Raw genomic sequence first — 61,427 nt, 5'->3', positions numbered from 1 at the left:
TTCCCCACTCACAGGCTTCCACCCTGTTTTTCCCCGTCTCTCTGTAGCTTTAAATGTGACTATATCTCAGCCCTATTCCCTAGTGAGTAGAGTTTTGGGGAGTTTTTTACCTTAAAAGGCCATGTGGAGTGGAGAGCTAGTTTCCTGTGGGAGGGCTTTCCTCTCTTTGACTGTGGAGGCCGGGCCCATCCTCATCCTCTCTCACTCTGACTGTGTCAGTCACTCCCACTTAAACACACACATACATGCCTTCCTTTTTCCACTCGCAGAAAAAGTGGTGAATTCCAGCTACAGCCAGATGTGTGTGTACGAGTGTGTGTTCATGTGTGTCTGTGTGTGATCCACGCTGACCTCTTTACTTAAAAGGAGGTGAACAGAGGTCGCAGAGGAAAACAAGGTAATGAGAGAGACAAAAAGTAAAGACAGTAGCAGAGAGAAGGAAGTGGGAAAGAAAGAAAAAGGGTGTTATGAATTAAAGTATGGGAGGGGACAGGAAGAAAATGAGAAGCATTAAGAACAGGGAAGACCTGTGGGGTGGTGATAATGAACGCAACTTTATGGGATCGTTTGAGGTTGAAGTCACGGAACGCCTCAGCTCCCAGCATCCTGTCCATCAACAGTCGGCTTGTCAAATAGTGTGTCAGTCAGTCTGATAGTAAATGAGTCAGAGAGATGTTGTCCTTATAAGGTCTGTGCTGTAGACCAGGCTTCACTGGTGAAGTGCGGGCCAGATCTACAGCTGCTGGTGTGTCACTACCATGTCGGAGTGAAGTCATAACTATCACATACTGTTCCAGTCTGACTTTATCTATCTATTTTCCTTTGTCTATGTAAAAACCTAGCCTCTCTTTCATAAGTGTTAGTGTGCTATCATTGTGTCCCTGTTTCTGTCAGTCTCTCTCAATTTAATGCAATTCAGTTTAATTTTGGGGCCATAGCTACCCCCCCCCCCCCCCACATTTTGGTCTTTGGTTTGTCTGGCAAAAAACCCTGGTTATGGCTCTGGTAAAGCTGACAAAACAATCCCAACTCAAAGTCCACATACCAGCTTGTTCTGGAGCTTTTGACCACATCACACGACTTCCGTCAGCAGATTGATTCAGTTCAATTCAATTCAACCTGCTGATAAAGACCATTTGATATGGTCAGAAGCTACAGAATATGAGCTTCACAACCTCAGTTCAAGGTCCACTTACACAAATGTGCTGGAGCTTTTCGACCATATCACATGGTCTTTATCAGCACACTGAATCGTGTGGAATTGAATCAAACGGCTGCATATGGTCAAACCCTCAAGAGCAAATGAGTAAGTGGACCTTGACTTAAGATTGTTTCGTTGACTGCTGATTACAGGGTCAAGAATGAACTGTATCGAACTGATGCTGGATTGTATCAGTTTGTGTATGTATATTTGATGTATATATATATATATATATATATATCTGCAAAAGTCTGTTATCACATTTCAACCAGCTACATATTAAATGAGACATTATACATTGTATTTAATCATTTGTAACAAATTAGTCAGAAATAATTAAATATTAGTAGTAGTAATTACAATGACAAGAATTACATACTTTATATACGCAGTTCTGCAGTGTAACAGAACGACGTTACAAAACTTCTGCAAATGTCTTACACTGGTAGCATAGTGGACAAAATTAAAGTAGAGACAGTAGGAAGCCAGTAATCTTGACTGACCAATTGTGCAGACTTTGACAACTAATTAGTTTAGTTGCGATTGTTTTGTTGTTTGTTTTTACCTGGACTTCCTGGAGAGCAGTTTTAATACTGAGTCGATTATGCTGATGAAATAAACAGAGAATAAAACGAATTAAGCTGATTACTGTGTACTGTAAGGAACAAACTACGAATAAAAATTACAAACTAATTTCGCCAACCATCTCTGTCTCATCTGTCTCTCTGACTGTCTCTGTCTTTGTCTGTTCTGCTCCTCCACCACAAGTATTTGATGTGTCATTCATACATTAGTCTGCAAAGTTCTCACTTGTCCTACACAGAGGAAGTTTTTGCATAATGAAAAATCCATGGATAGTCGGTCATACTGTATTGTGCAAAAACACATCAATTAATCAAAATCAGTGAATTAGTAGACTAGATATTACACAAACATGATTTTCCCAAGTTCCAAACTTGACAGTGTTGACCTGGTTTGGGTCGCAGTGTCTTTGTTAGACTCAGAGAAAGTAAAGTTAGACATGTGGCATGCAGCAAAACACGTCACACTCCCTGAGCTCACCACTTCACATGTGAGCAATCAGCCTCCTGTTTATGCACACTGATTTAATTCTCATTATCTGAACCTGAACTGCATATTGAAGTCTCCAGGTGGCCCAACAGCAATTCTTTGCCAGCACACTGACTTATTGTGGTACGATTAAAGACTTATTGAGCTGTAAAAATATTTTGCAAATGTGGTGGAAAGACAAATCAAAAACCTGATAGACTTGTCCCTTTGACTAATTACATTTAAACAACAAATTCATTTGGGCATGTAGGTCATCGTACATGTACAGATGCACATTTTCAGATTTTATGATGTTGAGAAGAAGTTGAAATTGTGAAAGAGTCAAATGTGCCTCTTCTGACATCACATTATGCAGCTGTGTGTGCATGTTTGTGATTTTAGCTTGATCAGAATTACCAACAGTGACGTTCTTTGCTTGCCCCAAAGCAAAGAGGAGTTCAGACATGCAAACTCACTGCTGATTGGTTAGCTATGATCCAAACATCTGAGAAATGCCTGTGGAGAAGGTGTGTGTGCGGGTGGCTGGGGGGGGGGGTCATGAAGTCACCTCAGGCAGCACAGAAGCTTGCCGTTGTACAGGAAAAGTGTGATCCTGCCTGTTTAGACAAAATGTTAAAGAGGAGATCTGCCTCTGTGTGTGTGTGTGTGTGACTGTGAGTGTGTGTGTCACCAGAGTCCAGGTGGTGACCTGTCTAAGTGAGTCATGAGGTATATTTCCACCCCAAGGCCACAGGAGTTTACACATACAGTACGCGCACACAAAGAAGACCTCGTGTTCTGCTGGAAGGACCGAAGCTTCAATTGTGCAAAAACCATGGTGACTTTATCTGCATTCAGGACAGCAGTCCACAGAGTCCTCCCTCTCTGCTCCTTTCTCGTCCTCTCCAATGTGCTCTGTTCTCCATCATAAATCAAAAACATACACTTTCATTGGCTACTTAACTTGCATTTGCGAAATATCCTCTTCATGTTTAGTCTGGGCCCCTCAGCAGCATTTCTGTGGTTGAGCACCAGTAAGAGAAAGCATACTTGGATCACCAGGGGAGGATATTGAAAACACTAAATTACACTGTTGAATTACTCACTGAGTGGCTGGGTGGAAGATGGCAAGATCCATACAGTGTGTGCAGGAGACTTACAGCTGCGGCTTCACAGAGCAGCGGGCTGCTGCCAGTGTTGCAGTTCACATTTAGGAGATGCTTTCAGTGGACTGCTTTTAGAAACAGTGACTTTACTATGACTAAGGGTATTAAAACTGATTCATATCTGTTGGAGACACCCATGCCTTTAGATATAAATGCTCAGGTCTCACCACAACTTAGTTACATTAAGACATGTGCTGTATTCATGTAAAATGTATCATTACAGGGTTTTATTGAGGAATTTTTCCTAATCCAAATCAATTATTGAAGTGCACATGGTGTCAAATGCTTTGAAGCCCTTTGAGGCAAGTTTGTGATTTGTGAGTTTGGTATACAGGGATAAAATTGACTTGAAAAGTTTGCACATAACTTCAGGCAGACAGAAAACAGGCAGTAAAGAGTCTAATATAAAATCCAGCTGGCCTCGTCCAAATCCAGAAATCTGGTTCAGTATCCCAATGTCAAGAAAAGCTGAAAAACCACCCTGCAGTTTAGTTAATTTCTACTCAGTTGCCTGAGCTTGACTGTAAATAACATGAAGTTGAACCACACAACAGTTAATCTAGTCTGGATTAATCCCGCACTCTTTATTATCAAAGTGGATCACACCACCTTGAAGCTGCTCCTGTTTTCCTCGTGAAGTGCCACAACAGCTACCAACAGTCAAACAACAACAACACAAAGCGCTCGCTCCCCACTTAACTACATTATTGTTCAAGCTGCTGTCACCTTGAAAGGGTGCCAGACACCAAGCAACGGTTGACTATGATAATGTAGCTCCAATATTTTCCTCTTCATCCTGTTTTTTTCCTGGCTGTCTCTCCTGTTCCAAAGAAGGAGTGACATTTTGGTTGTGGATCAGTTTTGCAATTCCTCCACTGCAGACAGGTATTGCTCACATCAGAGGCTGAAAACAGCACAACTGCAAACTTTCAACAGGGTTTCTACACCCTGTACTTATTTAACACCTTTACCCCTAATAGAACCGGATTTCACAAATGTCTGGAATCATTAAATGTATCCCATATTTTTGTTTTTGGGAAGTTTTGAAGGTAAAGGGAGCAGATGCTTTGAATCAAAGCCTCGTGTTTTATGATTTATTGAAACAGGGAGGTGGATTGGTCAAAGGTTATGAAATACAGCCTTTCCATCAGCAGCAAAGCCTGTAATACTTCAAAACATCCCTGTCATAGAATGTCAAAAATAGGGATTTATTATGGGTTTTAAATAATAGATGACACTGTCCTTTCGATAAGTCCCAATAGCACATTCCTGCCTGAAATTATGGTTTCAGTGGTTATGTAACAGGTAGAAGCTGCAGCTGAGTTTGGAAAGCAACATTCTGGTATTATGGCCTGCATACATCAGAAGAAATCAATGGGAAGAAGCAACAATGAACTAACTGTTACACGAGAGAAGAAATTAAAGAAAAATGATCAGGTGTGATGGGAGCTGATGTTATAAAATATCTTTCACACAGTGAAACTCCCTGTTGCATACATCAGGTATCTGTCCTTTGCTTTTAAATTAGTTAGACTGGTGAACTGCAGCTGCCACACCGTGACTAAAGGCTTTTGACCAATGGCCAGTTTCACCAGCTGTTAGATTAGGTTCAAACTAGCTACTTGAACATAAATGTTTACTAAGTGGAGCTTTACACAATACTATAGCTGCTTACAACTACACTATAGTTATACATATATATATATATACGGCTTATAAATGCTGAATAGACTTGAAGTGCGTATGGAATACTGTTGACATATCTAACCTGATACTTGATCAAAGTGTTTAATAAAGATGTAAACTAGGCTGGTTTTAAATGACATTTCACGAAAATACACAACATACCTCAAATTATCGATCGCTGTGCTAATAATCCTGGCCTGGCTAAATGATTAAGTATAGCATTGGTTAGGTTAATATAACAGGACATTTCCCACTCATTCTAAAAGAATACTAACTCTGTAATACATATCTTTTTTACATGTTTGCATGTATAAACAAAACAAAGTCCTACATTTACAAAGGATCATATATTAAAGTTCATTATATATAATTTGGCAACCTAAAATTGTTATATTTCAAAGTTATGTAACAACTTGTGATGCTGTTTGCAGAGCCAGTTGATTGCTTTTCATTGGGTGGTGCTGCAGATTTCGTAGCAACCAATTGAAACGCTACTAAAATCTATAACAGCTAAGACATTTTTTACATTTTCATGGTGCAATGATTTAGTAAATCATACAGAAAGGTAACCGAAAGAGGAAAGACTTTGCACACAAACCTGGAAAAGCATTTAGAAAATAGTCAGTCCTGGGGAATAAATGTGCGTGTCCATTAATGTCTGTGCTTGTGTTTGTCACTGTGTGTATACGTTCATATCCAAGGATCTACATCGCTCTCTCCTTCTCTCTGTGAGCGACTGTGGACACAGCCCTCCATTGTTCACATAAACTCTGATTCTCCGTCTGGTTTCATCAAACTCAAACGTCAGGTGCACGGAGCTCAGAGCTCAAATTTCACAAGGTGCTCCGTAACCTCCCACAAACTTCCCTGACACGTTTTTTTCTGCTGCCCCCGATAATCATACTTGAAACAACCATACAGGAGCTGTCTGAATTACAGTAATGTAGCCATGTAACCAAAACAACTTAGTAGTTTAGTGATGGCATGATAGAGTACCATCCCACTACCTCCTAGAGTATTACAGCTGAGTGATACAAACTAATCTCTGAAAAAAATAACTGCCCACATGTTTAATTTACTTTCTATTCATCTTTGTTTGCGTGTGTTATCCATACAGGCTAGTTTTGTGTTTTCCTTTTAAACCACATCGTGGCCTCTTTTTAGTTATCACTTTGCAATAACCAATTAAGTCTCCTTGACACATTGAACTTGGGCAGGGCAAAACTGTAAGCTTTAATGCTAATATTTTAACAGTTATTACAACATGGGAACTCTTGCTCACTCTTTCTCCATCCTTCTTTATCTCTAAAACTCTACTCCCTCCCTCTACTTTGCATTTCTCTCTCTCTCTTTCATTGTCTAATAAACACACTCTTAAAGGCCCAAGGTGTGAGATGCTGTTTGCCAGCGGGTCTCTATGCAGTGACAGGAGGTTAAATGTGGAAACAGGACCTGCGCTCCTCTCTCTCCTGTCTGATCGCCGTCTCTCTGTGAAAACACAGCAACCCAAATAAGGAGATTAGTGAGTGAGTGGAGTGCAGCAGCCAGACCATTTCTCAGAAAGACCTTGGATGGGGGTTTGATAGGGTGGAGTGTGTGTCTGAGAGAGTGATAGTCAGGGAGTTGGGATGGAGTGGACGCGGAGTGGTGAGTGGAGGGATGAAAGGAGGGATGGACGGAGAGAGAGGATGGTGAGAAAGGATGGATAGAAGGAGGGAGGGTGAGAACATGGTAGTGGGGGGGGTGATCAGAGGCTGGAGGCAGGTTCTGTTGCAGTTTAAATAACTATCCATATAGGGCTCAACTCTCCATCTCTGTTCACAGCTCTTTCTCTCTCCTTCCCTCTGTCTCTCCCTTTCTGCCTCTCTCTATTTTCTTTCTCTATTTCTCTGCAGCTTTGTTGGACTGTGACTCTCATCAGCACTGAATCTCCTGCATCTCACTCCAATAAGAGACAAGACTTGGGCTTTTGAAGCTGTGTTTTATCATCTCAGAGAGGAGAATACAACCTAGCAGCCACCATGGAGGCCATCAAGAAGAAGATGCAGATGCTGAAACTGGACAAGGAGAACGCCATCGACCGAGCAGAGCAAGCGGAGACGGACAAGAAGGCAGCAGAGGACAAATGCAAACAGGTGAGAACGAAAGAGCAGGACAGAAAGAGATGGATGGGTCAGTAGCGAGGGCCGTTATAAAGTCAATGTACACTCGATGAGACTCAATGAGATCTAATTTAGAAGTACTGCTTGTGGTAAGCATGATCAAGCCAAATGTCAAATAATAACTTAAAATGTATAGATTGAGATACCGGGCAAACAAACAGAGCACGTACAACAAAGAAACAACTTGATACTGCTTGGTTCACGATGACTTTGAGGTCTGAATCTATTGTAAAATAAAGATTTTTCCATGCAAAAGAAAGGTAAGTCTGTGTGCTTCTCCTTTAAGGCTTTTCTCTTTATCCAGTTCTTAAGATAATCACAGCATTGATACCATACCAGACATACCTTTAGAGAAACAGTCTCTAAACACTTTTCGCATTTGTTTATACTATAGTCCTCACAGCTAATTTACTGTTTGGTTTGAATAGTGTCACAGATGTAAAACATTTGAAGTTCAAGAGCTATCAGGATAAGCTTCTGAAAAAATAGTCTTTGTTTTGAGTCAAATAATCGTGTAGTTACTTCAGTTACAGCTAAAATTCACTAATGGTGACAAATCCAAGCATCCCAGCAACTATTGATCACTATGTTTGATTGCTGCACAAAACTGGAGTAGACGCCTCTTATGTCACCGTACCACCCACACAGCACACACAATAAATGCTGAAAGAGATCAACGGGAGCTGCATTTGGGAACAATAGGTCAGTGTTAAAGCTGTTTACAGTGAAGCTCAAAGAGAGCGCTAAGAGAAATCATCACATTCTCATATGGTTGTACGGGCCAGTTCAGGTGATGAGACAACCCAGGATCAGGATTTGGTGAAATTTGGTGAGAGTTAATGGAGCTTCTGTCTGAGCGGTAGTCTGTCATAAAGCCTATTTGATCCAACACACAGGAGACAATACACACATACAGTAATACAGCATGCAAACAGACATGTAGTCACACAAATGGGAGATTAAACACACACGCACGCACACGCGCGCACACACACACACACACACACACACACACACACACACACACACACACACACACACACACACACACACACACACACATTAGGCCCATAGTCCCAGGCGTCTGTGTGTTCTCATTGATAACAGCTGTATTTTTAGACGCCAGGAGAGAATGACAGTGTGGAATTCAGTAGGATTATCAGAAGTGCTTCATGGGCTCAGAGGGGAACACTGATTAGGGGGAACACTTAACCCTGTGGCTCTGCATGCCAGGGTTCTTGTCATGAGAGACTGATAGTAAACTATTACCATTTAAATGTTCCCAAATGGTAAACAAAATTAGGCTCCCAAAACACCTGCAGCTGCTTTATCAGTTGCCTAAATTTAAACACCTTGTCTTTATTGACATCCCATTGGGCTGAACTATTTACAAACACACTAAAAATAAGAATATACCAAAGGTTTGTTCTATCATTTTGCTCATATCAGCAGGGGTTTCTGAATTTTTCATCATGATAACAAATACCCAAAAAATGTAACTTATTATTGTCAAAACAGGTGAGCTGAACAGAACAGAACAGAATAGAATAGAACAGATTGCATGTGGAGTTAGCAGTAACAGGGGCAGCAGTGCACAGGAAGTTTTCTTGCCAAAATGGGGGGAATAAGTGGAGCAAAGGGCTTGATAGAAAAGTATGACATGTAGAATATGGATGAACAGACTCTGAGCAGAGACAGTGTGTAGAGAAGTGGACTGAGAGTGTTTCATGTTGTAGATGGAGGAGGAGCTGCTGGACCTCCAGAAGAAGATGAAGCAGACGGAGGACGAACTGGACAAATTCTCTGAGGGCCTGAAAGATGCTCAGGAAAAACTGGAACTGTCTGAGAAGAAAGCTGCAGACGTGAGTGAAGGGTCACACACTATACACTATACAGTCTGTATGCACACACAGCATGGTCGGGGTCACCTGAGTTTCACTTCACTTGACTGACAATGTGAAATGCAACTGCCAGTCATATAATAATGATGCAGCACTGTTTCCTTTTGCAAGAGTTTGAATATTGACGAGAAACTGCTGCTCTTGTTGTTAATGACTTGTTTTTTCCGACTTTGATACGCACACATATGCACACGTTACAATAGCACTACTGAAAACTAGGATAAAATTATACCACTGCTGGACAATTTCTAAGCCAGCACCAGCTGTGGGTTTACTTTGATCCACGGTGTATGGTTTGTTGGACTTCAGAGATTGTTACATTCCTGTGCAACCACTCCTGAAAGATGAGCACATGGATAAACTGTAACCCCTCTAACCCACCAACACACACACACACACACACACACACACACACACACACACACACACACACACACACACACACACACACACACACACACACACACAAACACTATTCCAAACTGGAATTTGGGTTTTATCTTACAGTTCCAACATACCTTCAAGTCAGCTCTAAGGGATCATAATCACCTTATACATTTGTTTAAATGCACAGTGTGACGCTTCCAACAGATTGTACACATGTAGATTTTGCTACAGTGACAACAGCATGACAAAAATGTGGAAGTATTGTTTTTCTTTTGACTCTTATATGTCATGTGATTATCCCCGTAGACACACTTTCCATCTCAGATGCTGTAGATGCTGGTTGATAGTCTTGGAATACAAGTACATTTACTCAAACACTGTACTTCATTAGTACAGTTTTGACGTACATGTACTTTACTTTAGTGTTTCAGTTTTACGCTACTATGCTGTCACTACATACTCCACTACATTTCAGAAGGAAATGTTCCATTCCACTACATTTATCTGAAAGTTATATTAATAGAATATAGATTTTTTTTTTACACAAAAATGATGCATGATGCATTCTTATAGATTGAACGAATCAACATGAGAAAATGCAGTTAAAATGTGTAACTTGCACGTTAATGCACAAATAATAATAATCCAATAATATAATAGATAATAATGGAACACCCAAATGGGGCTTTTTTCCACATAATGAGTACTTTTAATTTTGATACTCATATTTAGCTTACAATACTTTTGTACTTTAACTTAAAAGAACGCTCAACTGATTTAGCATTGCACTTCTATAACACTGTCAGATTCACAATGGACTGTTTAAAAAAAAGGATCAAAATTGATGCAGCTGAACCAGAGATATTTTCTTTTTATTCTTCCTTGTCAATACCTGGTGCCTACATTATCCACAATGCAACTCGACTGCTGACAGTTGAGTTGGAGATAAAGGTGTGTTTATGCTAGTAGCAGCTAATGTAGCATTGAGCATCAGCAGAGATAAGGAGCATGCTAAAGAGCTCTGGCATGCTCACTGCTTTCTAATTCCACACCTCCAGATTTTTTTTCATTTTCAAACTCGTAGCAGCCCCAACTGTGGCTGACTCAAGTGACATAACTTGAGGCAACGTGTCATATTTTGCGCAGCTCTGTTTGGAGCCACAAACGGCTTTCCCACATATGCCACATATGTTTAAAATCTGTGGAGCTCCTCTTTGATTAAACATTTTAATGCAGGACTTTTACTCGCAATGGACTGTTTTTACACTTTGGCATTGCTACATTTACTTAAGTAAAAGATCTTCCTCCAACACCGAGGATGCCTACACGAATCTTGTATAGAATCAACATAAACTGGGATGACTGTGTCCTCTACATCAGACCGAAACTAATTCTCTAGTTTGTTAGAATATTTTTGTGTACACAGATAATTAATTCCGTCAAATATAGTGGAACATTGGAAAAGGCAGTTCTTGTGTGACTAATCAGCTGCCATCTGGGAAAAAAGATCATTTAGACTGTTGGCAACACTGCGAACAACAGCTCAGACTCAGATCTAAATAAAGACCTTATTAGGGAATCAGTTATGTTCAAGATGAGGATAAAAAACTGGTAATGCCAGTTTATCAGTGAAATGAAATTTTAATAGCAAGAGCTAACAATCCAGTAAATCATTCCAATGAGATTACTAAGCAAACCATGAGCAAAGAGAGAAGCGCTATAAAAAACAAAACAAAAAAAAGCTCAGCTTCCACCAAGATGTTGTATTGTTTGAGTCTTGTGGAGGATATCCCCGGGAAATGCGATGTTGTCCTACACACAAAGAGAAGGGAAGTGTCCAACATATGGACACAGAGTCGACGGCTGAGACACGCTGGATTATCCTCACACAGTGATTAAATAAACTCTGAGAACAGTTCTGAGAAGCCTCACATCCAAAGTGGGTCAAGTGGGCCCCTGGAAAAAGTAGTTGTTGAAGTTATGGTGTGAGACTGACTAGGTGTAGCTTCCACTCCTGGGTGTGCTGAAGTATGTATAGAAAGTTTAGTTAAGAATAGATGTTCGCTACAGCATATGTTACAGTGAAGTCCCTCACTTTGACACCAACATTTCCAGCCAGTAAAGCTGTTCTACTCCACTTCCATGAATTCCCCTGCACATGTCACTTATTAGAGGCAACAGTCAAGTCATTACACATCTGAATTCACACAGAGAGCCCGACCAGATTGGAAACCTGAAGGGGGCTGGGAAAGCAGAACAGTGAGCCAAAGACCCTGCCAAGCAAGCAGTTATGATTCATGAAGAACAGTCCCCACATGATCAACTGGTAGTGCTGATATTGAGGCCATCGGAGTTCATTGCCAGCTTAAGTGGTCACACAACATGTCTTTGGGTCGCAATGTTAGCGCACAGGATGCAGGGGATAAAAGTGGCACCACGTAGTCTCAATTCAGGTGTTGATAACAACATTCACCACAGTAACAGTTACTGTTTTAGGGGAAAGCAGGACTGTGGTGGCCTGCTGGGCGGAGAACGCAGAGAGCAGGCCGGGGGAGGGGGGGGGCGCTCTGGTATGTGAGGAATGCAGCTAAGGCAAACAGAAAGCCCCACACTCCTGTGTCTAATGAAATCAATGCGTTCAGCTTTTCCGGTGCAAGGGGCAAATCTGACAGAGAGACTCAATCAACAGATGAGATTGATTGTGAGACGTTTTCTTTTCCAGCGTCTTCCCACCATGTTTGGTCTCAGGCTGATCGTGTGAAAAAGAAATGATGAGGGCAAACACGGGCAGGGCTGGCAGAGAAACATGAAAGATGGAGTATAAATCTGATATACACCCACACAATGGGCATCATCTATGGTCGAGCAGGTGATAGACAGTTTGTTTGCTTACTCCCCCAAGACACGGACACAGTTCCTCAAAAATGGAAATATCTTTGATGAAGATTGCACACTTAAAAATTCATTGCAGCAGGTTTCCCCCAGAGGTAGATAGACATAAAGTGTCTCACTCAGTGTATGGCCATGTGGTCAGTTTTTCGCATGCAGAGATACAGTATGTCTAATGTTTCATTCATTCACCTTGAACTCTAGTTTACTGGAAAAAAAAAAGTTCTGAAATACCACTGACATAACACTGCTCAACATAATGGCCTAAAAAAAACAAGATCGGACTTGTTTAGAGATCCACTACAGATCCACTAAAATATCCCTTGAAATAACAACAACAGCAAAAGTAAACTGACCAGGACAATTTTTAAAAGAGGATGTCTTTTTTCTACCCATTAGGATGTAATAATAATAACACAGGGAAGGTTTTGATTAGCACTATTATGTTTTAACAGTTTGGGCAACTGGCAACATCTTCAGCCCCACCTTCCTTATAAAAGTATTTATTTTGAAAAACAAACTTTTATTTCAAAATATAGTCAAGATCACAAAGTTCCCAACACATCATATGACATTATATATCATATAATCAAATGATATTGTAGCCTGACTGATGTCATAATATTGATATTTGAGGTTTTTAAAAATCAATCAACACAACACTGTGTCGTCGTTGTGTTTACATAAACAAATGACCCCTTAAATTTGGTTATTAAAGAACTATGGCCAATATACTGTATGCACTGAAGGACCCGGATACACAAACTATATAATGGGAATCTTTCTAAATTACCTCTTGCTATTTATTGACTGAAATGTACTCCAATACGATACAATACAACTGTTATAAGCTAATATCATCCAATATACGGGTCTATATATTACATTTATATACATCTTCTCACTGATTGTCCTTTATAATCACGACCCCTTGTCACAGGTCATGTCCATGAGCTTTACGCAGTTTAACCAAGAACTGATGTTCCCTTCTGAGGTTGTTTTATTTCAGCTTTTTAGCCATAAAAAAACAACAACACATATATCCAGTATTTAGCTTGAAAAAAATGGTAACAATAGGCAGAAAAAAAAATGAACAAATTTTGCATTGCAGCAACGCACAACATCTCAGATTTGTTTTGCAGCTCCTTGGAAAGTCCTGATTCCCGGGATTGGAACAACTGAAACAGTCTCAATTAAATGTTGGAAAAAAATAGTTACACATTAGAGTTCTAATTTAATGCAAGGTGGCAACTTTAAACTTAAGAGCGTAAAGGGAAATTTAATTTTATTGGTCAAATCAAGTTTGAAGCGGTTGAAGTTTGTGTGTGACATCTAAACTATGGGCACTGTGCCTTTACAATAACTGAAAGTAATTCAGCCTGGCTTTTTCTTTTTTTCTCTTGAAAGTCTCGTAGCAGTGATCACATCAGTCACAGGGATCAGATTTTTACAAACACACACACACACACACACGCACGCGCGCGCACACGCACACGCACACACACACACAGACACACACACACACACGCCCCGCCCTCTCTGACCTCATCGTCCCAATCATCTCTCTCCTCCTCCGGCAACGGTCTGGCGCTCTCCGCTCTCCTCACCGCGCAGCTTTAGTAATCCTCCTCCTCAAACTCAAGGCGTCCGGACTCAAAACTGCCACATTCCTGGGGACAACTTTCTGTGCTGCTCATGAACTTTACATTCCTACAGACCAGAAGAAACATTTGGAGAACACCTGGACACTTTCATTTCCTGGTTATATAACTTTTGTTGCACCTGAACGAATCCTTTACATTCCATAGACTTTGTCCCCGGACGGACAACGAATTTTCTGTCTTTTAGAATCAGCGATCAAAGTCATTTTTCTGATTCTACTATTTTCTGAATACACCAAAGAAACAGGAGGCAGCTGCCTACGTTTTTTTTTTTTTTTTTTTTTGCACAACCCAAAAGTAGGTCTTAACTGTGTGTGTGTGTTTTTTTTTTTTTCTACGTTTAGCCTTAAAATAAGTATCAAAACAGTCAACAATGGCAGGTATGAACTCTCTGGATGCTGTGAAGAGGAAGATTCAGTGTTTGCAGCAGCAGGCCGACGAGGCAGAGGACCGGGCTCAGGTCCTGCAGAGAGAGCTGGACAGTGAACGGGAGCTCCGAGAGAAAGTGAGACAATCAAATCCCCTCTCTCTTTATTTTTTAGGTCTTTCTCGCTCTTACAACCCCCCTCTTTTTCAGCTCAAGCTGATTACATGATGTTAACTACTTCGCTTTCAGCTCTCAGGCTCTAAAAAGACCAAGTGGCGCATGTCATTGATTCATTCGCGGGCGTGATTGTGCCACAATGCAAGGCGTTGGTCTCGAATGAAAAAAAGTTTGGATTCCTGCAGTTTTGCGCGCATGCTCAGTGTTGTCTGACTTACAGGCCGCTGTAAAACTACTGTGAATATTGTGGACCACGTAGACAGCGTTGAACCTATTGTGCAAAATTGAATTTACCTGTTAGACTCCCCAAATTCATTCATCATTCATCAATACAAATCATGTTATTACTTTGCCTATTGATTATATTATAATTGTAAATACTTATCAGCTTTTAGAGCTGCCAACATTTAGGATAATGGTATAATGTTTTGATTCTCCGGGGAAATTCTAATGACTTGCTCAGGGGCACTTTAGCAGAATGGATGTTTGCCAGCAGCAGCTGTATGCTTGAAGGTCTAACCGCCATGCCACCCTGCCTCCACAGATGATAGGAAAATGAAGGGCACAGAGTTAAAAGTTTGCCTACCCTGTTATTAGGGATTCAAAGGGCTGCACTCTGGGGGAAAAAAAAGTGCCCTTTTCAACTAGAGCTGGAACGATTAGTCACTGGATTGATAGTCGGTCAACAGAAAATTTATAGGAAACAATTCTGATCATTAGTTAACTGCTAAAGATTGACTTGAAGCCAAAGTGGCAAAAAAAAGAATAACTGGTTCCAGCTTCCCTTTTCAGTTTTCTCAGTCTGCCAATGGTAGTAAGCTGACTATCTTTGGGCTGTTGGTTTGACAAAATAAGACACTTGAAGACGTCATTTTGCGCTCGGGGAACTTGTGATTGGCTTTTTTTGCTTTTTGCTGACAGTTTATAGACCAAACTATTGATAAGTAGATTAATCAATAATGAATGAATGAACAATCATAAGTCAAAGGCAGCCCTATTATGTGTTTACATTACAGCACAAAGTATCAGCAGCAGTTGCACAACCAGGGCAGTAATTAGCACAAGTCATTGCTGAAGTTCCACAAATGTGTGGTTTCTCAAACTACACGCATGGATGTGTTGAAAGTGACTCATCTGTTTCTTTGAGTGTTCGCCCAGCTCTGTCACCTGCCTGTCTCTTGACTCTACCCACATCCGAGTTTTACAGCTTCTGCAGAAAAAATGCTTAGCGGCACAGATAGGTAACTGTCTTGACTTGTTCAGCATGTTGTTTTACGGCATACGGTGCCATATCCTTTGCATTGGAGCTGGTTAATGACAGGACAAGTATGAAGATTCAAGGAGTGTTGGAAGGGAAGGTGTGGCTGTAAAGATATGGCAGCTGTGATGATGAAAGGAGTAGGCCGGCTGTAGGACTAACCCCTTTGTCAGAGACTGCCTGTTAGGTAACAGGGCACCTTAATAATTTGACAGCAGGGCGTTCTCTCAGCTTGTGGGTAATCATTCCAATATCAACTCATAGATTGATATCAGGGACATTAGTAATAATTATTTCATAAGAATTACAGTCTATAACTTTGACGTCATAGTTGTCTGTTTGTCTCTAAATGACTGGGACATATGAAATGCAATGACTCTTTTCTGAACATTAAGTACTGGGATGCTGCGATTGCTCGATGGATGCCTTTTCTTCTTCTTCACTCTTGTGGCGGCCTATAAACATTTTTTTTTGTTCAGTGAAATATTTATGTCTGACCTGCAGACATACACTAAATCAAGAACATTAAAGTGGGAATAGTAAATGGGATAGTAAGTCACACGCCTTATATTCTTTTCTGATGGTAAATGAGGTTACTGTTTCATATCCTGTCACCTGTAAGGGGGCAGGCATGAGTATAGTAACTGCTCAAGAGTCAAAAGTAGTGACACCTTCGTGAGTTTGTAGTCAAAAATGATTTCATCAATTTGACTTTGATTCTTAAAGTCATATTTCCACCAATTGAAAAAAAATATGACTCATCTTACAAGGTAACAGTGTAAAACAAATTTAGACAAATTTAATTTTTGGCAGGCATCACCCATTGTATTTTATAGACATTAAATCACTAATGGTATCACTTTACTTTAACCAACTTCATTTGTCATTTATAAGCAGTATATAAACATTTACCAAATTGTTTCAAACACATTTTAATGTAGTTATAAGCATATATAAGGGCATATTAATGTTTTTATTAATTTACAGTATTTTCAGCAATTGCGACTGTCATTCATTATCTCTTAATATACCAGTATCCAATTACAGATGCTTCATAGGAGGAGTTAAAGTTGTTGACTACTACATCAATAAGCACTTAAAAAGACTGTATACCTGTGTACAATTAGAATCTAGTGTATTATAAACGTATTACATGTGTGTATACTGCTTGTTAATGCTAAATATGGGCGGGGGGGTTGAAACTGAAATAGGGTGGAAATGTTACATTTTGGAACAAGTTCATCCATTTCATCCCTGTCAGCTTTAATGTGTAAAAGCAGTTTCAGCTGTCGCACATCTCACTCCATGTGCGCTCAAAGTCAAACAGAGCGGTGCATTTGTGCGGCGGGGTTGGTGTGGTCCCATATGTGAATAATTAGGGCAACCTGGAGTTATTCCTTGGCACAAAAACTCTTTCATAGGATCACGGGGAGAACAAAACAGGAATCTTGCTGACTGTGATCATGTAATGAATCATTGTTTGAAAATGCGCAGACAACAGTAAAAAAAACATTTGGCCACATCTCTCGCTAAAAACTAAAAGTAATTGCTTGGTGTTATTTCTAATATAGTTTTGATGCCTCTTGAGACATTACTCAAACCGCCTAAATGTGTTTCATTTACGGCCAATATTCTCAATGAGCTGTTCAGTTTTTAGTGGTCACAGCAGTTATACATGTTTGGTGGTTGAAGGTTTCAGCGTTGAGAGTCAGGCCAAAGATGATCATTGGTACTTTATTCACGAGCCTGAGAGCTCTACGAGTAACGCAGATAAACCAAATTGGCTGCTTTTTATCATTTTGAAGCAAATTTGAGATACTATGTTTGCATCGGTGATAAGCTAGTTTCAATAGATTTAATGTTAACAGTAACAGTCAAAGGATTAAAAAATGCAATAAAAGACGACAAAAAATCAGAGAAATTAAAAGCTTAAAAGTATATATTTCTTTTTTTTTTGAAGATGAAGTTTTTCTCTGTTATGTTGATGTTGACATCCGAAAACATAATAATTTCCATGCTAATATTTAGTGTTTTACTACATAGCACGCAGAAATACAATTTGTGGTATAGTGACCCATATATAAAACCAGATTAAAAAGGGAAGTGGGACTCAAACCACTGAAGTATTAGCTTTGCAAAGGCTTTCCCTCCCATGATGTCGTCTGCCAACTCTGGTCCAGCACTTCCTGTGCTTCTACTCCCGACACTTCCTGTGCCTGAGCTCCAGCCCTGATCAACAGGAAGATTAGTGTTTGGTGGAGTTAATGTTTCCACAGGAATAAATTGTGATTCCAGCTAGTGGTGTACAACTTAAGTGAAAGTTTAATACCAAAGAAACATCTTAAATCTCCACATCAGTGCGCTTGAATTCGGTCCTCCAATGGCAAAACTGTCTGTCTTCTTTATATAGAACTGTCTGCTGTCTTTTTGTCTGCATTTACAGCACCATAATGACACTGACTTTGAAAGACACACTGAAGTTGTTTTCTGCTTACTTGACAACTTTAATCATCTTACACAACATACGTCTCGTATTGAAAGCTAATTGCAGAAAGCAATTTTTGAATTAATGCTTACCTTAAGTACAACCTATCTCAGTTCACCAGGTTGTCAAAGTCAACCGAAGGTAGTCTCTGTTTGCTGCTTTGTGTTCTCAGTGGGCTTAAAGGTTTTCTACGCTGACAGTCTAACAGATTCGGTGGAAAGAATTACTTCCTGGTTTCACTGTTTTCTTTGGACTTTTTCCCTGGGAATAGCTCAACTTTCCAAATATAACTGCCACATGTTGATACTTTTTGGCCATCATTGGCATTCTAGGGAACACTCCCATGGTACTGGCTTGTGGCTAAGCTGATTATGCAGGCCAAGGTTGCGGGTTCTGGTTCAAGCGAGGAGTAAAATATATGTGTATAGTCCGTGCTAGCAAAGCTAAATTTGCTATAATGTCATTAAGTAGCATTTAGAAAAGTGGAAACAGCAGTTTTTATATAGCATGTAGCAGTGTGTGACCCATTTCAAATCCAGCATGTTCAGCTGTTTTTTTTTTTTAATCCTTTTTTGAATGAATGCAATCTTTAGTGAGACATTGACAAAACGTTCAGTGATGTTTTCATCGCAGCAGGATTTCTGCATCTTCTAGCAAGTCAGTGCTTGTTACTACAGATTGCAGATGGGATTCATTTAGCCTGAAAGAAAGGTATAAACTTTTTTTGGAAGGATGTTTACTTGACCTGCAGGTAGTTAAATCACCTGCCCTCTATTTGTCCAGGGACCCACAATTTAACATCTTTTCTGTTTTCCAAAACTGTCATTAAGATTCATGTAAATTCCAACAAAACCAAGAACCGTCTCAATTCTGAAAAGTTTAGCTCCTGCTGTCCTTTGTGGATTCCTGTCATTTGTCATTTGACAAATGGGTTGCTGTCAGCTCCTTGTCAGGATTAGACACTGCACAGAGAGAGCTCATTGTAATGCTTGTCTGGAAGTTTAATTGCCTTTTTTTACATATCATACCTCACGACAGGCTGCTTCATACTGTATGGAGCTGTTTTTTCATGCCAGATCTTTATGGGAAAAGATTAACACATGCTCACAGACATACATTCACATTGAGAGTAGCGAGCAGCGGTGTCAGGAATAACTTCCCCTGAACCCCAACAGCATTGTGCAGCTCATTAGCCCACTGCCCTGGAATCAGCCAGTAATTAGATTCCTCTTTCACTTGTCCTTGATCCTGTATCTAATACATGTAATACACTCAGGTATTTCTAAAGTTAGTCCCCGGAGAACTGTGCTGTATCTTCAAGTCACAATGTAGAATGTTTGCTGTGTGGAGGCAAAAGGACATTAAACACTCAACCAGTGACAGAGAGGTCAATTGAAAAGCACATATGTGCCCTGTATTCCAACATTTGTGTCACTTATTGATGCAGATGAGAAAGGCCAGACAGCATTGAATGTTGAAGGAATAGTTACACTTATTTGCGTTCTTGCTGAGAGTTAGATGAGACGATTGATACCACCCTCTTGTCTTTACAGTAAATATGAAGCCATAGCCAGCAGCCAGTTAGCTTAGCTTAGCCTAAAGCCTGGAAACAGAGGGGAAAACGCTAGCATGTCTCAGTCCAAAGGTAAAAAGCTGCCTACCAGCACTTGTAAAGCTCAGTGAATAATGCATTGTATGTAGTTTGTTAATTTATACAGAAAAAGTGTAAAAATTACATGTTGTGGTTTTGTGAGTTGTTTTCAGTCACAGCAAGACTCTGTTTAACCACTTTTACACTTTGGTTTTTGTACAGACTAAACCAGAGAGATATAAAATGTTAATAAGTGAGCCTCAGAGGTGCTGCCAGGCAGATTTTCTTTACCTTTGGACAGAGCCAGAGTAGCAGCTTCCCAGAGTTTCTAGTCTTTATGCGAAACTAAGATAACTGACTGCTGGCTGCAGCTTTATATTTACTGTACAGACATGAGAGTGATATCAATGCTCTCATCTTACTCTTGGGAAGAATGCAAGTAAGCCAATTTCCCAAAACTATTCCTTTAACCAGAGTGGACTCTTACTTCCACTGTGGTTAATTCCCCTCTAGCAAGGTACTAACTGGTCGAGGAGAACTGTTAAGTAGCCAACAGTTACTGGAATACCATTACCTCTTAGAAAGCTCTGGTGTAACTTATTAAACCAGCTTGATAACAGAGCAGCACCAGTATCTTGTACTTGTGTGTGTGTGTGTGTGTGAGTGTGTGTGTGTGTGTGTGTGTGTGTGTGTGTGTGTGTGTGTGTGTGTGTGTGTGTGTGTCTGCGCACATGTGTGCTCGCTGCCTCAATCTTGCTGATACTCCACCACAAACCTTCTCCATAGTTTGTTTTACCATATAAGGCGGTGTGCGTCCCTGGCAGCTGGGGAATGCAAAGTGGGCGCTAAAGGAAGGGGCATGGCCAGAGAGACAGAGAGAGAACACCGTCTCTGAGAGAAAGAACAATCAAAGGGAGGAAATGAAAGGATGTTGGGCTGCTGACTTCCTGTCACGTTTTTCAAGATCCTCATTTATAAAGTGACGTTTGTATCAATACTTGTAGTAAAGTCATTCGACTTTGTAGCTCTCATTCCTTGTGACCTTTACCTTAACATTACAGTCACTTTAATTATTTTTGTGCAGGAGCTCCTTCTACTTTTCAAACAGCTTGTGTTGCTGTCCTTCAAGATTTACAGGAAACGCTCTTGTCTTCTTTGGTCGTGGCTCAGTGAAATAGAGGCATTAAGTATTTACTGTACTCACCCCAGTTTTTTTTTTTAACTTGACAAAGGCTGTCTCTACCCCACCCCAATGAATTTGAAATTCTGATGAAATGTGATGCCAGATAAAGTACCAGGCACACCTTTGATTGTGAGCGTAGATATACTACCACCATAGTGGTATTAGGCCAGACTCTGGTTTTTGTGTTTGCATGTTTCTCAACAACAAACATTTTACTGGGCAGTAAACTAGCTGGTTGCGGGAAGGGCATTATAGCATCGGATGTGCCAGTGTAGCTGACCCAAAGCTCATGAAAAGCATGTTTATTTGTGTGCAAACGGTATCCATCACAGCACATTGGTTGACTCGGGAATCAGGAAGTAACAATATCTGTTATTTCAGGCTCCAATGTAATTCTGTCCAACATTTCTCACCATCCAGATGGAGTGTCAACAGACGCAGACCTGTGTAAAGGACATCTTTGATGAGATTTTGAGATGTTTCGACTGATTTATGACTTTGCATTCATTCCGTGTGGGGTTAGGTTTTCCTCTGTCAAGTGCTGGTTGTTTTAAGACATGTCAACACTGGTTCGACAGACATTTCCTGTCTCATATCAGCGGCCTCCCCCGGCTGCTCTGCGTACAGTAGGGCAGGGCCTGGGAGAGGACGAAAAAGAACCAAGGGAGAGAAAGAGAGAGAGAAAGAAAAAGAGAGGTGGAAAGACGGACTGGCCAGTCAGCATTCTAAGATGACATGGAGACGACATGGAGAATATCTTGAAACTTAAAAAGAGGCCGGTGCCAGCTGCCAACAGGCAGGAAACCATGCCTTCATTTCCTGAAATATTGAGTCTATGACAGAATGGAAGAGTGGGCTGGATGGAGGTCTAGTTATTCTCAGCACAAACAGACTTAATAACTCTTTTCCACTGAGCTTTCCGAGCTCTCTGCTGCTCTGTGGAACGTTACCTTTCCTCCATGCCAATCCTTTCTCTTTTACTGAATTGTCTTAGTGGCTTTATCTCGCCAAATATGCAGCAGAATGACTCACCTACCTGTAAACTAAATGGCAGACACTTTGGCTGTTGATCTGACTTCAGGACTGAAAGAGTAGCTAATGAGTCACTGACCTACTAACAGCGGCCTTGCAACTGTGCACAGAATAATGTCATTTTGAGGAGATCCTCAGCTGCCTCATTTCAGGAATAGGGAGTAAACTTGTGTGAGTACTCTGGCTTTGGGTGAATGGTTCAGTATTGCAACAGTTCAGGAGTGCAGTTATGCAGTGCTTTCTGGTTTTAAACTTGGATTTTAACAGGGGACAGTCTCTTTGTTGTAACTTCTGTATGAAGACTGAGCTGGGCTGGTTTTTCAGTTTGAATGCGGCTCCCCAGGAGGTGGTGGCTGGATAAACTCCCTGGCCAACAGAAAGGAAATGCCTGTATAGTTGTCTGTTTGCTTTCTTTTTCCTCTCTCTGCCTTTGTTTACCATGAAGCCAGTTTGTCCTCCCTATTTGCCCGAGTTCTGCATTCACAGTCCCCGGAAATTGGGTTTTTGTAAGCATTCCATTCAACTCTAAAGTCCAGCGATCTTCAGATTTTAAGAAGGATTACACTTTCCGGCCAGACTCAGCAGTTACTGCTTGTGTTACATCAGAGATTTTTTATCACAGGTAGGCCCCGCAAATATAGAAGATCCTCCCAGGACCTCCAGATGTCTCTATTTCACCTATTCATCAGCTGGAGTCAACTATTGATTTGTGAAACATGAGCGACCCCAGAGAACATGAAGAATAGATTACAGTATCTTACTTACACATGGCACAGGTGGAATTGAATGTGTTTTAATTCACTTGCAGTCAGTCTTCTTTATGTGGATTCAGGCTTGAGTGTGATAGAGAATTAGCTTGAGCTTTATGACAGAGAACTGCGTGATAAGGCAAAATATCTCCCTGTAGTCATGGCACCATGGTTATATTTAAGGTATTACTAGGTATTATTAGGAGTTACTTTCAGAATAAGAGTCCTATAGAGACACTTTCATGTTTTTTGTAACTGCCTCTTTTCCATCAGGTTTCTTTGCAGTGGTAAAATTACACATTGGAAAAGTTACTGTTTTCTCCCTAATTCATTTTTAATATAAAGTAATATCATATGAGTTTAGTTTTTTGTGTATTTATTATAAAAAGACACACTTGGGAGAAAGTCCCTGTTATACAAAGAGTCTTGGAATTTAGGGGGGGAATTAGCTTAAGTTGTCAGTGAGTATGTCTAAAATATGTAACTGCTTTACAAAGTGGTCATTTTTTAAAACAGAAGGGGTTGGGTTTAAAAATGGCAGATACATCAGTGCAGAGGACACTTTGAAAATACCAAGAATATGTGATGAGATCATGCCATTCTGATGAGACTACTGCACTCCTTCAGTGAGATGCTCATGAATAAAAGAATGATGTTTAACTTCCTGATGGTGGCAGTGATGCAGGAAATGCAGACTGCAGACAGATGGACAAACTTGATTCCGAGATAAACTTTGATAGCTATAACTTGATAAAACAGTGGCACAGATTTTTGCGCCGAAGTTTTAATTGTTTGTGCTATGCAAACAGTTTCAACAAGTCTACAGGTTGTAGATCTGATTGTAGAGCTGTAGACTTGTAGACCATTCTTTTCTATCCAGCTGTCCCTACTTCTGTTCAAATTTTTTCTGGCTGTGGACTTGCCGCTCTCCCCCCACTGCCCTCTTTGTGCCTTTTCCTTCTCTTCCTGTTTTAAGGAGGGAAACGGGGGGATGGGAAGACCAGTTTGGATGATTTAATGTTGAATGAATGAATGACAAAAATTCTCTCTTGCCCCCCCCCCCCCCTTTTTTTTTTTCTCTCTCAGGCGGAGGGTGATGTAGCAGCTCTGAACCGTAGGATCCAGCTTGTGGAGGAGGAGTTGGACCGAGCCCAGGAGAGACTGGCCACAGCACTGCAGAAACTGGAGGAGGCTGAGAAGGCTGCAGATGAGAGCGAGAGGTCAGTAAAAATCACATTAAACCAGCATCAACCTTGATATTCTTTTAGACTCCTGTATTTAATTTCTTGCGGATTTGAATTTTGATTATTGCAATTTGCTTTGTGTGAGATCACATGTTTTACCTAATGTATTGCAACAACTGGCTTTCCCAAAACTAAGTCACCTGAAAGCTTATTTGCATTTACATTTGGAATCATTGATGTCAGACCATCTTTGTGTCCTGTCCACTCAGAGGGATGAAAGTGATTGAGAACCGAGCGATGAAGGATGAGGAGAAGATGGAGATTCAGGAGATGCAGCTGAAGGAGGCCAAACACATCGCAGAGGAGGCTGACCGTAAATATGAGGAGGTGAGTGGGAGCTAGTTTGGGGCAAGACTGACATACTTAAATTGGGATGCACGCCACCACTCAGGCATTTTTAGTCTTTAATCTGATCTACACAGGTCTTTCTGATTCTTTTATGCTTTAAGTCCAAGAATGTCCCCCTTTAAGTTTTAATGTGTTTCGCCCCAGGTGGCTCGTAAGCTGGTGATCCTGGAGGGAGAGCTGGAGAGAGCTGAGGAGAGGGCCGAGCTCTCAGAATGGTAAACCTAATGGACACCCAAGTGCCTAAATAAATATAAACACATATACAAGCATGCATATATCTATGTATATCTCTGCAGTAAAGCCAGTGACCTTGAGGAGGAGCTGAAAAATGTGACCAACAACCTGAAGTCTTTAGAAGCCCAGTCTGAGAAGGTGAGAGTGTCATGTGGCATGGGAGCAATGTGCATGGCAATGACAGACCTTCCTAACCCAAATACACTTTCACGCTATTAGGATTAGTATTCATTTCTTAGCTTCCCTCCTTGAGTTTTTCCACACAGGAAAAATATAGCAGACTGTACCAAACTGTCTTTTTGCCAGTAATGTTCAAGATAAACATTATGCCAGGTCTATGTGTAAGGCTAGCCACAAACTGTGAGGAAAAACCACTTGTTTACCAAGTTAGGATGCATTCGCTGACTCTGACAATCTTTTGGCCTGCCCAAAGCCAATGTTTCTATTCAAAATGCATCAGTGGTAAAACATTTTTTTTTATCATATTAGCTACTATTAAAACAAAGCTTACAAACGCACGAGCTGCTTTTGTTCTCTTTCACAAACACACAAACAAACTAAATATATACAACAGTATATCCAGAGCAGATCTCCACTTCCCTGTAGCCTATCATTTGGGCTCTTCTTGTGGCTCAGTGGACAGTAATTTGAGTGAGTATGGAGGAATACCACATCCCCAAAGTATTGTTTAAAACTACCTTCATTATAATTGTGTATTGTCAGGCCGTACTTACAAACCTAACCCTTTATTTTCTCCTCAGGTTGTTTAGGTGAAAACCTGAATGTATCAAGAGTGCATGACCAGTACTCTTTTGATATATAGCTGTTTAAATATATGTTTGCAACGTACATGGCAAAATAGGCACTGAGGCTGTTTTTATATTTAGGGTTAACGGATGCATAAGGTGTTTGGGCATATGTTAACCAGCAGCCAGTAGAGACCTGCAGCACATTCTTCCTGTTTGCTACATTCCTCCCCAGGCACGGACAGGCAGCATGACAGCATGCCAGGCTTACCACATGAGTGCTGTCCTTTAGCGATACATGCCTTTGCTTTGTTCAGTCAGGCCTGCCGTGGTTGGCATCACAGCTCAACTTGTTCTCAGGCCAGGCCAACACCTCATCTCCTGCTTGCATCTGCCTCCCTTTTTATACATCATTCCTTAAAGGGAGTGGCTCTATTGCTCATACGGCAATTAAAATCTTTGGCTGATAGTGTGTGAGAGCTGAAAGCATGTGTGAGAATGTATGTGTTATTCCTGCCACTAATGACCACCGCCAAGGGGGTTATGTTTTCACCCGTGTCTGTTTGTTTGTTGGTCTGTTTGTCAACCAATCTGCACCGAACATCGTGGAGGGATGGGGCATTTATTCAATTGAATGGGTTCTTCCCTGGCTTTTGCCCCTTATGAATTTGACTTTTTTTTTAAATTCCGAAGTTTGGTGTATGTTCTTTGACATTGGCCTTGGTGGAGGTCTGTGCTCTATTGAGCCCATTTTCTAGTTAGGTACTATTATTTATCTGTGTGTCTGTCTGTTAACAGTACTCAGAAAAAGAAGACAAGTACGAGGAGGAGATCAAAGTTCTGACTGACAAACTGAAGGAGGTGAGATCCTGATTTTTGAGTGAAACAAATAAGCAGTGTCACACATAAATAGGGGTACTGTTCTTGATACTTTTAAAATACAGTGGGATGGGCATTACAAATGTCCCTCGGCCGAACCCGGCTGATCGTTTTCATTTTATCTGGTTAATATGGGCATGCATTCAAAACCTAAATGTAAAACATATCATTTTTATGATTACTTTGGAAAGTACAGAAAGGCTCTTAAAAACCTACGCTATTCCAGTTTTCCATGTTGTATTCATTGGTTAGAGCTTGTTATCGTATCCTGTGACACACTGTGTCTGTATTCCTGTCAGGCTGAAACCCGTGCAGAGTTTGCAGAGAGGACAGTGGCCAAACTGGAAAAGTCCATCGACGACCTGGAAGGTATGAGACCGATACCACTCACATTGTAAAATGTTGTGGATTTCCTCCAATTGGCACGAAATGTACAATATTTCCATGAAGACAAATATTCAGGCAGTAGGTAGTATGATTTGTCTTTGAGAATAGTCAAAAGCCAGTCATCTGGTCCCAAGCTTATATTCAGTGTCAATAAATAAGGAGATGTGCTTGTTGATGAACCACAAGCAGATAGTTTAGCACAGTTTCCTGTAAGCCAGAGGCTAACTTGAGTCATAATTGAGCCATCTTCCTGCACAAATGCACAATGATATAGTTCAGTTTGACATCGATCCCAGAAGGGGTGTCCTATTTCAGCATCAGTGGAAACATTTTCTGCGGAACGGAAAGGGTTCCCTGCCAAACGTATGGACGCTCCTTAGCTTACACAAGCTAATACAAGACCCTTGTTTCTGAAGGACAACCACTCCAAGTCAGCCATGTTGCAGAGAGGACAGAATGTGCTCAGATGTTTTTAGGTCAGCATTATATAATTGTTGAAAAACAGGCAGCTGAGTTTATAGAGTTATTGGACCAGTTTTATGAGACATTCAGAGCAGGCTTAAATATGCAAAGCTCATCCAGCAAAAGAACTGCAAGCATAAATGGATATGCATCATTTCAAAAAGCCTGATCTATTTTTTTTTTTTTGTCTTCTCCTTCCTCCCTTTGCTCTTTGCCTCCATCTGTCTCTCATTCTTGTCCTGCTTTTGGCTTGTTTGTGTCGCTGCTGTCCTTGACACCTGCCTGTACTTCCTGCCGACCTCTGACCTCCAGATGAATTGTATGCTCAGAAGCTGAAGTACAAGGCCATTAGTGAGGAGCTGGACCATGCCCTCAATGACATGACATCTTTGTAGATGCTCTGACCTCTGTTTCTCTCTGCCTCTCACTTCCCTTTTCCTGTCTTGCTCTGAATGTTTGGACTCAACATCTTCTCTCTGTGGATTATATGTGCCTTCTGCCCATCTTACTATGCAAAAAAAAAAATTAAAAAATCTTTTTCTTTCCTACTTTGCAGCTTATGTCTGTGTTCTTGATATTCCATAGCAGCGTATACCTTGGTGTAGGATAGAATAGTGAAACATTTCATCCATAGCCTCAGCTTGGGATTACATTTACCATGCACTCTGTTTTTTTTGTAATTAGGTAACCAACAGTTTGTTATCGTAAAACTGGTTGTTACTTTACATTTTCCATCTGATTTATCAGTTATACAAGGTGAGCTCTTCTGGTGAGATTTACTCTGGTTTGCTGTGAATTAATGCAGTTTCCTATCCCCTTCGACCCTTTAAAAAAAACCCTGGTTTTAAATCTAACGTCTTTTTGATAGCTTCTGATATTATATATTTATGTTTGTCCATAATGTACGTACTGAGATCAAAGCCATTTACACAAAGTAGCGTCTAATAAATGACTCCACAGTGTTGCACACAAATCCTCTAAGTCCATATACCCTATTTCACTAACAGTAACTAAGAGTAAGGGTAAGAGTCAGCAGTTCATGCACGGAAGGCACTGCATTGTGGTTGAATTTTTTGCATGAGGCACGACCTAACCAAAGTAGTTATGCAAAACATCTGTCCAGTAAAACAGTGGTCTGTGAACTTTTTTCAAGAAATGCTGTCTGACAAACCTATAAAGGAAAATGAATTAGCATGACTGCATTTGTGAGAGCAGTGTTGTTTGCTGTTGGCCGAAGGTTCACCATGTAACTTTTCTTCCTCTCTGCAGAGAAATTATCACATGCCAAAGAGGAGAATCTGGGCATGCACCAAGTCCTGGACCAGACCCTGCAGGAACTGAACAGCTTATAAACCCACAGAGAGGAAACTGGAGAGGATGAGATCGTCATGTAACATTCCATTAAATGTTCGACTCCATTCCACATTTCGAGCTGTAAAATCTTTATTCCCCCATGTAAAAGGGGGATTAACTTAACGCTTGTCCCTTGATGTTTTTTTTTTCTAAGGCACAACTTTGTTTCTTTTTTTTTTAAGATGGGAAGTCACTTTGAACCCATCGCTTACTTTTTTTTAAAATCTCCAGCTCTGATTGCAGAAATTCTCTCCAGAAATTATTTTTGACCACTCATTTAGAAAGAACTGGCAATTAATACACCTAAAGAAACCTCCGATTTGGTCGCTCAACCACTTAAACTGGCTCAGTTTTACATTTATGTGCACATACATTAAGCCTCTGTCTGGTTATATTAATACATAGGCTACAGATGGCATCGGGTTGTTCTTAGTTTATCTTAGTGTGGCTCTGAAGTGCCACCCAGTGGTGATATGAAGTCAATCAACAGTTGTTTTTCTGATCGTGCTGTGACACCTTGAGGCTACAAGTTAACGGACATGCGACTCATCTGTTTCAGCAGTGTCCTCCTGAATCTGTTTGTGTTTTAACAGCAAGATGGTCAGATGGACAGGTGACCTTATGGAAAGGTTTCATTCATAACTAAACAAGTCAAGGCACATGCTGCTCAGTCACAGTAGGTTTCTTTACATTTAAGTAAGAAATAATGCCTCCTCTGGCTGATTATCCTGAAGCCTACATGTTGAAGATGCACAGAAGTTTTTCCTCTACTCTCTTGTTGGTGTGGGAATCTCTCCAGAAACTGAGAGCTGTGCGTGTACAGTATCTAGGCCATGACGTGAATATCTAATCTGTAGTACCTTTCCTTAAGCATAACCTGATCATCATCATCATCTTCTGCATCATTGCCAACAATATGCGATAATGTAGCCAATATTTACTAGACTTACAATATGTTGTATTACATGAGTGAGCTAAACCCCAAACCACTGAAAGCTCAGTTAAGTTTTGTCAACCATGGATACTTATTGTATATAGTAGAATAATGTTAGGTAAGTGAGAAGTTGTATTGTTTAATTTTTTTTTTTATTTTGGGGATTTTTGTTTCATTTACACCACTTCTTTTTGCCAGGGGAACTCTCAAGACCAAAGAACACACATAAGACAGACAATAAATTCTTAAAATGTTTTATTTTCGTTTGTGATGGTCATCGTGGTTTCAAGTCGTGCCAGGGCCACGAAAAGCGCCTCACATTTGATCGAGGCTGTTTTGAAATATTTTATTCACCACGCCCCTCTATGTCAATCTAATAAATGTTTTACAGAAATCAAGACTCCTTTGACTCTTTGTGCATTTTGGTGATTACAAAACATGTTTTACTTGCACTGCTACAGTTGTAGTCTACTACTACTGTACATCAAGTGCTTCATCATATCATTCTGACATACATACAGTTCAGTCTGAGCATATGGGTATGTCTGTATTTACAGAAAATGACTCAGTCTATCTTTACTCAGAAAGCTCCTTTTCCCTGCTCGGTCCCATTCAACGCCACAGGGTCTCACTCCACATTATCAAGCTACAGATGTAGGCGATATACTTAGGAGGGTGTAAACAGCCACGATTTAAAACACAGAAAGTGAGCCTCAGACTCATTTATCCATGGTCCACAGTACTACCAGTCATGGGCGTACAGGTACGTCTGCTCAGGAATATTTCCGTCTGAAGGCGCAGCCTAGATGGAAAAAAATTTTAATTTTTTTTTTATCTCAGCGTGGGCAAAACAGTGAACTGGAGCTTTTTATAGTTGGGAAAACCCATATCTCACCAGCAGTCAGTCTGCATTTCCCCCCTCGTGGCCGGCAGAGGATTAAAGAACAGCCCGCACAAGGTACCACTGTCTGGGCATGGCTGAAGATGGTGGTGATCCTGTAGCAGCCTGGAGAGCGTTGAAAGACAACTGAGAACACACCACTTTAAAGCACATAATTTATCCAAAAACGCATTAGAAGATCAGTGAGGAAGTGACGTGTGGTGCAGTAAGGGCCCACAATCCTTACTCATATATATCATATATAAGTAGGTGTTGGGATCTTCACCAGCCTTCTTCTTTCTCTTCTCTTCTTTCTCCTCTCCTCCTCAGATCTGTGCATCAGATCCCTCTCGGCCAACAAAGGACAACACATTTACGATGTTTTTTTTTTTTTTTTTTTTTTTTTTTTTTTTTTTTTTTTTTTTTTTTTTTTTTCTTCACGTAGGTTTCGTTGATTGATTTTTTTTTATTGTTTTTTTTTGCCCCCCTTGTTGCCTGCAGCGCCCTGAATGACTTGCTAGTTCGAGCAAGTACAGACATGTCCAGGCCAGCCCGGCCATCTTCACTGACAGCTATACCTGTGTACTGAATGCACATTGTGATTTATTAACACGTTTAGGCATTGTCATTCTGTACAACCCACAAATCAACTGATTAATACATTTTTCTCAGTCTACTTTTATACTGTTATATTTATCAATTAATAACATAATATTCCAGCAGCTCTCTGTCAGCCAGATCTGATCTACAAGTTCTAACGTTTCTAACATCGAATAAAAAAAATTATATATATATATATATATATAAATATATATATAATATATATATATATATATATATATATATATGCGACATAAACATTTTCACTTACAGGCATTTTTGCTCAGATAACTCGGGGTTTTCGTCCAAGGAAAATACGGTGCAGTAAACTGTTGTCCGTTCAAATGCGCCTCTCCCAACACTAGTCACCTGTAGTTCGCTGTTGGTCGGATGACGAACGTTAGGTCTGAGTACCGGAGGAGACCGAGAAGGCGGGGTGTTTTCTCGTTAGGGGAGGCGCAGCAGATAATAGTGGCTGAACTGGTACATGTTGAGAACATAATTATGTTACTTTAATAACTACTTTTATAAACAGTACAAAAAACGAGTCCAAAACAACTATGAATAGATAACTAACTAATTGTTTCGACTACAGCAGTTTTTCAAGTACACTAGGGTGTCTGGACAAGCTGGATCACCAACCACTAGAATATCAACCATGACGGATCCACCAACCTCCACCATTTCATGATGGTGATTTTTTTTTTTTCTGTTTCAAGTAATTAACACGCACAAAACCTATAGCAAGGTAGTGTTATTCCATTATAGGAGAACTGTAATTATTTTTATGATCCAAACTTCTGACAATTATTGTCTTTAAAGACTGATTAATTATTCGGTATATAAAATGAAAATGATCCTCATTATTCCCTTAAGGCCAATGTGAAAATATTTCAAATTTATTTATTTACCTTTTTATTTATTTTCTCACCAGCAGTCAAAAACCAAAATATGTTAAGTTTACTATCTTGTAAAACTATGAAAACAAGCAAATATTCACAATTAAGAAGCTAGTATCAGTGTTTTGCTTTTTTTGTTTTTGTTTGTTTGTTTGTTTGTTTTGTGGCATTTTTGCTTTAAAAATACCAAAAGATTCATCAATTGTCAAAGTTGTTGCCAATTAATTTTCTGTGATTCAACTAATTGATTAATCTAACTAATCACTTCAGCTCGAGACTACTGGTTGGTTTCTGGGGGCCCTGGGGCAATAATGAAACTGCCATGTGTAGTGGAGGTCAGTGGGGGCCCAGCACCAGAGCACTGCCTCAGGACCCCACCCGCGGTAACTACGAGGTTAGCCATGGGTCTAGACATAGAAAAACTGAAATGAACTTTTTCTAAACGGGACTTATAAACCTTATGTAGGCTCTTAATATGATATCAGGTATCTGTCAGGGGTATAATTAAGTCAGTGGATAACTGCCCCCTATAGGATGAAATATTTTGCCCCATTTCGTTTGACGACACAACACCGCCCGTAAAACCGACTCAGTATAATTACACGATACTTACAGAGAACATCCATCTCTTGTTAAGGAGATGTTAACTTTGTCATAAATGAACAGCACTCTTAGTCCGGGTGACCATAGACGCCAAAACGAGCTCACCCAAGGGGGAGCAACAGACTTCCGGAGCCACGACGACAGAGAAGAGTGGCAGTTGATTTGACCACACGACAGCTCACAGCAGTGACGTCTCTGTCTCCACACAGGGCGGGATATCCGCAGTAGTAAGCTAGTTAATAACATGGCGAAGACTTACGATTACTTGTTTAAACTACTTTTAATCGGCGATTCAGGCGTCGGAAAGACCTGTGTGCTATTCAGATTTTCAGAAGATGCCTTCAACTCAACGTTTATCTCTACTATAGGTGGGTAAAAGTCGTATTTAGTGGAATTGTCTTGGCCGAAAAGTGGCACAGGAGCAGCCCATCCCGTCGTGCTAATTTTTTGCTAACTTTCCTGCTAGCATTCATGTTATGCTAGTTGCTAGTCAGGAAGCAGCCCAGCCGGCTTGTTAGAGGGGCTTTTCCAGAACTTCCAGTGATGTTTTAACCAGCAGCGATGCTTGGAAAGCACCTGAATGTATGGCCTGCATAGGTGTGTATCGCACCCAAGCTTTTACGTGAACAATGGATAAACATTAACTATGAGCTGAGCTGAGCTAACAAGCTACAAAGTCTGTCATTGAGCTAGCGTTGATGGGTTTCACTTTTTTATATGGCCAGCTGACAGTACTTTGCACTCTCCCAGCCAACGTTACAGAAAGTATTAATAAACTTGACAAACTCTCTGTGCCTCTAAGGCCACATGCATTACTCTACTCTAATTATCAGTGGGATGCTCACTGAAACTTGGCACCACATCACTATCAGCGGTTGTTCTTAAATTGGATGAACGATGTGTTTTGTTTTGTTTTACTTCAGGTATTGACTTCAAGATCAGAACAATAGAATTAGATGGGAAGAAGATCAAGCTACAGATATGGTAAGAAAGTCATGAACTGCTTTCATTTCACACCTTGACTGATATTGTAGAAGCAGGATTTAGGGATGGAGAATAATTACACTCGGCTGCTAATTTGTTAGGTACATCTTGCTAAAATTAATTGCTGTCTAGTACAACAAGCGTGCTGTATTTCCTACATTCACGAAGGGCATACAGAGATATTACTTTAAATTGGGAGGTGCTTCTCATGTTTAGTTTTCCCACTTTATAAACTGGGTGGACAACATATTAGAAACCCCTCCCAGTTTAACATCAGTACAATCTATAACCGCCAAAATGACTTTTAAAAAAACAGTGTAGACAAAAACTGAACATTACAACCATAAATATAGGGTGCATTGCGTCATTGCATTTGTTGAATTAGACTGCATTAATTTTAGCAGGATTTACCTAATAAACTGGCAACTGAGTGTGTACTGTATGACCATTGTATAGCAGGACAATAACTGCAACTGGGTGCCTTTGCAGAGTATGCATGTTTTAAACAAGTTATGATGATGTGATATCACCAAAATCAAATATAATCCCTTTACGTATTGAATAAGCTATTATAATAGGACTCTGTAAAAGTTCTATTACATGTATACCTTATGTACAATTCATAACTATAACCCTGGTTGGTATCTGGTTTTATAATCTACAAAATAATCTGTATCACTTTGCTATTAAACAAGGCACCATTTAGGATTCCTATCTTTAAAACTTTGTACCTTTTTTTTGTGTCCTCCCCTGACAACACCCACAACTTCATAGTTTTCCTTGCATTTGATATAGAAAAAATATTTACTCTTATTAGTTAATTTAAACCTGATGAGACAATGTTTGTACCAGTGTATCCTCAGAAAACACTAGTTTAGTAAAGGAATGTTTTGGGGAATTCACTTACTTTTTGTCTTGCTAAAAATTAGATGAGAAGATCAACATCTGGTTTATTTTTTTGTGATTTCAATAGAGCGGTATCCTGTGATATGTTCACTCCTGCACAAATACTGGAACCAGGGGTAAAATCGATAGCGTAAGGTTGTCAAAGGTGTATTCCGGCACTCTAAAGCTGACATATTTAAGTTATGTACATGTATGTGTATCTTTAATACTTGTAGAAGGAAAATATGAGACATTATTGTTTAAAGAGCAGTTAGCATTAGAGCTTTGTCTTGACCAACAACAGCTGTGCCCTTTGGCTGCATGCAGCAAGTCCTGCTCTTAATATCCTCAAAGCTGCTGATTTTACAGTTTTCAAAAAATCACAACTGACTCTTGGATGTAGGAATGACGACTATGCAGTCTAAGTCTTACAATACAAAACTTGAAAATAAGACTGTTAGAGGCGTTGATTTTTTTTTTTTTTTCCTTTTTCTTTTTTTTTGACAGAGCTTAGCTCTTTGCTGTATGCGTATTGCTTAAAATTATGAGAAGAAGGTGGTGCTTTGGGCAGGACGGTCTGGATCTGCAAGGGAAAGTTAAAAAATGTGTTTTCTGTGTAGGGATACAGCAGGACAGGAGAGGTTCAGGACCATCACAACAGCCTACTATAGAGGAGCCATGGTAAGTTGCATTTTCACCCTTGCAACACATACATGAGTACAGATCCTCTCTTGGATCTGAATCTGTGGTGGTCATCTCCTTTTCTGCTAAAAACCTTTCCCGGAACCACACCCAGCATTGTTGTTAATTTTTTACACATGGTGGTGCATTATTGTGGTATTTTTGTTAGCGTCTCCTTTAGTTCAAGTTTAACTGGATTCCTGTGCTTTGTTTTGTTTTGTTTTGTTTTTTTTGTTTTTACTTCAGAAACCCGATTGATCCTTGTTGCCTGTGGTATTTAAGTGCCGTGCTCTCATTTGAGACTCTACAGTAATGTGATCCATCACTAATAAATGTTGACATGAACAGCAGAAAACCTCATCAGACAGATGATTTCAAAGTCTGCGTCTGAACTAATGAGAATTAGTAAAGAATGACTTCTTTGTTGTCTGGCTGCTCAGTCGCCTAAAGTCTTCTCCTCTATGAACTCTCCAGGGAATCATGTTAGTGTATGACATTACCAACGAGAAGTCCTTTGACAACATCAAGAACTGGATACGGAATATAGAAGAGGTAAGATATTTTACATTAGTTAAATGTGTCTAGTTGTGTGTTGGTGAGTATGCTTTCTTTTGTACAAATATTGCTATTCAGCTCTTCTGTGTACACGCACGAGTGTGTTTTATTTTGATATTGATATTTACAAAGAGCTAAACAATATGTATAAATCTAACACATTTTATTACCATCAATTTTCCTGTCTGTTTGTCATGCCAATATATCATCCACAGCATGCCTCAGCAGATGTGGAGAGGATGGTCCTGGGGAACAAATGTGATGTCAATGACAAGCGACAGGTGTCCAAAGAAAGAGGAGAGAAGGTGGGGTGATAAATTTGACAAATAAGTGCAATGAGAACTTGATTAAAAAGTACACTAGAACCTTGCTCTCTTGGCATACATATTTATTGTCTTTACTGACAGTTATTCTGTCTCTATTCTACTGTCAGCTAGCGCTGGAGTACGGTATCAAGTTTATGGAGACCAGTGCAAAGGCGAATATCAATGTCGAGAATGTGAGTTCACACTTTTCTGCTATTATTCATTCACAGTTGAAAGTATTGTTACTAAGAGTTGGGCCTTTGGTCATTGTTGTCTGCATGTTTAACAAGAATAGAGTTTGAGTAATCCACTACACAGAAGGGATTAGATGTAGTATTTATCTATTATATATAACAACTCAAGTACAGACTACACAATGACTGCAGACCAAAAACCAGAATAAAATAGGTGACCTCAATACACTACCAGAGTGGAACAATATATTTTTTTATGATGCTTATTGTTTTTTTTTTTAATCCTTGGTAGCTGAAAACTACAATAAGCTAATCAGCCAGTCTTCTTGTGGTCCACGTATAACACAAAAGACAATAATCATAATAAACCATTAAATTATAGCCATAATTGAATTGTAACCACATAATTTGTTCACTGCAAATCCTTAGATTGTTTGTTTATCATGTAAATGTTTTGCCTTTGGTATACAATCATTGAAAAGTGAGATTTAATCAAATTTCTTCTGGTTTTGTTGATTTAATTTAAACCCGCAACCTTCCTTGTCAAAACCACTGGACCCACCCAGAGTCACTACCATTATTATGGTTTAATTTGCTTACCTGTTTTCATCTGCAGGCCTTCTTAACCCTCGCCAGAGACATCAAAGCAAAAATGGACAAGAAGCTGGTAAGAATGTAGAAAAGTGGAAACTTAATTATTAGAAAGCTGGTAGTACTGGACACTGTGTGTGGTATCTGTCTTGTGTCATGTACTAGTATTTTGCTGTTCTCATATTTGTGGTTTCTCGTGCTTGTATATTTTAGGAGGGTAACAACCCGCAGGGCAGCAGTCAGGGAGTAAAGATTACAGAACAGCCCAAGAAGAGCAGTTTCTTCCGCTGCACGCTCCTGTGAGGAGACGGGAGTGTCGGCATCCACCATCGCCTTAACTGTGTCCCCCCACTGGACAGAACTGGACAGAGCACACTCTGATCCCTCTCTTTTATCCTCCTCTACTTGTCTTCCTCCTTGTCTTTCTGGTTTGTCCTGTGCTTATCTACTAGGAACAACAAAAGTTTATCGCTACCTTGGTTTACCAGTCTACTGTTGCCTCTGTTACATCCTAAATCTCATACCTTTTTTTTTTTTTTAACAATTGGTCCCTAGATCTATGGTTTCAACTTTGTTCCTTACATTTTTATTGACTTTTAAAGACTGCCTCTTTGTGAAACACTAAGAGTGGTCAAACTGCTGTTTGTAAGTAATTGTTTCTTGCCTTAGGGTTATTGTCTTACAATAATGTCTGATACCTAGGTGTTTTTTTTTTGTTTTTTTAATCCTTGGTAGCTGAAAACTACAATAAGCTAATCAGCCAGTCTTCTTGTGGTCCACGTATAACACAAAAGACAATAATCATATTAAACCATTAAATTATAGCCATAATTGAATTGTAACCACATAATTTGTTCACTGCAAATCCTTAGAGTGTTTGTTTATCATGTAAATGTTTTGCCTTTGGTATACAATCATTGAAAAGTGAGATTTAATCAAATTTCTTCTGGTTTTGTTGATTTAATTTAAACCCACAACCTTCCTTGTCCAAAACCACTGGACCCACCCAGAGTCACTACCATTATTATGGTTTAATTTGCTTACCTGTTTTCATCTGCAGGCCTTCTTAACCCTCGCCAGAGACATCAAAGCAAAAATGGACAAGAAGCTGGTAAGAATGTAGAAAAGTGGAAACTTAATTATTAGAAAGCTGGTAGTACTGGACACTGTGTGTGGTATCTGTCTTGTGTCATGTACTAGTATTTTGCTGTTCTCATATTTGTGGTTTCTCGTGCTTGTATATTTTAGGAGGGTAACAACCCGCAGGGCAGCAGTCAGGGAGTAAAGATTACAGAACAGCCCAAGAAGAGCAGTTTCTTCCGCTGCACGCCTCCTGTGAGGAGACGGGAGTGTCGGCATCCACCATCGCCTTAACTGTGTCCCCCCACTGGACAGAACTGGACAGAGCACACTCTGATCCCTCTCTTTTATCCTCCTCTACTTGTCTTCCTCCTTGTCTTTCTGGTTTGTCCTGTGCTTATCTACTAGGAACAACAAAAGTTTATCGCTACCTTGGTTTACCAGTCTACTGTTGCCTCTGTTACATCCTAAATCTCATACCTTTTTTTTTTTTTTAACAATTGGTCCCTAGATCTATGGTTTCAACTTTGTTCCTTACATTTTTATTGACTTTTAAAGACTGCCTCTTTGTGAAACACTAAGAGTGGTCAAACTGCTGTTTGTAAGTAATTGTTTCTTGCCTTAGGGTTATTGTCTTACAATAATGTCTGATACCTAGGTGTTTTTTTTGTTTTTGTTTTTTTTTTTCCCCCGCTCTCTCTCTCTCCACCTGTTATCACTCGGTGAAGTCTTATTTATTCATTCCTTATCTCTAAAAGTAGCCCACATTATACTTCCAGAATATGCTTACTAGCTTACTAAACCAGTGGGCTCCTAATTTTTATATCATTAAGCTTTCAAATAATGTGACCTACTGTATGTCTCCAAGGTGGTCAGAGTACAGTCCCAGTTGAGTGGAGTTTTTTTTTTTTTAAACTATTATACTTCCTGTGTAAAGACTGGGTGGCCCAGATTTCTGTATTTCGACGTTAGGTAAAACAAACATGTAAATATGTATAACTGACTATGATGAAACAGGAGTGCCAGTGCAGTTTACTCCTCATATCAACATTGGAGTTTACATGTCCTTTGTCCACCTTTTCTACTCACTTTCTATTGATTTCTTAGGCTGAAACATTCCATTCATTCCTCTTGGTAACACTTAAATGTGCAATGTAGTTTATTTAGAGTCCAGATTTTGTTGGTCTTAAGTATTCACTTGGTTGCAGTGAGGCTGGGTTCTTGACAACATATGTTTGTGTTAAGGGCATACAGTTTCCTTATGTAGTTGCTCTCCGAATTTTTAGGTATTGCAATGTATTCTTAGAAAAAGCAAGATGTATTTAGGATTGAGAAAGACGATTATTTGATGCACTTCTAAAGTTGGACTAGCAATACCTAACTCTAACACCTGGAGGCAATGCAGTTACACAACAGTGACAGAAGAAATCGCAGCAATGGTAAAATCATTCTTTTATGCATTCATATTTCTTCCAGTGTTCAGTTCCAATGGGGGAACATGTACACAAATGTTTTTCTGGGCCTTGGATAGGGGCTGTGTTGTAGCAGTATTTATGGAGTGAAACAAAAACATAGCACCAAATGACAAAGTGCCCTTTTATGTTCTTATTGATTATGCACTTTTCCATTGTTCTTTCTGTTTAAAAAAAAAAAAAAAGAAGTTCTTAACATTTGTTGACTATGTTTGTTGCAAGTCTTAACTGAGAGCAAAGAATATTCATGCACAACGTTTCCCTGTACCCTATCTGGGTTTCCTAAAAACATCAGAGCACTGACATAGCCTATAATTTAAAGATGTTTTCCCCCATTACAACATTCCCATTCACGATATTTTTTCCAGCTTTTTATACTTTTGCATCTCTATTGATGCTTTTGGGAACCCCAGATGCCCCCTACCCCTCATTCACCCAATCTTTTTCTCTTATGCCCTCCCCTCTTCCTCCTCTTTCCAGATATCCCATGTCCTCTTTTGGCCCAGTATCATGGCCGTCTGAACTATGCATTCCGGGTGCGTAGAAAACCTCAAAAAGATTTGCACAGTTGACATGATGAGCTTTATTTGAGATTAGAAATGTGCACAATATCCTGACTGTTTTATATTCTGCTGTCACTCCAAATTCTATTCTATTTGCTTGGGTTGAGCTGTTCAGGTGTAAGAATTGGAAGATTATTGAAAGCTGGTTAGAATCTTCACAGAGGTTTTACATTGAGAGCAAATGATTTGTAGTTCTGCTGAAATGAGTCTGCCACTGCATAAATATTAACCTGTGGATTTAAATCATTGTCATTTCTGATGGACTAAACTCAAACGTTTCAGCACTCTTTTGGTTAAACTGGCTCTCCCGAATAAAAAAAATGCAGTTTTTATACTTAAATTTGGCTTAAATTTGGTGTGTAAAATGAGCTTAGTTCTTCTTTTCATCAGTCATCTGGAGTTCTCTTCTATTTTAAATCTGCCATTTCTCAGTCAACATACTGAATCTTCAGCAGACCGAACCTAAATTTGGATTTATTGATGGATTTGGTGGGGAATAAATTAAATAATTCAACAACTGTAAATAAGATCTACAATGATTGTACTGTAGTTTCATAAATCTTATTGATCTACACCTTTTGTAGATAAGTGTACTTTTGATGATTTATTAAAAATGAAATTCTTAAAAAATGTTTAGTCAGCTTATATTTGCACCATTTATCATTGTAGATTCATCTATATTAAATATGTAATATGATATCAGTGAGGTTAATTTAAGCATGTACAACAACTTTATACGAAAATGAAAAAAAATTCTATTCCAGCCAAATACTGCACTCGATACACTCACCTTCTTCTGGAACTGCCTGGCAGAGCTATAATGCAGTATCAGCTCTCACCAGCGTCCGATAACAGTAGTCACCTACAGTACCCTTTAAAAGTAGTTTTCAGGTGGTTGAGTGTGTGTATGTGGGTTGTTTGTGTGTAAATGGAGAAGGGCCTCACAAAAACAATTGCACTGGAGGTCATTACTTCTGCTTCACACAGTATAATGGAGGGAAATCATGCCAGAAAGACTTTGACCTTTATTTAGGGATTTTTCATTTAGACAATCATCATGTGGAGGAAGAAAACTTTCCATATTGGTTCTTTACTCTCCATGAAGTGGCCTTCAAGCGTTTCGGGGAATTTTCATTGAATCAGTTCATCAAACAGTTAATATGTCAGCAACAATAATGACACCAAAGACCATGAACCTAATTGTCAAGCTATTTCCTGTCTGTGAGAGGTTCCTTTCTTGCTACAACAGCAGATGGAAGTCAGAGCTGCTTTTGTACATGCACAGTATTAGCATATTATTAAGGTATCGGACACCCAGTAACTTTTTTGCTTTTTCTAAAAACCTACATACAGTTAGGCACATAAGTATTTGGACAGTGACCCAACTTTCATAGTTTTGCCGCTTTATACCACCACAATAGATTTGAAACGAAGCCATCAAGAAACAAAACTATGTAATATCCAACTTCACATCTCTCACTTCCCCGAAACGTTTCCATGTGGGTAATACAGTTTTTGAGAATTAAGTTTAAAAATAATGAATTACGAATTTCCTTTGACATGAAGGGAATAGTTCTATAGACTAAAATAGGCATTTCCAAATTGAAATGGAGAGGCGAACTTTAAACAAAGGAATTGGACCAATTATTATTCTGAGGAAGGTAGCCTGGAAGTGTTGTGACAACAATGTTAACGGGAGCCAAATGGTGACACTCTGACCTGCTACAACATGTTTTACATTAAGAAAAATGATTGTGGGGGTTCCTCTTTGTGTCTCCCATTTTATTCTTCCGCCAAGAGAAATGACAGAACTGTTATTAATAACTTTAGAGTAACTTTTTTTTAAATGTAAATTGAAGAAATATTATTTATTAATTTAACTCAGTTTAATTGAGTAAATTTACATTAATTTAATTGAGTAAATTTAATTTAATTACTCGGGTACACATGTGGCATGCTCCCCCAACCACTCAGCTTTTGGAAGCCCCCATTCCACTTTAATGAATTTAACTGAGTTTAAGTTAGTTGAATAAATTTAATTTAATTTAAATCAATAAATGTAATTAAATTAAATTAAATTAAACTTAAATTAATTGATAAAATTCAATGTAAGTTAATGATGTAAATATAATTTAGTTTAATTAACTCAATTTTATTTAATGGATTAAATTTTAAGTGTAATTGAGTATATATATAATTTAATTAGTTTAACTCAATCAAATTTAATTTACTAAATTGAATGTGTTTTAATTCATATAAATCTATTTAGTTGATTAAAAATGTTTTAAATTTAGCTCTGGAAATGCTAACGAACCCATTCAAAAGTGTGTCAAGTGTCCAAAAAGGAAAAAAAAAAGATCATCAATCAGTCCAACTTTAACAGAGGGCTTATGACAAATGTCAGAATTTAAGGAACTGAGCCTTGGGATATCTAACATTTAGCGTTTATGACATTTATTTGACATTTAGCATACCTTTGAATAGAGTGATCAGTGTTCCCAAATGTCGTGGGAAGAGCGTGGAGAGAATCAAGGTAGTATAGAACAAAGCACCCTTTGGGTCTTACAACTTGTGTCTTTGACCCTACCAAGGTTATAAGATTTTTGAACCTTTACTTTGGCATTTTTTTTATTGCTTTTACCTCCAGTTTAACTGATTTCCCTTGAATCTCGTGTGTTACCCATTGTAAAATATTTTGTGCGAAGGGTAGATGTTAAAAAAGTATTCATGGTGAATTTGGAGGGGATGTGGCAAAAGGTGCATGGCATATATTTGAAAAGGCACACACATACACACACAACTGTTATAATATAGTGTAGGAATAATAATATTGTACATTTGAATATTAAGGTCAAAGGAAGTTGTTGCTGAGTTAGTTCTCGATTGCCCGCTCCCGGTCTCATAGTATTATTGATGGCCACAGATTTAATTAACTTTACGAAGAAGTATGTGCATCAATGGGCGTGCGATGCCTGATGTGGACCTTTTTAAAAAAAATCTATGATAGTTAAGCGCAAACCTACGTGAATTATATCAGAATCAATCCACAGAACAACGTGCCTCTTCACAGTATTGTACACAACAACTTGCCTCATGACAGTACTTCTGTATAGGCGGGAACGACCAAACCAGGCAAACTCGGTGTCATTTGAAAGGCCCTCAAAATTCAATGCCCCTAGCTGCTTCTTAGATGGAGCAGTTACACGGACAGACCCACATACACACACTAACCGCTCTTATTTTTTAATACTTTGATGAAAATCCTTTGGAGTCAATGACTGCCTGGAGTCTGGAACCCATGGATATCACCAAATACTGAATTTCCTCCCTTGAGATGCTTTTTCCAGGCCTCTACTGCAGCCGCCTTCAGTTGCTGACTATTTGTGGGTCTTTCTGCCCTAAATTTTGTCTTCAGTAAGTGGAAAGCATGCTCACTTAGGTTGAGGTCAGGTGACTGACTTGATCATTGCGGAATATTCCATTCCATGGCCTTGAGAAGCTCTTGGGTTGCTTTTGCAGTATGTTTCAATGTCATTATCCATCTGTACTGTGAAGCACCGTCCTATCAGTTTTGCAGCATTTGGCTGAACCTGTTTGACAGATAATGTGGTATGCTTTGGATCATGAGCCTTTCCTTCTCCATACTCTTCTCTTCACATCTCTCTGGTACAAGTTAATCTTGGTTTCATCTGTCCAGAAAATCTTGTTCCAGTACTGGGCAGGCTTCTTAGACGTTTACTAGCAATGTCTAATCCGGCCTTTCTGTTCTTGAGTGTTACCAGTGGCTTGTACCCTGTGGTAAACCCTTTGTATTTACATTCATGAAGGCATCTCTTGATTGTAGACTTTGACAATGATACACCTACCTCCCTGAGAGTGTTCTTGACCTGACTAAATTTTCTGAAGTTTTTTTTGTTCGCCGAGCAAAGAATTTATCATCCAATTCAGTTGTCCTCCATGGTCTTCCAGGCCTTTTGGTGTTACTGAGCTCGTCAGTGCATTCCTCCTTTTTAAGAATCTACCACATTCTTGATTTGGCCACCACCATCGCCATCTCTTTGAAAATAAAATGTAAAAAAAAAGCTTATCTGAGGTTGAGATAGCCTATTCAGAGCAATCACTATGTAAAGTATATGTACTTCCTCCATTATACTACAGAGCTGTCACTGGAATAAAACTGGACAGCTGTCAAATAAAGAGAGTTAATAGCTCCTATTACATTATAACAACTTTGGAAGCCTCCCACCTCTTTACTATGAAGTCATACTTGAATAAATGTAATGTCATGCAACGGCTGAAGAAGGCAGGAATTAAGCCTCCCATTTCATCTGAGTAAGCTAGATACTCATTATGTCCGACCATGTAAAGGACAGCTGGATAACTGTTTACACGCATTATATATGTTCTTTTTTTGGGCTATTTTATATAGCGTTCTTTTTAAATGTGCGGAGCTGTATAATAGCTACTGCTTGGTTAAGGTTTTTCCTCCGCCCCCCCAGAGAGATGTTATCAGGTGAGTGAGCTCTGCTGTGTCATTTTATCACGGAGCTGCCAGACAAGGTGAGTAATCTTTTCTGGGAGCTATGTTTAATTTAGAAAATCGTCATGTTTGAGTTTTATTTACAAAAACCATTGCCATTTTTACTGATTTGAGTGGTCAAAATATTACAGCAAGTATTACAACGTACTGCTGCAAATAATGTAGTTAGAGTCAACATCCTCCCTAGGCAACGTTTTGAATAATCAGTTGTCTTCATGACGTGCATTTTCAGGTCTTTTGTGCTTAGTGATTTTTCCAACAGACACGACAGAGGATTAAATGATCTGTTTCCCAGGATGATGGAGTGGAGTCAGTCATTACAAGAACAACATGATGCTTTCACCTGGTTCACACAGTCCCAGCTCCAGTCTGTGATCAGGAACGGTATAGTCCCAGAATGGTTTCATGGGATCATTTCCAGGAAGTAAGAGGAATGTAACATTTTACGTTTTTTTTTTTTTTTTATGCCAACATTTTATGTCTATGAGATGTGTTGATGTTTTTTCTCAACTAAATATTCATACTCAACGTCATATTAAAAAAGTAGTAAATAAAAAAGTAATAGTAAAACTTCATACGTGTAGCTATGTAGTGCTTCACAATAAAAGATAAAGGCAAGCCATAAAATACAGATACAATAGTATAAGAGTAATAATAAGTAATTCCCATTTCACTTTCCCATTCACTTGAATGGGAAAGTGGTCTCGGACTTTAGGAACCCACTGTATGTGGATTATTATTAGGCATAGTGTACTCCATCAGTTTACGTTTTTGACAAGACCTTAAGGCACCGTTTTTATCAGACCGATCTAGTTAATGGATGAGTATGTGTAATTTGTTGCAAGCTATGCTGCTTCTTATAGCTATTAAAATGACAAATTTCCACAGTGGTTATCACAGAAAACTGATTCCATCTGCAATTTATACACAATACGCCCCTATAAAATTGCCAGATCATTTAAAGATGAAAGTAAACGTGTGAAAGGGGTCTTTGTTCGTGGTAATTTGAGCATGTTAATTTCTTGTGCAGAACAGCAGAGGAACTGCTCATGTCCAAGCCTCCTGGCTACTTCCTCATCAGAGTGAGTGAGACCAGGATTGGCTACACTCTCACTTATCGGTGAGTGTTTGCAGGAGTAAAGGATTTTTATTTTTTCTACACACTCAGTCTAACAGTTCAAAAGTTCTCTCCTTTTCACTCTTGTGTACTGACTCCTCAGCACTGACAACCGCTGCAGACATTTCATGATTAATGCATTGGAGGATGGCCATTACATCATAGTAGGGGAGAATAAGCGTCACCGGTTCCTGCAGGACCTCGTGGACTTTCATCGTAGAACTCCCATCATGCCTTTCAGTGAGGTGCTGACTGTCGCTTGTGGACAGGTGATGAAATTTCTTTCTTATCCTTCCTTCATACAGGTGCATGAACTGAACAGTCAGTCAGTCCGTACATTATAGATTTGTAATTGTAGACAGTTGTAGACATTTTAGATTTTGTCATTGTATTGTATTTACTGCAGTACCATTTACCAACTCAGTTTAGCTGTGACAATTACAATACACCATCTACACTACTTATTTGCTTTTAGGCATTTATTTTGCATTCATTAAGAGATGAAACAAATTCTCCTTTACTTTCCAATACCATAATATTTGCCTATTTGCTCACCACCTGTACACTCTGCAAACAGAAAGCATCACAAAATGGTTCATGTTCTGTCTCTTTCTCTCTCTGTCTAATCTTATGTAAGTCCTCAAATGAAAAGACAGACTACGCAGAACTTCTGTTTCCCCAAAGACATCTGACACCTAACGCCAGTTTGCTACAAAACAAGTCCCTGCAATTCAACAGGAGACACCCAGTATCACAAGAAGAGATTATCCCACCTGCCCTTCCTTATCGACCAAACGATCTGATCAACTCTACATTCCAGTTTCCAAGCAGCCAGCCAAACAGACTTTACCCATGTTTAAAAGAAGAATTTCCACATGTCACCTCCATACTTCCAGCCACGGTAATATTGACCTTAGTAGACTGTTTTTAAAAATCTTAAAATAAAAGATACAAAAACATTTCAAAGATTTATTTATTTATTTATTTATTTGGAACCAGCTTCCTGTTAATAACTAACAAGATTGTTGGTTCCAGTTTTCCAGTCACGTAATATACTTGCAAAAATCAGGATTTAACAATCATGAAATCAAAATCTGATGACATTTGTGGGCTTGTTTCCTGATGTTGCCAAGCTGCTGTCAGCCAAATTTCATCAAACCATATCCAGCAGTTAAACTGAGTTTTTGGGGGTTAAACTCCTAAATTATAACTTTAATTTAGAGTGTTGCTTATTTAGTCATGATTACTTAATGTTTAAGAAATAAACATTTTCAGTGGCTTTAAAATTCAGAGGCAAGGAGTCCTATTATTTTCTAACAAATTTCTGTGCTTCACGTTTGTGACCTCAAGCCTGTGCCACTGACCAGGAAGAGATATACAGTTGACAACCCTCCATCCAACCAGCCGCCTGAAGTCCCTGCCCGGAGCAATGTGCCTCCACTGAAGCAGAACCAAGCTTGTATCAGGACAGTCTCTGCACCTGAGGGTCCCTCAATAGCCCCAGCCATTGAACACCCGCTCGGCGGCGACGTCCGGCCTGTGAGGAACAATGAAGTGAAGCCGTCAGTCGTCAGCAACCTAAAGAACCTTAAGAAGAAATTCCAAAAGAGGAGAAGCACATTGCAGGAGCATATGTACACAGAGATTAATGTGGAGGCGACTCACAGGGGTGCAAACAGTGAGAATGAGTACCAGGAGATCACGGGGGAGCAGACCTTCGATGGTGCACCATTTTCCTACACTCACACTGATATGACGCTGACTGATGGAGTGTTACCTCAAGAGTACCTGCCACCTCCTCCTTTTGCCCCGGGCTACTGATACAAAACTGCTTCCTTAGAAAATAATATATAGATGGACTGATGAGTTGATTGTGGATTGCCGGAAACTATGTTACATAACTGAGTTAAACCAAAGAAGTTGTTTAATATGCAAATGCCAACCCCAAGTGGGTACAAGCACACGGCATAAAAGCAGCATACAAAGAAAAAAAGAGAGGTAAATCCACACTGAATATTGAAACCTCCCAAAACTTTAATAATGCAAGATTTCACCCTTCAATATCTGTGTTAACATGGAAGCCAGACTATATCTCGGCAGGAAAGAGCAAGGTATGTGCTGGATGCTTGCCAACCTCACAATGCCGAAGATGGCCGGAAGTTGCTGGTCCCAGCCTGGAAACGGTCTGACTTCAGAGGTGCTGATAGGTAGATTTTGTTACCTCTGGACAGCGCCTGTCACCCTGTGGCCAGTCTTTGTGCTGGCTATAGCTGCATATTTTACCATACAGACTCAATGGTGGTATTTTTTGAGGCAAGAAGGCCAACAGGCACATTTCCCAAAATGTCAAACTATTCCTTTAAACTTTAGGGAGCTTGCAGTATACGGTGTGCAAACTACCTCTCCTTTTCCTTTACATATCCGAATCAAAGCTGCTGACGCTGGAATGTTGTTGAATATGAATAATTTAATGCAGTTACTCTTTTTTTTTCAAAATGATGACTTGAGTTAAGGATATAAAATGATAAGATAGATTGTCCATATGTGACAGTAATTAGTGCCAGTAACTTGTGAATGTTTTATTTTCTATGTATTTGTTCATTTTTCAACAAGCACAATACAGATAAACATTGTTAGATAAGAAGAAGGGATGCAACAAATGTAATCTATATAGGCCTCTAACTGAAGCTAGTTTGCTTCCCCCTTCACCGCTTAGGCTTTTAAATTCAGGTTAAATGTCTGTACATGTCTCTTTTGTAATGTAATGAAGCATGAGAAGTCTGCAAGAGGAAGTTTTACGCAGCGCATGTAAATCAGAAATGACACAGTTGATGACAGGTGCTTTGAATACAGGAGATGTATACTGTAGCATCGGATGTAGATCTATAATCGGCAATATGACGGGGGAAGCGGGAGCAGAGAGAAAATATAGATACTGCTCAAACTTGTTTTAACTTACAGGTTGGTCAAATTCCCTTTTACACAGCTTCTGGACACAGGGGGGGGTATTTCCCCAAACATATCATTTCACTGTTACTGAAAATGGGTGTGTGATACCTCTGTCATGTATTTACAATTGCCAGAGATGAGGATAATGAAGTGCATAGACAATAGGATGGCTACTGTAACGGATATTTCACATTTATGTTTATGACTTCATAATATATCTATGCAAAACATGTAATGTTGTTATATGACTCAGCCAATAAAGCACTTTAAACACATTTCAATCTGTATTGGTTTCCAAGGCTATTTTACTGTTTTGCAGTCCTTTGTTTCATAGCACATTATTATCACTCGCTGCACAGTAGACTGCAGAGACATTTGTTTTTGACAGGTATAAACCATTTTATTCACCCATACTGGGCATATACACATTCTGTTGTCCCTGCTTTACTTCTCTGCAGTTCCTACTTCACTTCACTTCCCACTCTGAATGTTATGGCTTCGGTGATGTCCTGATAGCTCAGAGGTCTGGGTTGCATGCCGTTGAAGCTTTTGATGACGTGGGTTTGAATCCTGCAGGGAGCCTTTATCACAACTCTATCCCAGTCTTTTCTGCCTCAATCTACTGTAAATGTTCTTGAAAAGGTGTCAAAAAACTTTTTGAGAGCCTTTATGAGTCCTTGCTTATTTTTATTGGCCAATATTATGTTTTATGTTTATGCTTTCATTCATTCATTCATTATTTCGTTCATTCATTTCGTTCAGGCATCAATCTCAAAACATTATGGTGTATGGTTGTCAAATCAGTCCATACAAAACTAATAGAAAACACTTGTCTCAGTATACACTACCATCTAGTGGCTCAAATAGTACAGTTGTGGTATTCAGAGCCAAGTCTGCTTTGACTTTTTTACTAAAAAACAATGAATCATATTTCATAATCTGATCATTTTATTTCAATATGCAAAGAAATCCCTAACCATAGATTTTAACAATTGAAGTGGGGGTGAAAACTGCAATATTTGCCTCTGAAATGTAGAAAATGGAGAAAAAAAATATTAACTAGCCTGAAATGACTCAAGTACAGTAAGATACAAGCACTTCAAATTGCATTAAAATACAGTAAATGTCCTTAGTTACTTTCCACCATAGAGCAATAGTTTCATACTCAAGCAGACTTGCTTTTAACATTGTACTTAAAAAGGTGTACAGATATGCTAATTGGAGTCCATTTGCTGCCAAGAATAAACTAATAAATAATTATTTAAGAATTATAAAAAATAACACTCTCCAAAGTCAGAATCAGGAGTTACTAACTCAATATTTGTAATAACTATGTCGTAATTATGAACGTTTGTTTCGGTTATTTTTAATTCTTTAACTATTTTGATTGTTTTTTCCCAGCTTTTTTCTTTTTCTCGGTGGTAATTGGCCTCCATACAAACTTGTAATTTGGAAATAAAGCCCTCAAAAGTAAAGCAAACTGTAACTTTCCTTGTGGGCTCCATAGTTGTCCGATTAACAATGTTTATTGAAAGCTGACAACATACACAGTATGAATGTGATTTATTAAGTAAACTAGATAATATTTTAAAAAGCACAACTACACAAAATTTATTAAAATTAGTTATCAGAATGAGTCACTTACACTCTCAATGGTCATATTCCTGCACATGGTCTACCCTTTCCACTCAAATATGCGTTTTTCTTTTGGTTAACTTACTATGATGCTTGACCTTTACTGTGCAGAATGCTGTTCGACACTAGAAAGCTTCTCTTCGTAAGTCGTCCTGTGCTTGCCGAAATCTTGTGTGTACCTGCAAGCATGATTTGTGACACCCCAACTAATTTGGAGGTAATGGCTGTGCGATCTGGAACTCACACAGGTGTGATGTGGAAACTTTAGGCCTCCAGTGCACACACACATTCAGAATGGACTTTTCACTGAGGTGGGAGACCTTAAACTTTGAAACCACAAATATTTGCATTTTCATAGATTCTGGATTTTGCCATGAAGAAGTAGTTGGAGGTGTAATTTTAAGAATTTTAAGCTAGTTAACTCAACTTTTTTTGTGGAAAACCACAAAACCCATTATTCAAAGCAGATTATTTTTATATATCTTTAAGAATTGTCTGGAGGGGGTCTTTAAAGAAAAACTTGTGGTACTATCTCTCTGGATATTCTGTCAAGTTGATGCTATGAACTATGCAGGATCATAAAGCAGGTCACTATTTGCCACTACCTTTTAAGGAAAACACCCAGCCTTGCCCCCGGGGACGCGGGGAGGGCCAACAATCCCTTGGAGAGTTTGATTTGCAACGTATGACTTCACAGAGTCAGTGGGGCGATGGCCACCTTTAAACACCGCCCCCCCTGGCTACCCCGTGACACAAAACGCGCAGAGCTGATCCGCCAGGCGGCGAAGTGACGTCATTTCGGAAGACGTTGGTTTCCAGCCAGGGATCAGCCCGCGGTTACTCATGTAGAGATCTAGGAAGTTGTCGCAACGCTGAAACCCCTTTCTTAGACTTTTACAGTAGTAAAAGTTTTATTTGTTTTGCGAGTTTTGTACGTTATATTTTAGCCCAAACAGGCAAGCGACACCATGTCTTTCGTCCCAGGACAGCCGGTGACTGCTGTTGTGGTGAGTTTGGGAGTGGGGCTGTTTCCATTCAACGGGACTCTATTGTTCAGCTTCTGCTCCGGCGTTAACGTTAAACCGTATCAGTGCCGAACTCCGAATTTAACTCACGTTAGCCACAGTGCGCTCACTAGTCATCTGTATTAACACCACTGTAACGTTACTTTCTCGGTTTAGCCAAAGTCCACACAGAGGGAACAGCTGACCTCACCAGCAGCCACACAATAGCATTTTCCGGGTCGCAAAACGTCAGTTTGTTGTTTTAACCCGATAACTCGTTAAAGCATTGCATCGGGAAATGGGGCATTGGGGCGGGATCCAACATATAGCTAACATTGTGTTGTTGACTGTTAATTAAAAGACGCGGATGTCTTGACAGCTAACTAATCTTACAGATGGGCGTCACCACTGGTGTGATTCATTCTTCCTAGTAGACTTTCACGCAGAGTTACAGAATATATAAACTACATTTAGATAGTATGAGTTTGTTTGTTTGTTTGTTTTTCTCTCTTTTTTGCGCTGCCTTCAAATGCTGAGTGGGTTATCACAATTGCAAATAGAGCTTTATGACCTATCCAAAGAAGTGGTAGATTGTGCCTGGGATTTTGCCAGGCCAGAGTTGCCCCTTAAGGTGTAAAATGTGAGCGGATCAAGTGTTGATGAAGCTTGCAGGTTAATTTCCTGTCTGTTAGCCTGACCCAATTTCACTCTAGAGCTGCAAATAACAATTATTTTCATTAGTAATTAATCTGTCTATAATTTCTTTTTCGATCAGTCAATTAATCATTTAGTCAGCCACATCGCAGACAATAGTGAAAAATGCCTGTCACAGTTTCCCAGAGCTGATGGTGAAGTGATCAATTTATTGGACTAATGATATTATTATTTGTACAGCCAACAGTCTAAAACCCCAGGACACTGAATTTACAATGCTGTAGAGCAGCAAATTCTCAGTATTAAGACAATGGAAGCAGAAAAGATTTGGCATCTTTCCTTGATATTTGAGAATGGATCGGTTAGCAGGATTCGCTCCCAGTTTATTTTCTGTCATGCAGCTAATCAATTAATCGAATAAATGGTTTGTCTCTCATTCACTCATTCGTTTAACTTTAGAGTACGCAAGAGCTTTAGATACATAAACTGAAGTAGCACTGTTTCAGTTGATCCCTAAAGTAAACTTTGGTCAACGTTTAATCCACACTTGTCACAGACTTCGTCTTGTTAATTCTTCTGGCCATAGACACTTGAGTGTCAAAGAAGTGATATCTATTTCTGCCAATTAAAACTCCCAGTGTTTACATTTTGTAACACACTTCAGTTTTCATGTCAGATGCTTATTTCACTCTAGTATATCTGCAGCATCAGATAATGAAGTCAAACCGCACACAAGAGAAAAAGGATTTAATCAACAGTTTAATCATTGTCCCCTCTCGGTCCACATCTAGAAATAGCCTTAGATATTGATTTGTAAGTGGTATGCTATATATTGTTTGCCTAATTATTATAGAAGGTCGACCAGTCAGGATTCTAAACCTCCTATGACTGGGAGGGAGAAATGTGTTGTAGGCCCAGCAAGTCCTGACTGACTGACTTTTACTTAGTAACAACCGAGTTCCAGAAAACCTCTGACTTCATTGTATGAGCCAGACCTCCTGAGAGATTGTCTGGTTATTCATCATCACACAGACAGGCAGTCTTTGTCTTGAGGAGTGTTGTGACGAATTCTACTGTCAGTCGTCCATCCATCTGGGTTCATTAGCCTGCAGCTGCTTGTCAGTGTCAAGGGCAGGGCATCACAAAGTCTTTGTGCCCCAGTGTGGACTTGAATCACTAAGCAACAGACGCCGAAATCCACCATTTGTCATGTGCTGAAATCTAGTAAAATATGTCCATGGTGGATAAATCAGTGCCTCATTGCCACAAAGTGGTAACTTGGCTACTTACTGTGGAGTCATTTCCCTGCTTTCAAATGGCTAGCAGGCCTAATTTTCCTGAGAATTAAGATGAAAATGTGAAACATTTTTCCTTTTTTGCTTGCACAGTATTTTCAGTACTGCTGCGCTTCATGATGATTTGCAAACACAATCTGTTACATTAGTGAATGTGCAATGTTTACAGGCAATGTTGCCAATTTAGTCAATTTGCTTTGTTAATGTTACAATTGCAGTCCATTACAGATAACCCAAGAGAACATCCAGAGTGATGCATTTTTCTTGAACAACATTTAATTTTTGTACCAGTATCTGTTTTGATCCAAATAAATGATCTTAGAAATTGCAGAGAAGAGTTCTCAAAGGTGCCATAGTAGACTGTGAAGGAGAGTGATGGTTTTATGTTGGCCATCAAACCACACTTATGTTGGACAGTTTGTATGAGAGGAACATGTAATTATTCCTCTCATACAAACTGGAGTGTATATAATTAACAAGAACAGTAGTGTACAGGAAATTGTCTTGGTTACAGTGCAAAGACAGTATTGACCCAGTTTGCAGCACCGATAGACCAGCAGTTCAGATTTCTGACACAGGAGAAAGCTGCCAGTAATCTATAATCCAGTACCCACTGTTTCCCTGATCAGGGACTCGTCACTGTTACCTGTGTTTTTAAATTGGCTGGTTAGGCCCTGTGAGGATGGGTCTGATCTTGTTTTTCTTCTGTCAAAAAGCAACGAATTGAGATCCAGAAGTTGCGACAGGGAGATAATCTGATCCTGGGCTTCAGCATCGGCGGAGGGATAGACCAGGACCCTGGGCAGAACCCCTTCTCTGAGGACAAGACTGACAAAGTAAGTGTCTGAGTGTGTTTGTGTGTGTGTGTGTGTTTGTGTGTGTGTGTGTGTGTGTGTGTGTGTGTGTGTGTGTGTGTGTGTGTGTGTGTGTGTGTGTCTGTGTGTGTCTGTGGGTGTCTGTGTATGTGTGTGTGTCCATCAGATCTTTATGTACTGTAATTTTATACAGCACATGATACAGGTTTCTGCCTTTTGATTCTATTCCTTTATCTATGTTTTATTGTTTGTTATATGTATAGCACAGAAAAGTACTATACATAACTTATTATTATTTATTTATTTAATGATTTTATTTTATTTTTTTACAGCAAAGGGTGGATGATGGGGATAAAGTTAATGTTTCTATATTTATCGAGGCATTATTGATATGTTACAAATTTGTCGCAAGGATCAAAATTACAAAATCACAGGGTAAAAAGTTAGACTCATGTTCCTCTCAGTTTAACAATTTTTAAGTGTTATACCCAAACAAAATCCTTAAATCTCATCATACTTAAATCCTACAATATGCAAGTTCTGGAAATCAAGCTAGCTCTGACATGAGACTCAAAAGCAAACCACTCCGCTCCTCCCACCTCTTAGTATCCCTGCTCTCTCACACTCCGCCCAGCCCTTCACCTACATCCTCGTCGTGTTCCCTGTCTCCGATAATACAGCTGTCAGGAGGTTGCTAGCCAGTGAATCAGCCATAGTGACATCTTCCATCAGCTAATACTGGCTTTAAGCCTTGGAGTGAGAGGAGTAGTAGACCAGAAGCGTGTTCACGTATTGACTAAGAACCGTGAGCTCCCACCCATGACTTTGGCCTTCCCTGATTGGTTAGAAGGGCAAGTTTGCCCAAATTCTTTAGAGGGGAATATCTCTGCACTGCTGCCAGACTGTTCAATGAGTTTGGGTCACAGAAGCCTTTGACAGCACCTCTACACATTAAGATATGGTTTGGAGCATATTTCAACTAAAAAATATTAGAAAAAAATACATACTGTAGTTTTAATGTCATTGTACTGACTGGTTTTGATAAAAATCTATCTTTTTCTTTGTTTAGAGAGAGACATGATGTCTCAATATTATACTTTTTGTCATGTTACAATTATATGGAAAGATGATCAAGTACAACTTTACAACTTTAATTTACTTTCACATCAGCCAGAGGCAGCAGTATAGTTGATTCTGGGATGTGGCTTTTCTCCGATTTCAGGGTCTTTTTGGGACACAACGTTACCAGTTGATTAATAATTTGGTAAAACTCACTTGACACAAACTAGTTGACTTTATTCTGTTCTTGATCATATTCCTGTCTCTGTGGAAGCACAGTGGTACTAGAGCAGTACTTTGGTGAGATATACCTGAAGGACAGGCCTGAACACATTACCTGTAGCCCGAGGTGGGAACAACCCAGACCCACCTAACTGAGGTCATAGGGAGGAATACTGCAGGTTTACACAAAGTTTATTTCCCATAGTGCTGAAATGATTAGTTGATTACTCAATAAGTTGATTGATCATTTAAGTAATTTATCAAGCAAAAAGGCCAACATTTGTTGGTTCCAGCTTTGCTGTTTTCCTCTGTTGCATATCTCTTAATTCTCACACTCAAAGCAGTTTCATAACGTAAAAAATATTAAATAATAATTAAATAAAGCCTATTTACCACACTGTGGTTTAACTTGAGTTGTCTGTTTCAACTCTTTAGTTTTATGTTTCAGCACCTTGGCATTTTTCCACTCAAAGCAGTTTTACAACATAGAAAAATAAACCTTTTTACCCCAACTTGAAGTTGTCTGTTAACATAATATCCATAAATAAAAATGTTTAAAAGCTGAAATTGAACTGGGAACCTTCAGTTTACCAAACGACTGCTGTACCTCCTGAAACCTCTGACAGCATTTCATTTTTTGATTTAGCTAGCTATCTATAGCCATAAGATAAAGCTATACAAAAACAATATCTAACACTATATGAGGGTCCCAGTTTAAGTCACCGCACCAATTACAGTAACATTAGATTTAGTGAACAGCTATGTACAAGATGGCTGAATTTTTAAGTTTGCTAAACGGTACCTGCTAAAATCCCAGTCATAGCGGTGTCCTCAGTAATCTAGGATCAGGGGGACTCCGCTGGTGGAGGTTTTGAAGGAGGCTCTGCAACGTTAGGTGGACACGTACGCTGAGAGGAAGATGGCTGTGGTCAGTCCTTCTTGCAGTCGAACACTGAGCAACTTTCTGCTTTTAAACGTATTCCATGCACATTGTAGTGTTTCAACAAATTTGTCGTGTTGCTGGTCTTGGCAGCAGTGTCCTTTTTGCTTTGCTTAGTATCGAAGTTTGGTACCCAGCCCTACTGAGGATGTTGCCAGACATATTCTCTTTAGCATATTCTGATGGTTTTGGTCTGTATACTCACCCCATTTTTTGCTACTAATTGAATTGATTACCATTACTATAACAGTGAAAGAAGTAGAGAGACTTTTTTAGAATACAGTATCTCTTATGTGCGATTTTATTTTCTGTCTTCTTTGTTTGTTTTTTTTAAGGTTTTTAGATTGCCTGTATTGGTTATACTGCACAGCTTTATGGGAGACAGTGAATGTGTTTGTGTTTTCCAAAGGGTATCTATGTGACCAGGATAACACCAGGAGGACCAGCAGACCTGGCAGGCTTGATGATGGGAGACAAAATAATGCAGGTGTGTAGTGAAATGAAGCTTTGGTCTAAATCCACAAGATGGCACTATGTGTACAGTAGAGTGTTGAGTCGGAGCTGTGCATCAGGAGCAGTGCTCACCTTGTCCTACTATTAATCAATGTGGTTCTATTTTAAGTTTGAGAAAATGGCTCCAGCTTTTCAGAAACAAAATTATTTTCTTCCTCCCAGGTGAACGGCTGGGATATGACCATGGTGACCCATGACCAGGCTCGTAAAAGACTAACAAAGAAGAATGAGGATGTGGTACGACTTCTGGTAACCAGAAAGTCGTTGGAGGAAGCTGTCAGACATTCTATGGGGTGTTACCCCAGACAGTAACATAGTGGCACTACACTACTAAAGCAATAGCCAAGGACTGAACATGCTCATGTACTGAGCTCCCACAAATTCAGATGATGGTTGCACTGTGGCCTTTATAAACATGTTAATGCAAAAATACTACACAGAGCACATCAGATAACGTTTAGGTAGCATATCCAGATGCCTGACGCTGCACAAGTCAATTCTTACTCATTCTGATCAGTCACTTGACAATGAGAGGGTGCTCTTCCTTTCCATACACGCTCAAACTCATCTCAAAGTTATCCGGTTTACTTTTGAAGCATCTTTGTAGCGTATCCATATGTAACTGATAGGAGAAGTAAATTATGGGAATTTGCAGCACTCCAAAATGTTTCAGCTCTACAGGGCTCAAACATATTTCATCTGAATCTGTTCTCGAATTAAACAAAGAATTCACAGTGAGAATATAATACAGAGATTTGTGTCTTAGTAACAAGTCTCTAAACCCACTTTTGGTGTCAGTTAATACCACCATATGAATTGTAAGAAGTAAAACAACTAGCATGCTGACCTTTTTACAGGAAGAGAAGTGTCCCAAAACTCACATGATCCATTTTGACAATTTTTGAGAAAAATCTACACTTTTGTTCAATTAAAATGTTGCTGTATGTAAAGTATTGTTTAAGGTTACGAAAGATGAATAGTTTATGCAGATATTTTCAGTAATTACTAAAATTCCTCTTTGTTTGAACATCAGCAGACTGAAATTAGTTTTTGGAAGATGTTTCATAAAATAGTGCTTGTATATCTCTCTATTACACATCCGTTTTTCAATAGTGTAGTAGAATATTCTTGATTTACTCCCACATAGTAGATACTTGCCAAATGTCTTCAGTTTATTCTTAATGGGAGTTGTTTGGGAGCAATTGTAGTCCTTCTTAATGCAAGGTGTAAAACACTTCTATTACCCTTTTTTACCTACAACTGACCAAAGATAGATTTGACTGACTGAAAAAATCAAGAAAGTGCATTGCTGTTTATTTTATTCTTAATAATCAGTATCTCATCTCATTAAATAAAAAAATATACATATATTGCTGTCATTCCTGTCAAGATTACAGCATCAAATGCCAAAGTAAAGCATTGGCACTATTAAGTGATCAAAATATGTAAAACTGTGTACACTGTACAAAGTCTTTTTCCAGTATACACTTTTTTTCATCGCATACTAATGTCTTTAAACTAATTATCCCGTTACTGATGCATATTTCTATTCTATTTATCCCGTTTGTTGTCGATTTCATGTGTGGGAAAGTAACATCCTCTCTCTGTGTCTGCTAAAGTGACACAGTTTAAAATGCATATTTTCTTACAAGTTACTTCCAAGTCCCATTTTAAACAATATTCCACAAGCTGGACCTTCTTTTTGATGAAACTTGTTATATCATTTGAAACCTTTATCAGGTTTAGCAAAAGAAAGTTGGTAACTTGCTGTTTTGATGCAAGCAAACCCAAGACTTTCACACTGGAATCGGCCACATTCAGATTGTGTCAAACTGTGAAATATTTTGAAAATGTTCATTGTCAGTGAACAAAAGTCCAAGTTGAATCTGTAAACCTAAACCCAGCAGGAGTGAATGTTGTTTGATAACTCTGAGTCTGCACAGCAGCCTTAAATGAATACATAAAACCACTAAGTTTAATGATACCTATTTGTTTTTATTTTCCATTTAACCATTCGTCTGTGGTTTCTGCAACACCACAATGATTTTTTTGCCTCTAATACAGTAAGTACTACATAACAATGCAGATGAGTGATTTAGTATTAATCATTAACAATATTTTGGCTTTGAAATATTAAAGTACTGAAATTGGTATTACAATACTAATCTTATATATGTGAGATTGTATTGGTTCTTTTTTGTCATGCTAGGGGTGTAAAAATAATATGTTTTGTATGTGTTTGATCTGTATATTATATATATATATTAACAACTTAATCTAATAATCAAGAACGTAAAATATAAATTTTCATTCCAAAATTAAATATCATCTAAAATCAATATTGGTGGTAATATATATTATTTTGGAATGAAACATTTGCATTACTTGTTCCCAAACTTTTTGGCCATCATCTGCCTTCGAAGATGATGGCCTTAATGTTGACATAAATTCTGAACGGTTCAATCAAAGAGTCATTTTCTTTTTCTTTTCGGATTGTTTCCTTTCATGGACTTTAAGAGGCCTAACAAGGTGAAAGTTTGTCGCATTTTGAAGGAAAAAATCAAACATTTGAGAACTGGACTTCGTTTTGGTTAACAGAATTATATAGGTTTTTTTCCCCCCCTATTCCTTTTATCATCTTTGGAGTGATTCTTGGACCCCTTGGGGATTCCCTACCCCCAGGTTGCAAAATTTCACTACATTGGTACATTCAGAAATGAGTGTGATGTAAGACAAATCTCCTACTAATACACAAAGTATTTTCTATTTGACTTATGTCTGTCTGCCTCCAGATTTTGTACATGAATGTTTCTCAGATATAAAAAGAATAAAAACAAAATCTGCCTCTCTATCATTTATTGATAAAGCAACAATGTAATGGGATCTGAAATACCAATCTATTTTATACCCCCCTCCTTTCCACACTGCAAAGCCTTTTTTTTTTTTTTTATCTTACAGGCCCTTCAAATAGATTCATGTAGCCTGTTGTAAAGTAATCAGCTGACATTTCAAAGCAAAGAATCTATTCCCTGACCTTTGTCTGTTTACCAAGGCATTTTGATACAGAGAGCGTTTTCTACTTTCATCTCCTAAATATGTGAGTCTGGAACCAATAACTGGCCTTTGAACTGAGGACTTGTGGAGAAAAAAAAAGTCCCTAATGCATCAAAATGAGAAAAATAGTTCAGAGAAAGCACTTATTTAAAAAAAAAGGGTTGTGAGAAAGTTTGATTTTAATGTGCGGTGCTTGTTCATGTTAATTTTGTTTTTTGGAAGCATTGTGCCACAATTTCTTTTTCTTGACAGCAATTACGGTTAAAACATGCAAATAACATACATTGCCCATTCTTTCACACTCATGGCTATCAAATCACTGGGGCTGGACTGTCATATATTTTCCTCTTCACCACACGTTACTACCTTTATTGTAGGTGTAGAGATTGTTTTAGTTATTAGTTACATGATGGCAGATGGTAAGTAGTGTAGAGTCATGTACTACCTGTTTGCTATTTTCTGAGGGGAAAAAGCCAGTTGAGACGTATTTGCTGCGTAATGCTTTTTTAAGTCTTAAATTAACACCTGGTTCGTGTCACATCATGGGAGAGGGTCGATTTAGGGCAACACTGAGCCAAAATCCCCCCTTTGAGAAATAATTGATGAGGGAACTGTGTGTGTGTTTTATTTTTATTCCTGGGACAGAAGGAAGTAGGCTCCATTCCACTTGCCTGGGCATCATCGTGCTATAATACCATGTTATGAGACAATAAAGTGGTTGCATGGATCTCACTCAGTGCTCAGACTAACAATGTGAGTTTACTCTCACCAATACTACAACATTAACATGCTGCATGTTGCTAGGTAACTAATGGAGAGCTTTAAGTGGGAGTGAAGAGCGGCCAACTTCATTACAGGAGGTGCTGTGTGCTATAATTTAATCAGCCTTTACAAATTGTGGTTACTCATCATAACTTTGTTGCCATGGCCCTCAAACTGACTTATTTAATTGGTTTGATAACACGGTAACCGAAATCTATTCAAATCTATTTAATGTATTGAATTTTACACTTATTAAACCATTTTCGAATCTCACAAAAAACACACTGAGAGATAACACGGAGATAAATGTTCCTTCCTGCAGGCGGTTGAATAATTACACTATCTAAAGGTGGATCATACATGATCCACGCCTCCCACATTATGGCAGGATAATTGGGTTACCATGGCGATGCAATCTGCGCCTATCACTTTGGTCCTACATCAGATTGGAACCAGAGGGTAGTCCACAGCATCAGATTCATGCTCATATTTGGAGTAATAAACGGCTGGAGAAGTGGTTCGCTGAATGTCTCTAGAAAATGTATGGGCATTCGGAGGTTGTATGTGTGCATTCATTCTGTTAATAGCGGGAGGAATTGTTTGATATTTTGTCAAAGGGAGGTTGTTGATCATTAAGGTAATTAACCTCTCACTCTGCTGGATCCTATGCGGTTCCATCTTTACAAACCTATGCTGTCAAGCCATGTATTAATCAAACCTGCAAATACTTAGCATTATTTCCGTTGAAGATCTCAGAGTTTCCAAAGATACCAAATATTTAAAATTGAATAACATGATGCATAGGTATTTTAAAATGTTTTCATGTGATGGAGTAGTGCAGCTGTAAAAAAAACAAAAAAACCACTAGTGTCAGCATCAAATAGCTGACGGAACTATATACAAACTAAAGCAATGCCCTTGTGGCTTTTTGGGGATTCTTTGAAAAGGAAGTTCTGCAGACTTCCTCAAGCATTTTAATAATTTGACATTTGGAAATAAAAGTTACTGAATGAACCTAACAAAGCATGAATTGTTTTTTTCATA

The 61,427-nt window shown here is 39.1% G+C and overlaps 4 protein-coding genes and 1 pseudogene across 6 annotated transcripts; 4 read left to right on the top strand and 1 right to left on the bottom strand.

The window, feature by feature from the left end:
• Positions 1-6,687: 6,687 nt before the first annotated feature.
• Positions 6,688-28,612, top strand: tpm4a (tropomyosin 4a). 3 transcript variants are annotated; one of them, XM_040129358.1, is made up of 10 exons: positions 6,688-6,750; positions 6,999-7,238; positions 9,002-9,127; positions 24,032-24,165; positions 24,399-24,516; positions 24,682-24,752; positions 24,834-24,909; positions 26,316-26,378; positions 26,696-26,765; positions 27,558-27,793. In XM_040129358.1, the coding sequence occupies exons 2-10, from the start codon at positions 7,125-7,127 to the stop codon at positions 27,638-27,640; spliced, it is 855 nt and encodes a 284-aa protein (XP_039985292.1). In that variant the 5' UTR covers positions 6,688-6,750; positions 6,999-7,124; the 3' UTR covers positions 27,641-27,793. The 3 variants fall into 3 exon arrangements, with proteins under 3 accessions (XP_039985292.1, XP_039985293.1, XP_039985291.1); XM_040129359.1 differs by lacking the exons at positions 6,688-6,750; positions 27,558-27,793 and adding an exon at positions 28,515-28,612 and having other exon boundaries at positions 6,904-7,238; XM_040129357.1 differs by lacking the exon at positions 6,688-6,750 and having other exon boundaries at positions 6,905-7,238.
• A 1,170-nt stretch (positions 28,613-29,782) lies between these two features.
• On the bottom strand, positions 29,783-30,785 carry LOC120790747 (annotated as a pseudogene).
• A 1,891-nt stretch (positions 30,786-32,676) lies between these two features.
• LOC120790835 (ras-related protein Rab-8A) lies at positions 32,677-37,406 on the top strand. The gene is made up of 8 exons (XM_040128733.1): positions 32,677-32,882; positions 33,438-33,498; positions 35,004-35,064; positions 35,539-35,616; positions 35,835-35,924; positions 36,053-36,118; positions 36,735-36,785; positions 36,923-37,406. The coding sequence occupies exons 1-8, from the start codon at positions 32,759-32,761 to the stop codon at positions 37,010-37,012; spliced, it is 621 nt and encodes a 206-aa protein (XP_039984667.1). The 5' UTR covers positions 32,677-32,758; the 3' UTR covers positions 37,013-37,406.
• Positions 37,407-44,660: 7,254 nt separating this feature from the next.
• hsh2d (hematopoietic SH2 domain containing) lies at positions 44,661-47,302 on the top strand. The gene is made up of 5 exons (XM_040129430.1): positions 44,661-44,788; positions 45,395-45,484; positions 45,585-45,750; positions 46,119-46,382; positions 46,832-47,302. The coding sequence occupies exons 1-5, from the start codon at positions 44,661-44,663 to the stop codon at positions 47,300-47,302; spliced, it is 1,119 nt and encodes a 372-aa protein (XP_039985364.1).
• A 3,536-nt stretch (positions 47,303-50,838) lies between these two features.
• Positions 50,839-58,018, top strand: tax1bp3 (Tax1 (human T-cell leukemia virus type I) binding protein 3). Its single transcript, XM_040129753.1, has 4 exons — positions 50,839-51,072; positions 53,735-53,854; positions 56,464-56,541; positions 56,730-58,018. The coding sequence occupies exons 1-4, from the start codon at positions 51,034-51,036 to the stop codon at positions 56,877-56,879; spliced, it is 387 nt and encodes a 128-aa protein (XP_039985687.1). The 5' UTR covers positions 50,839-51,033; the 3' UTR covers positions 56,880-58,018.
• Positions 58,019-61,427: the final 3,409 nt, after the last annotated feature.

Source organism: Xiphias gladius, chromosome 6, assembly GCF_016859285.1.
Source record: "Xiphias gladius isolate SHS-SW01 ecotype Sanya breed wild chromosome 6, ASM1685928v1, whole genome shotgun sequence".
In the NCBI taxonomy this organism is placed as follows: Eukaryota; Metazoa; Chordata; class Actinopteri; order Istiophoriformes; family Xiphiidae; genus Xiphias; species Xiphias gladius.
This window is presented reverse-complemented; position numbering and strand designations above follow the sequence as displayed.

Coding starts and splice junctions, on each gene's coding strand:
- tpm4a (XM_040129359.1), top strand. CDS start 7,125: ATGGAGGCCATCAAGAAGAAGATGCAGATGCTGAAACTGGACAAGGAG. Junction 24,166..24,398: donor GCTGCAGATGAGAGCGAGAG/GTCAGTAAAAAT, acceptor CTGTCCACTCAG/AGGGATGAAAGTGATTGAGA. Junction 24,910..26,315: donor TAGAAGCCCAGTCTGAGAAG/GTGAGAGTGTCA, acceptor GTCTGTTAACAG/TACTCAGAAAAAGAAGACAA.
- LOC120790835 (XM_040128733.1), top strand. CDS start 32,759: ATGGCGAAGACTTACGATTACTTGTTTAAACTACTTTTAATCGGCGAT. Junction 32,883..33,437: donor AACGTTTATCTCTACTATAG/GTGGGTAAAAGT, acceptor GTTTTACTTCAG/GTATTGACTTCAAGATCAGA. Junction 36,786..36,922: donor CAAAAATGGACAAGAAGCTG/GTAAGAATGTAG, acceptor TGTATATTTTAG/GAGGGTAACAACCCGCAGGG.
- hsh2d (XM_040129430.1), top strand. CDS start 44,661: ATGATGGAGTGGAGTCAGTCATTACAAGAACAACATGATGCTTTCACC. Junction 45,751..46,118: donor TGACTGTCGCTTGTGGACAG/GTGATGAAATTT, acceptor ATCTTATGTAAG/TCCTCAAATGAAAAGACAGA. Junction 46,383..46,831: donor CCTCCATACTTCCAGCCACG/GTAATATTGACC, acceptor TGTGACCTCAAG/CCTGTGCCACTGACCAGGAA.
- tax1bp3 (XM_040129753.1), top strand. CDS start 51,034: ATGTCTTTCGTCCCAGGACAGCCGGTGACTGCTGTTGTG. Junction 51,073..53,734: donor AGCCGGTGACTGCTGTTGTG/GTGAGTTTGGGA, acceptor TCTGTCAAAAAG/CAACGAATTGAGATCCAGAA. Junction 56,542..56,729: donor TGGGAGACAAAATAATGCAG/GTGTGTAGTGAA, acceptor TCTTCCTCCCAG/GTGAACGGCTGGGATATGAC.